The sequence below is a fragment of the Dendrobates tinctorius genome, unplaced genomic scaffold (genome assembly GCF_039654945.1).
Source record: "Dendrobates tinctorius isolate UK_male_01 unplaced genomic scaffold, ASM3965494v1 ptg000036l, whole genome shotgun sequence".
Lineage (NCBI taxonomy): Eukaryota > Metazoa > Chordata > Amphibia > Anura > Dendrobatidae > Dendrobates > Dendrobates tinctorius.
The window spans coordinates 21,264,068-21,336,156 of record NW_027361704.1 but is presented as its reverse complement, the minus strand read 5'-3'; the positions used below and the strand labels follow the sequence as shown (position 1 = coordinate 21,336,156).

At 44.8% G+C, this 72,089-nt stretch overlaps 1 protein-coding gene across 1 annotated transcript; it reads left to right on the top strand.

Annotated features, from left to right (window-relative positions):
• The first annotated feature begins 33,193 nt into the window (after positions 1-33,193).
• Positions 33,194-67,555, top strand: NPM1 (nucleophosmin 1). Its single transcript, XM_073573746.1, has 11 exons — positions 33,194-33,349; positions 46,878-46,960; positions 53,256-53,375; positions 60,632-60,725; positions 61,450-61,559; positions 61,636-61,733; positions 62,856-62,895; positions 63,616-63,705; positions 65,125-65,235; positions 67,147-67,221; positions 67,342-67,555. The coding sequence occupies exons 1-11, from the start codon at positions 33,289-33,291 to the stop codon at positions 67,390-67,392; spliced, it is 933 nt and encodes a 310-aa protein (XP_073429847.1). The 5' UTR covers positions 33,194-33,288; the 3' UTR covers positions 67,393-67,555.
• The last annotated feature ends 4,534 nt before the right edge of the window (positions 67,556-72,089 follow it).

Sequence of the window (72,089 nt, the reverse complement as noted above, 5' to 3'; positions counted from 1 at the left end):
CATCAGTTCTTCTCCTGAAGATAGCAGTACACAGACAGAATCTGCAATGACCTCTTATTCGAGCAAAAATTACATATGCGTATCACACCCGATTTCCTCAGAGTTCTTATATAGACCTGATCCTACGGCCCCCTCCTCTACTAGATTCCCCTTTATACGGACCTTAGTTATAATGATAGATTATGAAGAGCAGAGAAGAGAAGAATTGATCTCTTACCTGGCCAGGTGTTTAGGTCTGCTGTTCACAATTTCATCAGTAACTGGAATGGTCTGTAGATCGGGTAGTCTTGGAGAGGTGCCTATATCAGGTCCCTGTTCTGGCGCCAGGAAACTGTCGGGATCCCTCAGATTACCTCTTTCACCTGAAGGACCGATGTTCTTGGGTGTGAGACACCATATGTCTCTAATTGATTGCTCCGTCGAGAAGAATAACACAGACATACGCTGTATAGTACAACTCGGGAAGCCTGCTGAGACGCCTCTGGCTTATCAGTTAGGTTTCCATTCTTTATAGCAAAGAAGTTAAACATTTACAGACATGCGTAGTATAAACCAATTTCACAACTGGTTTCAACAAGACAGAGGAAGCCACGTAGGCTGAAAAACAGGAATTCATCTGTTACCTGGTTTTAGTTCTCAAGGGAACAGGAAAGATGAGTCTAAACAAGAAAATACAACATAGACAGAACTCAATTTAACTCCTTCAGTTCCTATCAGGTGATACATCCCCATTCCGGAGATATCTTTTTGTATTTTAATTTTTCTCTATGACAAGACTTTTATCCTAAGTCATATTACAAGACTCGTTAAAGGGTTGATTGTGACTTGTAGGATCGCTACTACCAACAGGTGGCGCTAAAGAGTTCAAGTCCTCTTTTTCTCTAAAGAGGCAATTTGCATCTCTATGACAAGGAGATTAATGCAGAAGGTAATTATTGCAGGAAGGGAGATATTATCACAGGTTGAGTGACTTTATTACAGGAAGAAGGTAACGATTACAGGATGGGGGACACTATTGGAGGAAAAGGGTAATTATTACAGGAAGGAGGAGATTATTACAGGAAGGTGGCCATTATTACAGGATGGGGGCCAATATTACAGGAAGAGGATAATTATTACAGGATGGGGCATTATTATAGGATGGAGGGACATTCTTACACAAAAACGTTGCAGGGTCCGTCTCATCCGCCCGGGAGCCACTAAAATCTTGGCGGATCCGTGAAGAAATGGGTGGGACGGACGACCATCAGTCAAGATCCGCCAATAATGTAAGTCTATGAGGGAAAAAAACGGATCCGGACCTTTTTTGGTGGATCTGTTTTTTAAAAAAAATTGGCGGATTTTGACTGACAGGAAAAAACTGAAGTGTGAAACAGGCCTAAAACACTGTTTTTGTTTTAATGATCTTTTTATTATTTTAACCAGAAAAATACATCGTAACCTTACATACTGCGAGTAAGTACACAAAGCATCGATAGCTCCATGAATAACCATGCCAGCCCTTCTATACACATCTTATCTCATTTAGTGTAACTCATAGCATTATTCTAAATAGAAAGACAGGCGAAATCTAGTCATATTCTACTGCTTATAATCATGAGCCAGAGATATAATCTTTGCCGTAGCTCACCGGTAAATTATGCACATCAATCGCATCCAATTATAAACTTTTACCTGAAGATAAAATACAGAAATAAAAGAGAAGAAGAGGGTGGAGAGAGGGAAAGGGGGAAATGTCTGGGGAAAGGGTCTATATTCCCGTCAGTGGGGGATGTCCCATTCAGCGGTAATTCTGCCCTAATAATTTGGCTAAACAGACGTCGTAGCTTCAGATTTAGAAGGATATAGAGCAAACTGAAATATATTTACTGAGTGTTTAATAGCTCTATGTATTCGTAGTTTTCTCTGAAGAGTATCCATGGCGCCCAGGTCGAACTAAATTTACCTAGCCTAAAGGTCATGCTAGCTATTATTTCTTCTATATAGTATATTTGATTTACTTTGTGCAACCATTCTGACAGAGTAGGGCAGTTCTGAGATAGCCAATACAGGGGGATGAGCATTTTAGCTGCTGCTATTAAATGCATGAGAAGCTTTTTGTGTTTGTTTTGTTCGAAGTCATTTGACCAGTTCAGAAAGATCATTTTCAGGGATGGGGGGTTTGGAAGTTGGCAAAGCCTTGTCGAGACTTTAAGCACCCCCTCCCAAAGCGGTTGAATTTTGTCGCATTGCCACCATATGTGCAAGAAGGAGCCTTTCTCGCCAAGACATCTCCAACAATTACAGTAGAGGATGCATTGGGCTGCCACATCTTTCTTGAGTCAGGGGTGGTGTACCACCTAGTAAGGACCTTGTATGAATTTCTTGGACCCTTACACAGCCTGATGGACCATGCGAATTTTTATATATCTTATCGACCTCCCAATCTTGTAATGTAACCTTGAGGTCTCTATACCAATTCAATATGAACGCTCGTTTAACAGGGGTCGAGTGAGCTAGGAGCATTTGGTAAATGTTACCCAACACCCCCCTTGGTTTATTCCTCTGAGTCACCAACTTTTCAAAAGCAGTTAACTCTGAGCGGGAGTCCAGGTTGCAAATAAGATCTGACGAGTTTTTGAGTCTATTATACTGAAGGAAGTTGATATGGTAGTGTGGGAATCTAATTTGCAGCTCCTGTAGAGGGAGGACCACACCATCCTCAATGAATGCATCTAGACTCTCGTTTATTTTATGTAACAAGTCTGTGCTCTTGTCCAAAGGGCGGTCCAGATAAAGCCCAGGTAGGTCTCCTATTTTTATTAAAGGTGATGGGAGCGGCATTAGTGAAGAGAAGAATCTAACCCAAGTCCTGATCAAATTTTTTGTTATTGTGTTCGGGGTGAGAACTTTCTTTGCAAAATCCGTAGACGAGTGAAGGAGGAGATTGGTACCGTTAGTGACTCGTTTGCAATCCCTGTCCATAGTTTATTGTTACTATTTCTCGCCCAGTCGATTAGTAGTGATAGAGTTGCCGCAGAATGGTATTTTTGTGGGTCAGGGATTCCCATGCCTCCTTTAGTTTTAGGTAGGGCACGTGTGTTATAACTTATTCTGGGCTTTAAACCGCCCCATATATATTTCTCAAAAAGAGATCGGACCCTATGGTTGAACGTGTCTGGGACCTTAACCCCTTTCTGCCATGAGACGTACTATCCCGTCCATGTGCCCTGGGACTTAATTCCCAGGGAAGGGATAGTACGTCATAGCGATCAGCGGCACTCACGTGGTGAGCACCGCTGATCGTGGCCGGGTGTCAGCTGATTATCACAGCTGACACCCGGCACAATGTGTCAGGGGCGGTCACGGACCGCCCCCAACACGTTAACCCCTTGTACACCGCGATCAAACACGATCGCGGTGTACCGGGGGTTAAAGGGAAGCATCGGCAGGGAGGGGGCTCCCTCCGTGCTTCCCTGAGCCCCCCACGGCAGCGCAATGTGCAGCGCTGCTGCGGGGGGCTCTTTCCCTACAGGCCCCCGAATCCAAGATGGCGACGGGGACCTTCAGGGGCCTGTAGGGAGCTGACTTCCTCACTGCCTGCAAAGCGCAGGCATGAGGAAGTCTGCAGCAGTGACTGTGACAGATCGCTGATCTGTCACAGTGATCTGTGATGTGACAGATCAGCGATCTGTCACAGGACAGTGATGTCCCACCTGGGACAATGTAATAAAGTTAAAAAAAAAAAAAAAAGTGTAAAAATAATTTAAAAAAAATCGCTAAATAAATTAGTAAAAAAAAAAAAAAAATATTCCCCAATAAATTCATTTTTTGAAAATAAAAAAAATCAAAACAATAAAAGTACACATATTTGGTATCGCCGCGTCCGTAACGACCCACCCTATAAAACTATCCCATTAGTTAACCCCTTTAGCGAACCCCTTAAAAAATAAAAATAAAAAACGAAGCAAAAAATAATGATTTATTATCATACCGCCGAACAAAAAGTGCAATAACGCGCGATCAAAAAGATGCATATAAATATCCATGGTACCGCTGAAAACGTCAGCTTGTCCCGCAAAAAACGAGCCGCCATACAGCGTCATCTGCAAAAAAATAAAAAAGTTATAGTTCGCAGAATAAAGCGATGCAAAAATAATTATTTTTTATATAAAATAGTTTTCATTGCATAAAAGTGCCAAACCATAAAGACCTAAATGAGGTATCGCTGTAACCGTACTGACCCGAAGAATAAAAGTGCTTTATCAATTTTACCGCACGCGGAACGGTGTAAACGCACCCCCCCAAAAGAAATTCATGAAACGCTGGTTTTTGCTCGTTCTGCGTCCCAAAAATCGGAATAAAAAGCGATCAAAAAATGTCACGTGCCTGAAAATGGTACCAATAAAAATGTCAACTCGTCCCGCAAAGAATAAGACCTCACATGACTCGGTGGGTCAAAATACAGAAAAATTATAGCTCTCAATATGTGGTGATGCAAAAATTATTTTTAAAATAAAAAGCGTCTTTTAGCGTGTGACAGCTGCCAAAAATAAAAACCGCCATAAATAGTAAATCAAACCCCCCGTTATCACCCCCTTAGTTAGGGAAAAATAATAATATTAAAAGAAAATGTATTTATTTCCATTTTCCCATTAGGGTTAGGGCTAGGGTTAGGGGTGTGTTGGGGTTAGGGTTGGAGTTATAATTGGGGGGTTTCCACTGTTTGGGCACATCAGGGGCTCTCCAAATGCAAAATAGCGTCTGATCTCAATTCCAGCCAATTCTGCGTTGAAAAAGTCAAATGGTGCTCCTTCCCTTCCAAGCTCTGCCATGCGCCCAAACAGTGTTTTACCCCCACATATGGGGTATCAGCGTACTCAGGACAAATTATAAAACAACTTTTGGGGTCCAATTTCTCCTGTTACCCTTAGGAAAATAAAAAATTGGGGGCAAAAATATCATTTTTGTGGAAAAAAATGATTTTTTTATTTTCACGCCCAGGCGTTATAAACTTCTGTGAAGCACTTGGGGGTTCAAAGTGCTCACCACACATCTAGATAAGTTCTGTGGGGGGTCTAGTTTCCAAAATGGGGTCACTTGTGGGGAGTTTCAATAATTTAGGTACATCAGGGGCTCTCCAAACGCACATGACACCCGCAGACCAATCCATCAAAGTCTGCATTCCAAAACGTCACTACTTCCCTTCCAAGCCCCGACGTGTCCCCATACAGTAGTTTTCTCCCACATATGAGGGGATGGCAGTCACTGATGTAATCTGTTGTGTGACAAAGCCTCTGCTGTGTGAATGAGGCAGCTCTGTGTCACTGTTTTCACACAGCAGCAGATTTGGTGCAGTGTATGTGTCAAGCTCCACCAAACTCCCAGCAAGCTCCAGTGACCAGCACCACCCACTGCCCACTCATTGGCTGGCAGTAAACTGCACCAGCACTCATCTTTATCATCATTCCAGCATTGGAAAGAACACAGCAGTGATCCTGTATTTGTGAAAGCAGCACAATACATTCATACACCCCCCAACACTTCACACTGTTACAGCTGCTGATTGGACAGGCTGCTCCCATCAGTATTTGTGTCATTAGAGACACAGTGCTCACACATACACTGCACCAAATCTGCTGCTGTGTGAAGACATCAGTGACACAGAGCTGTCTCATTCACACAGCAGAGGCTTTGTCACACAACAGATTACATCAGTGACTGCCATCCCCTGTGCAGATTAGAATACAGGACGATTTTCCCTCCTCCTCACTGGTTTCACTTTCCATAGATATAGATAACTGTGTGTGTCTGGAGGAGGAGCAGCTGCTCTCTGCTGTGAGGCTGCTAGAGGGGGAGGATTTGTTACTGTGTGATGAGGGCTTCTTCATGTGGACGGGGAGGGCCTGTAGCTATGGAGGGTGGGGTTGTTGCTATAGAGGGCATGTTTGGAGTAGAGTAGGAGGTTACGACTAGTTCTCATTCATTTCAATGCCATAACACACCCCCCCCTTGGACGTTCTGTTCAGAATATCTAGAAAACCGTGCAAACTAGTGACAGAAAGTAAATTACTTATTGTCATAATTCTGCAGCCCAGATATGTACTGAGATTATGTCAAAAGCCCGGACAACCCCTTTAACATGTGTTCAACGATAGGGGCTTGTTGCCCAACATCAACAACTTTCATTGTAATAAGCAAATTTACAAACAAGACTATAGTACTCATCGGGGAATGTAACAAAAGAAAAAAATAATGATAATTTTTCAGTTTTTCAAATCGTTCCACTTATTAACCAGGCAGTCATTGGGGACCAGCTGAAAAGGTTATTGAAAAAATGTATAAGGGGCTAGTGTCCCCCATTCAACCACTGGAGGTACGTTGCTTTCCAGCTTGTCTTTTTCTGTTTCTTTGCTCTTTGGGGTTGTCCGCTCTTCTCCAGGGTTCCTGTGTTGACAGGTCTGGAAGACTGAAGTTGGTGCAGGCAAGGCGGAGGTCAGGCAGCGGGTCAAGTTGAATATCTAGTTCTGCACATATTTTGGCGATGTCAGAAGATGATTTGGCTGTATAACTCTTGCCATCTGCTGTGATAAATATGCCAAATGGAAAAAGACAGCGGAAAAGAAATTGTCTCTGCTTGAGGGCATCTGTAAAGGGTTTCAACAAGTATCTTTTTGACAAGGTTGATGGTGCCAGATCCTGGAAAACACGGATTCTTGAACCTTTATATTCCAAAGTGTTTATTGCCCTTGATTTTTTGAGAATTTTCTCTTTCATGCGGAAGTCAAGAATTCTGCAAATTATATCTCTTGGAAATTCTGCTTTTTTAGGCTTAAGCCCCCGTTACACACTGCGATATCGCTAGCAATATCACTGTAAAGTCACCAATCTTGTGACTTTGCAGCGATATTGCTAGCGATATTGCTGCATGTGATACTTACCTCCGACCGGCTCCCCCGCTGGTTATCGCTGATCGCGCGAGAAGCTCCTGGACCATTCCTCGTCGGCCACTTCCTGCTGGGCTTCCTGTGGCGCCGACGAGCAACGCGTGGAGCCGGGCGGGAGGATGCAGGATCACCGCGTCTGACAGGTAAGTAGCGATCCCCGTCCCCAGCGATGTCGCTGGTGAGTTCTGCCTGTGTGGCAGCTCACTAGCGACCACCTAGCGATGCACCAGCGATCCTGACCGCGTCTTATCGCTAGTCGGGATCGCTGGTGCATCGCTAGGTGTAACGGTACCCTTAGGTTTCAGCACTCTGTGTGCGCTCTCAAGTATCAACATCCTTCCTTCCTCCGGGTCCAACAACGGCAAGAAGAGTTCTTGAAGAATAGCTGTAACATCCTCTCGATCAGCCACTTCAGGCACACCTCGGACCCTTAGATTGTTTTTTCTATTCCTGTTTTCAACATCCTCCATTGCTGCATAGAGGGAGTTAATATGGTCCTCCTGTTGTTGAAGACCTGATTTTAGTTCCCCGGCGAAGGCGGACAACTTTGACTGCGTCTCCTCCAGCTCCTCGACTCTACCGCCTATCTGCTGAATGTCCTTTTTAATTGTTGTTAGATCTTTAGCTAAGGGGGCCAAGGCTGAAGATAAAATATTTTTAATGAAGCTTCTAGAAATTGGTTCATCTGAGTCCACTAAATCAGAGGAATCCTCCTGCGATTCATCCAGTTCTGGGTCATCACCGGAGTCTTTATGCTGCAGCAGTCCTTGTTTTGGACCACTTTGTTTTATGATAAATTTTTCCATCTTTTTGGTTGTGTGTGTCCCCTTATTGGCGTCTGTGTTCGTTGATCTTCCAATCTTGACCATGGTCTGTTTTTGTTATTGTAGTGCGCTTCGACACTGAAGACCGTGGGCAGAAATCGAAACTGTTAAATGTGAAATCTTGTGGCAGACAAGAGACAGGAATGCAGAGGTATTTCTCAGCTGCAATATCCCGGATGCACCACTAGATGGGAATCACGTGTAATTTTATCTTAAAGTTTACAGTGGCACAGATAGTAATGTGGTTTAATACATGAAAAAATAGTTGTTTATCAGCTACTTGGCGATTTCTTCAACAATGGACATTATTTTATGAGAATTTGGCTCCAGTGTGTCTTATAAGAGCCTTGGTTCTCCTGGTCTCCATGGAACTGTAATATACTTTTATCCCCGGTGGGCACAATGTTCGGTCTCTAAGACATGCCAGATACAGGTAGAGTGAACCAGTAATCAGAAAAGTGCGCCCGACAGCTCTGTGGGAGATGCCCTATACGGCGTTATCCCCAGTATATGTGGAAGAAGGTGATTTATCCTAATATTCGTCCTCCACTATGTGTATCCTCCGTTTGAGGGGGGAGAGGGCCCACCGCAGGGTTGATTATGCTTTGTGGCGCTGAATAAGTTTAGGATGATTTGGCCTCCTCCAGAGCCTATTTGCAGGTTTCAGCGACGCTTGTAACTTGCCGCTCTACCAGGGCATTCACCCCCTTGTGTCACCCTTCACCCACCTCCTGAAAGCGCCGTCTCCTCAGTCGTTCCGAAATAGAGGGGGTAATAAGCAGGATCTGCTGTTGTGCCTACGGACGGCTAGATTAGCTGCAACAGAAGGGGGACGCCGGGCCTCCCGGAGGGGAACTCCAGTCCCGCGCCTCCTGTTTCCCGCCGTCTGCAGCGTGCCCGGTCCTCAGCGCTCCGTGAGCTCCCCTCTCGGGTACCTGCTTTCTCCGCTGTCATGCAACGCTCTTCCGACTCCTCACCTTCCAGCCCACCCGCATTGAGCGGTTAGTTGTGGGGAGATACAAACCTTCTGGGCCTTGCTTCTGCCCTGTGCCCTTAACTTCTCACATGTGTTGCGGAGGAAAATTCCTTTGCTAGTGGGCAGACAGGCTCTAGTCCAGTAATAAGGCAGCCTCCAATAAGGCTTGATGGTCTTGGTAGTCTCTGGATGTGGGGGGTTGCTTCAGATGGAGCAGGAGCTCAGCTAAGCGTGTCATACTCCTTCGGCGGCCATCTTGGATCCTCCTAAAACAGTTTTATGTAAAATCTAAAGTAAACCAAAAAGTACACCTTTATTGCTGCATCCAAAATGATGCAAGCTAGATGGCTTTGTTCACACACACTGCTTCTGCAGCTTTTTATCTTTGTGTTTTTTAAGTAAAATAAATTGCATTTTAGGGAATGTACACAGTCAATAATTTGCAGCCTTTGGACGCAGCACATATCCGCTGCGTCCAAAGCGCTGCCGGCTTTTGAACGCAGGTGATTCCGCATGTGTTCATTGAACTGTATGCAATCACCGTGTCCAATACATTGTAAGGGTGAAATTTATCTTGTGGAGACTGAGCATCTCCACACGATAAATAGACATGCTGTGGTCTGGAAAGACCCTCCACATGTGCGTCTCAGCAGGTGAGCTGCGGGTGTCAGTACACGCATAGTCCACATGGGATTTCTTGAAATCCCTTTCACTATACTGCAACATCTGGACGCTGCGGTGGTACACATCGTCCAGCCAGTAGCATTTACTGACCATGTGCACATACCCTAACAGTACCAGCATGTTTTTTTTCCTGACTGAATTTGAGCAGTGCAGCATTTTTGAAATTTGAAGTAGGTCAATTCTTTGTGTTCTTGCAGCCTTTTGCAGACATAGAAAGAAATGAGAGAGCAAAATACGGTCCGTGCAAATTGCAGCAAACAGGTTTTGTTCCATTTTTTTGCAGAATGTTGGTGAATAAAATGTACTTTATTAAACATGTATTGTAGGCATGTAATCTGCGCACAAAAAAAAGCAATTAAAAGCACCAAAATGATGCCAAAAACTTGCAACAAAACTTGGTTTTGAATGCGATTTTACTGTCAAGAGAGCAGGTATTGTTTGCAGAAAAATGTGCTGCCTGTAAACATTGCCTAAAATTGTACCTTAACCCATACAATGGAAACCATTAAAAGATGAATAAAATCATGCCACAAATGTAATGTGTCAGGAACACCACACTGCACTTGCTCACTGAGCCAGAGCGCGTGTCCAGAGTACAAAGACTGTGCACAAAGATACCTGCGGAGCGGGCAGCAGTGGTGACAATGCATGCTCCAGGACCTGAAGCACGTGACTGCTGGGGGCGTGGCCTAAGCTCCATGGAGCTAGGAGCTGCAGGGAAACTCCTAGAAAAGTAACTACAGGACAATCTTACCAATGGGCATAGACAGAGACAGAAACCAGATCAAGCCAAGGTCAAAGCACGAGATAGCAATACAGTACCAAAGGATTAGACAGAATGGATAGTCAGGACGTAGCAATAGATCAGAAAACCAGAACGGGCATTAGACGGTACAATAGGGGTAAACTGTAATGGAGTAACGATAGCCAAGCCAGGAGGTCAGAACCAGAAAAGACAATGGTACCAAAATGAGAGACGGAGTACAGAGTGAAGGAACAAGCCGTGTCATACACGGGAAGCAAACAAACAACGCAGAGTACACGCACACCAGGGGTCAGACACACCAGAACAGCAGTATAACTGACAGAGAATGATAGTTTGGAGTGAGTATAAATACCCCTCCCAGATCCAAAGAGAGGCCGGCAAAAGTTAACCCTGTGAGAACAGGACATTAACCATGTCCTAACCATGACAGTACCCCCCTCTTAATGGGGGGCCACTGGACCCCAAGGTTTCTCAGGGTACCTGGCATGAAAAGCCCGCACCAGTCAATCAGCGTGCACTGAACTGGCCGGAGCCCACGACCGATCCTCAACGGAATATCCCTTCCAATGGATAAGGTACTGAAGTCTCCGGCGCACCCACCGCAAATCAACCATGCGCCCTACCTCGTACTCCAGTTGACCCTCTACCATCACTGGTGGAGCCACAGGTGAGGGATCTTCTCTAACTGTCCCCACAGGTTTTAATAGGGACCTGTGGAAGACGTTAGAGATTTTGAAGGAGGTGGGCAACTGTAATCTGTATGCCACCGGGTTGATCACCTCTACAATCTTGTATGGGCCAATAAATTTGGGGTCCAACTTCATAGAGGGTATTTTAAGTTTGATGTTACGGGTGGACAACCAGACTTTTTCCCCCACTGTCAACGCAGGAACCACCCCCCTCCTCCTGTCTGCAAAATGTTTGAACTACTGGGCTTTGGAGATGTTCCCCTGTACCTCCTTCCAGAGGATTTTTAATTGTTGTACCATCCCCTCGGCACCAGGGCAATCCGAATCCAAATAGGAAAATTCCCCAAACTGCGTAACAAACCCATAATTGACCAGAAAGGGAGACTTTCCGGTAGACTGATTAATCCGACAGTTGAATGCAAATTCTGCCATGGCTAATACCTCACACCAGTCTTCCTGTCTGGAGGAGGCCAGGCATCTCAGAATCTGCTCCAATGACTGGTTGGTGCGTTCCATTTGTCCGTTGGATTCCGGGTGATAGGCAGAGGAGAATGATAACGTGACCCCCAACTTCATACAAAACGCTCTCCAAAACCTGGCCACAAATTGCACACCCCTGTCCGACACCACGTTCACAGGCACTCCATGCAGTCGAACAATGTGAAGTATAAACAAGCGGGCCAAGGTTTCAGCGGATGGTAATGCAGGTAATGGCACAAAGTGGGCTTGCTTAGAAAATCTATCAACCACTACCCATACCACTGAGTTGCCCTTGGAAGGTGGAAGGTTAGTGATAAAGTCCATGGACAGGTGTGTCCATGGTTTATCCGGAATTGGCAAAGGCACCAATTCCCTGGCCGGCCAGACCTGAGAGCTTTTAGAGCGCGCGCACACCCCACAAGTATTCACAAACCTTTTTGTATCAGTACCCATAGAGGGCCACCAGAAACCCCTAGCTACTGCCCCCCGGGTAGCTGCAATACCAGCGTGTGCACTTAACACAGAGTCATGAAATTCTTGAAGGAGTGTGGGACGGAATTGTTCGGGTACAAACAATTTACCTGGGGGTTTATTCCTGGGAGCTTGTGCTTCCAGAATCTCTCTCTGTAGCTCAGAGGAGATTTCGGCTACAACCACTCCTGGTTGAAGAATGGAGGAAGGAGGTTCTGGAGGGGACACAATGAAAACTTCTGGATAAGGCATCTGCCTTTACATTTTTAGACCCTGGTTGGAATGTGATGGTAAAATGAAACCGAGAAAAAAAAAGTGCTCACCTGCCCCTTTAAGAGTGAGGTCCGTCAAGGGTTTTACCACCTGCGAGAACCCTTTAACCCCTTAACCCCCAAGGGTGGTTTGCACGTTCATGACCGGGCCAATTTTTACAATTCTGACCACTGTCCCTTTATGAGGTAATAACTCTGGAACGCTTCCATGGATCCTGGTGATTCTGACATTGTTTTCTCGTGACATATTGTACTTCATGCTAGTGGTAAAATGTCATTCATATAACTTGTGTTTCTGAAAAAAACGGAAATTTGGCAAAAATTTCACAATTTTCCATCTTTGAATTTTTATGCCCTTAAATCACAGAGATACGGCACACAAAAAACTTAATAAGTAACATTTCCCACATCTTTACTTTACATCAGCACAATTTTTGAACCCAAATTTTTTTTTGTTACGAAGTTATAAGGGTTAAAAGTTGACCAGCGATTTCTCATTTTTGCAACACCACTTTATTTTTACGGACCACATCACATTTGAAGCCACTTTGAGGGGTCTATATGATAGAAAATACCCAAAAGTGACACCATTCTAAAAATTGCACCCCTTAAGGTGCTCAAAACCACATTCAAGAAGTTTATTAACCCTTCAGGTGCTTCACAGGAATTTTTTGAATATTTAAAAAAAAAATGAACATTTAACTTTTTTTCACAAAAAAAATACTTCAGGTTCAATTTTTTTTATTTTACCAAGGGTAACAGGAGAAGTTGGACTGCAAAAGTTATTGTGCAGTTTGTCCTGAGTACGCTGATACCTGATATGTGGGGGGGAACCACTGTTTCGGCGCATGGCAGAGCTCAGAAGGGAAGGAGTGCCGTTTGACTTTTTCAATGCAAAATTGGCTAGAATTCAGATCGGACGCCATGTCACGTTTGGAGAGCACCTGATATACCTAAACAGTGGAAACCCCCCACAAGTGACCCCATTTTGGAAACTAGACCCCCCAAGGAACTTATCTAGATGTGTGGTGAGAACTTTGAACCCAGAAGGGCTTCACAGAAGTTTATAACGTACAGCGGTACAATTAAAAAATCATATTTTTTCCACAAAAATCTTTTCACCCCCAATTTTTATTTTCCCAAGGGTAACGGTAACAGGACCCTAAAAGTTATTGTGCAATTTGTCCTGAGTACGCAGATACCCCATATGTGGGTGTAAACGACTATTTGGGCACATGGCAGAGCTCAGAAGGGAAGCAGCGCCATTTGACATTTTTGGCTGGAATTGAGATCGGACACCATGTCGCGTTTGGAAAGCCCCTGATGTACCAAAACAGTGAAAACCCCCCACAAATGACACCATTTTGGAAACTAGACCCCCCAAGGAATTTATCTAGATGTGTGGTGAGCACTTTGAACCCCCCCAGTGCTTCACAGAAGTTTATAACGTGAAAATAAAAAAAAATCGTATTTTTTCCACAAACATGATCTTTTAGTCACCAATTTTTTTATTTTCCCAAGGGAAATTGGACCCCAAAAGTTGTTCTCCAATTTGTCCTGAGTAAGCTGATACCCCATATATGGGAGAAAACTACTGTATGGGCACACGTCGGGGCTCGAAAGGGAAGTAGTGACGTTTAGGAATGCAGACTTTGATGGAATGTTCTGCGGGTGTCATGTGCGTTAGGAGAGCCTCTGATGTACCTAAACTATTGAAACTCCCCACAAGTGACCCCATTTTGGAAACTAGACCCCCCACGGAACTTATCTAGATGTGTGGTGAGCACTTTGAACCCCCAAGTGCACCTGATGTGCCAAAACAGTGGAAACCCCCCAATTCTAACTCCAACCCTAACCCCAACACACCCCTAACCCTAATCTCATCCCTAGCCCTAACCCTAGCCCTAATGGGAAAATGGAAATAAATACATTTTTTTTTATATTATTATTTTTCCCTAACTAAGATAAGATAATCCTTTAATCGTCCCACCATGGGGAAATTCAGAGCATTACAGCAGCAAGGCAGGAACAAGTACAGATACAGATGCATAAAGGCATTACATTGACACTAGGTAGGTACATATACGAAAAAAAAAAAAAAGATATAACCGGACTATCACAACATTGGATCTATCAGTTCACTGTTTGGGTCGTTCTCCGTTTTGGACAGTGCTGGTTATACAGCCTAACTGCAGCAGGAAGGAAGGACTTTCGATAGCGCTCCCTTTCACATTTACGATGAAGTAGCCGGTCACTGACAGTACTGCACATCTTTGTCACGGTCTCATGCATGGGATGGGAATCATTCTGCACCATGTAGCTCACCTTGGCCAGTATCCTCCTGTCGCCTACTTCATGAACTGGATCAAGGGGGCATCCCAGGACAGAGCTGGCCCTTCTAATCAGTTTGTCCAGCCTATTCCTGTCCCTGGTTGATATGCCACTACCCCAGCACGCCACACCAAAGAAGAGGACTGATGCCACAACAGAGTTGAAGAAGGATGCAAGGAGTGCCCCCCTAACTCCGAAGGCTCTCAGCCTTCTGAGCAGATAAAGCCTACTGTGGCCCTTCCTGTACACTGCATCCAAGTGATGGGCCCAGTCAAGCTTATTATTAATATAAGGGTGTGATAACGGGGGGTTTGATTTACTATTTTTGGCGGTTTTTATATTTGGCAGCTGTCACACACTAAAAGACGCTTTTTATTGTAAAAATAGTTTTTGCATCACCACATATTGAGAGCTATAATTTTTCCATATTTTGACCCACTGAGTCATGTGAGGTCTTATTTTTTGCAGGATGAGTTGACGCTTTTATTGGTATCATGTTTGGGCACGTGACATCTTTTGATCGCTTTTTATTCCGATTTTTGGGACGCAGAATGAACAAAAATCAGCGTTTCATGAATTTCTTTTGGCGGGTGCGTTTACACCGTTCCGCATGCGGTAAAATTGATAAAGCAGTTTTATTCTTTGGGTCAGTACGGTTACAACGATACCTCATTTAGGTTTTTTTTATGTTTTGGCGCTTTTATGCAATGAAAACAATTTTATATAAAAAATAATTATTTTTGCATCGCTTTATTCTGCGAGCTATAACTTTTTTATTTTTTCACTGATGATGCTGTATGGCAGCTCGTTTTTTGCAGGACAAGATGACGTTTTCAGCGGTACCATGCATATTTATATTCGTCTTTTTGATCGCGCGTTATTGCACTTTTTGTTCGGCAGTATGATAATAAATCATTATTTTTTGCTTTGTTTTTTATTTTTTAAGGGGTTCGCTAAAGGGGTTAACTAATGGGACAGTTTTATAGGGCGGGTCGTTACGGATGCGGCAATACCAAATATGTGTACTTTTATTGTTTTTTTTTTTTTATTTCCAAAAAATGAATTTATAAGGGAATATATATACAGTGGGGCAAAAAAGCATTTAGTCAGTCAGCAATAGTGCAAGTTCCACCACTTAAAAAGATGAGAGGCGTCTGTAATTTACATCATAGGTAGACCTCAGCTATGGGAGACAAACTGAGAAAAAAAAATCCAGAAAATCACATTGTCTGGTTTTTTTTCATTTTATTTGCATATTATGGTGGAAAATAAGTATTTGGTCAGAAACAAGCAATCAAGATTTCTGGCTCTCACAGACCTGTAACTTCTTCTTTAAGAGTCTCCTCTTTCCTCCACTCATTACCTGTAGTAATGGCACCTGTTTAAACTTGTTATCAGTATAAAAAGACACCTGTGCACACCCTCAAACAGTCTGACTCCAAACTCCACTATGGTGAAGACCAAAGAGCTGTCAAAGGACACCAGAAACAAAATTGTAGCCCTGCACCAGGCTGGGAAGACTGAATCTGCAATAGCCAACCAGCTTGGAGTGAAGAAATCCACTGTGGGAGCAATAATTAGAAAATGGAAGACATACAAGACCACTGATAATCTCCCTCGATCTGGTGCTCCACGCAAAATCCCACCCCGTGGGGTCAGAATGATCACAAAAACGGTGAGCAAAAATCCCAGAACCACGCGGGGGGACCTAGTGAATGAACTGCAGAGAGCTGGGACCAATGTAACAAGGCCTACCATAAGTAACACACTACGCCACCATGGACTCAGATCCTGCAGTGCCAGACGTGTCCCACTGCTTAAGCCTGTACATGTCCGGGCCCGTCTGAAGTTTGCTAGAGAGCATTTGGATGATCCAGAGGAGTTTTGGGAGAATGTCCTATGGTCTGATGAAACCAAACTGGAACTGTTTGGTAGAAACACAACTTGTCGTGTTTGGATGAAAAAGAATACTGAGTTGCATCCATCAAACACCATACCTACTGTAAAGCATGGTGGTGGAAACATCATGCTTTGGGGCTGTTTCTCTGCAAAGGGGCCAGGACGACTGATCCGGGTACATGAAAGAATGAAAGGGGCCATGTATCATGAGATTTTGAGTGCAAACCTCCTTCCATCAGCAAGGGCATTGAAGATGAAACGTGGCTGGGTCTTTCAACATGACAATGATCCAAAGCACACCGCCAGGGCAACAAAGGAGTGGCTTCGTAAGAAGCATTTCAAGGTCCTGGAGTGGCCTAGCCAGTCTCCAGATCTCAACCCTATAGAAAACCTTTGGAGGGAGTTGAAAGTCCGTCTTTCCAAGCGAAAAGCCAAAAACATCACTGCTCTAGAGGAGATCTGCATGGAGGAATGGGCCAACATACCAACAACAGTGTGTGGCAACCTTGTGAAGACTTACAGAAAACGTTTGACCTCTGTCATTGCCAACAAAGGATATATCACAAAGTATTGAGATGACACATGACAGAAAGGGGTTAATGAACTTCCTATAATAATTAGCGAAGCCCAGAAATCGCTGCAACCCCTTCAGGTCATGATGCTGCACCCAATCTGTAATGGCCTGAACCTTCCCTGGATCCATGCGGAATTCTTCCCCGGATACAATTACACCCAGAAAAGACAGTCCTTGCATAAAAAATGAGCACTTCTGCAGCTTAGCATACAAATGGTTCTCCTGGAGTCTCATAAGCACCGTACGCAGATGATGCAAGTGTGACTGACTGTCCTCAGAGTAAATCAAGATGTCATCCAGGTAAATGACTACGTAACGTCCAATCAAGTCAGAAAAAACAACATTAATAAAGTTCTGAAAAACCGCAGGAGCGTTAGTGAGGCCAAAGGGCATAACCAGGTTTTCAAACAGCCCCTCAGTTGTCAGGAACGCTGGTTTCCATTTGTCTCCCTCCCGGATCCTTATAAGGTTATAAGCCCCTCGTAGATCGAGCTTAGAATACCATTTGGCCCCCGTGAGTTGATTGCATAGATCAGGAATCAACGGGAGAGGGTACGTGTTCTTAACAGTAATTTTGTTCAGTTCTCGAAAGTCGAGGCACGGTCGCAACCCACCATCTTTTTTCTTTACAAAGAAAAACCCTGCTGCCACGGGTGAGACCGAGGGCCGAATATGCCCCTTGCAAAGGCTTTCTTTAATGTACTCTTTCATAGCTTGGTGCTCAGGCCCGGACAAATTAAACAAACGAGCCTTGGGTAATTTGGCTTCAGGTACTAAATAGCACAATTATATGGTCTATGTGGTGGGAGCGCCTCAGCCTCGCTTTCGGAAAACACATCTTTAAAGTCTCTCAGGTACTCCGGAATACCCTCCAGACCGACAGATGACACAGATACGAATTTTATCGGATTGACAAAAGGAACCGGGTTACAACACAGACCATTATCATTACATCCCCATCGGGTGATCTCCCCCTTCACCCAATCAATAAGAGGATTGTGGCGTTGCAACCAGGGCATTCCCAATACCAGTCCTGCAGGCAGATTCATAATGAAACAACTTAAATTTTCCACATGAGTGGAACCCACTTTCATAGAAAAAACTTCAGACATAAAGCAAATTCCATCCCGGGTAAGAGGGGATGAATCCACAGCCACAATTTTAACAGGGTCTTTTAACCTGACTGTCCCTATCTTATTAAGAGTCACAACTTGGGCATCAATCAGATTAATGGAGGAACCACAGTCAACAAAGGCGGTGGTCATAACAGCAATTTCCAATTCAACCTGGAGCACCATTTTTGTACGTGAGAAAAAATGTACCTGGGAGTCTGGACAACCTGCTCGATTGTTGCCCAGACTCAGTCGTTTCTCTGATAGTTTCTCTGAAGGGCAGGAGGGGCAATTCCTTTTCCAATGTCCAGAGGCTCCACAGTAAAAGCATAGTAGGTTGTCTCTACGGTGCCTTCTCTCTTTCTCCTTAACCGAGACTGACCCAACCTTCATGGGCTCAGATACAGGTGCAGTGTCGCACAATTTGGGGTACAAGGGAGACTCTTGTTGCATCATTCCTCTAGCACGGAGTCTCCGGTCTATACGGACCGCCTGCATCATGGCGTCCTCCAGGGTATCAGGAGGAGGATGTAATGCCAGAGCGTCCTGCAGACGGTCAGAAAGGCCCCTGCGAAACAACCCCCTCAGGGCGGCGGCGTTCCAGGATACTTCGGCGGTCCAACGTCTAAACTCTGAGCAGAACCATTCAGCAGAGTACCTCCCCTGTGTCACACTCATCACCATATCCTCAGCCAGACACACTCTATCAGGCTCGTCATGGATGTGCCCCAGAGCCTCAAAGAACAAGTTCACTGACATACGTTCAGGAGCAGAGGAAGACAGAGAGAAAGCCCATGCTTGCGGAGCCCCCCGAAGTAGGGAAATAATGACCCCCACCCTCTGGAACTCATCCCCGGAGGAGTGGGGCCTTAGAGAAAAGAAAAGCTTGCATCCTTCTCCGAAAGACCTGAACTCCTTTTTATCCCGAGAAAGCGTTGGGCAATTTGACCGGAGATTCGGGGGACGCTAATGACACATCCCTAGCCCCAGAACTAGAAGCCCCTGCATCGACAGCCCCCTGCACAGTAACCACCAACTGTTGCTGGGTATGGGCCATCGTGCGCTGTTCCACATTGAGTTTATGGAACATTTGGGTCAGGTGCTTGACCTGATCAGCCAAGGCTTGTATGGAATCCATGAGGAAAACACACACTTTTTTATTTTTCTCTTCAGAGGAAAAAAAAAACTGAAACGGTCAGTTATAATGTCAGGAACACCGCACTGCACTTGCTCACTGAGCTAGAGCGCGTGTCCTGAGTACAAAGACTGTGCACAAAGATACCTGCGGAGCGGGCAGCAGTGGTGACAATGCATGCTCCAGGACCTGAAGCACGTGACTGCTGGGGGCGTGGCCTAAGCGCCACGGAGCTAGGAGCTGCAGGGAAACTCCTAGAAAGGTAACTACAGGACAATGTTACCAAGGGGCATAGACAGAGACAGAAACCAGATCAAGCCGAGGTCAAAGCACGAGATAGCAATACAGTACCAAAGGATTAGACAGAATGGATAGCCAGGACGTAGCAATCGATCAGAAAACCAGAACGGGCATTAGACGGTACAATAGGGGTAAACTGTAATGGAGTAACGATATCCAAGCCAGGAGGTCAGAACCAGAAAAGACAATGGTACCAAAACGAGAGACGGAGTACAGAGTGAAGGAACAAGCCGGGTCATACACGGGAAGCAAACAAACTACGCAGAGTACACTGCACACCAGGGGTCAGACACACCAGAACAGCAGTATAACTGACAGAGAATGCTAGTTTGGAGTGAGTATAAATACCCCTCCGAGATCCAAAGAGAGGCCAGCAAAAGTTAACCCTGTGAGAACAGGACATTAACCATGTCCTAACCATGACATAATGTTTTTTAATTGTACTGACACACAAAAATTAAATGAAAGTGATCAAAATGTAGCATAGTAAAGAAAAATGGTGTAACGGAAAACATTAGCTCGTTCCACAAAAAATGCCGCTGGTCAACTTCAAATTTTTTCTACGCGGCCAAGTTTGAGACCCTTGAATGTAGTGGGAATTGGACGATAAGAGAGAAAAGAATGAAATGGGGATGAAAGGCAGCGTAGGCATTCTAGGATGTCACAAAACAGCATTGTGCGGTAATTCTGCTTGGGAGTCAATACTCATTAGGTGTATCTAGGGGCTAAGAATTTGGAGAAATTTCTAGCAGAGAAAAGTGAAAACCTTCATAATTTGTAATCTTTCCATTACAGAAACTTTCTGTTTCTCAAATACCAGAAAGGCATTTTACACATGAGCCTTGAGGAATCGTCTTCAATCTCTGGATGTCACCTACAAGTTTTTTCCTACTCAAGGACTTTGGACTCCTGTGCTCTGGATGTTATCCTGAAAAACAAAATATCATCTAAAATTAACAAAGATAAAGTTCTGGCTGTGTGGTCAGCTGTATATACATTACAGTTATAAGGTATTGCTATTTTGTAGCAATGTATGGCTTATGGATGGGAGGGAAAAATGTAGGTGCTTGCAAACATCACATGTTAAGGCTATACCCAACATTTTTCTTTTTTTAAATTTTTGTTGTTTGAAACTTATTGAGAAACTCATAATAAAACATGAAAAATATTATTTGTGTCACCATGTTTTGAGGGCTGTGCTCGATTGCTTGTTTTGTATGGCGGGCTGCCATCTTTTATTGTACCATTTTGGGGCACATACAATGTTTTTATCACTTTCTTCTTGCACTCTTTTGTCAGAGGTGTGGTGACTGGAAAACGGCAATTATGGCATTTTGTGTTTTTGCTTTTTGTTGTTTACCTTTCTTGATAAATAATTTTATCATTTTAGTTTGAACTTTTATGGATGCGGTGATATAAGATATTTTTTTCATAAATTGTAGCAAAGCGAGGTCAGCCACAGTTTAATTCTAGCTCCAGGTTTTTGTGGGCCGCAGGCAAAAGTGTCTCAATGGGCCTCTTTAACACATACCACGATTCATGATGCACAAATATAGGTATAGTACAATGCCAAAGATTTCACTGACTTCTTACATTACATGAGTGATATCTACTGTAAATTCTACAATAGCTCAGAAACTAGCAAATCCTCAAGATTCAAAAGTCTACAGTCAGAGTGACTGCAGACTTTTCATTTTAGACCGAACTGTAAAGTCCTCCATACAGTATTATGGGCACCACATAGTCCTCCATTCAATATTATGGGCACCACATAGTCTTCCATACAGTATTATGGGCACTACTTGTTAGGGCTGGCGGAACGCACCAAATTATAAAATAATAGTAGGTGCGTTCGCAGCCCGGGATCCACCGTGCAGAGGTGGTACACTGCTGCTAAGTAATGGCGGAAGAATAGAGCGGCGTAAAAACAGTCACACGTGGGTTACGTCACCCAATGTGAACAGGTGCAAACTCTTTAATGCACAGAGTCGCAAAACCGCTGAACGTAAATGCTGGAGCCTGTTTAGCTCACAGAGCCCGGCCAAAAGAGCACACAGTGTACGGCCACAGAACTCTACCCCAAGGACACGGGGTTAGAGTCCCTCTAGGTCCACTGAGCGCGCGGCGTCGCTGCCGCGAGCACCGCTATAGACGCTGGCTATGAAGTGGCGCATGTGCACTGAGGCATGCCGAGTCCCTGGTGAGGACTGATGCCTGACTCAACCTCTGTCCTACCTACACCTAAGCCTGGGCGCTAGCAGGCTAGGCTGCACAACACATGCGTACCAAGGGTAGGGGTTTCTTAATGAGTCATTCACCAGAGACATTCATACGTGCATACATCACTCACTCCACATAGTCTGTAAATACAGTCTATCCTAGTGCATGGCCGAGCGGCCATGCGAACCCTTTTGTAGCCGCGAGCGTCCGGGACCTTCCTGGCTTCTCGGATGGGCCAATCCGAACACGAGCAGGACCTGAGTACGTGACCTTCGATCTCCAATGGGGGATCACTCCATGGGCATGCTCAGTGGCCTGACATGGGGACTTAGTCCCTGGAGAATCTCGCTGCTGAGCAGCATGTATTGCCATAGATGTGCCAGAGGTGGCAGCAGCAAGCAAACCCATGGAGCTGGTCTGGGCAGAGCACCTGGACCGACGAGTTTGCTGAGTAACCTCCTCTGTGGCTGGAGAGGAATGGGAGACCGCTGGAAGTAAGGCTCCGGATTCTCGCTGTGCAGCGACAGAAATCCGACGCCTAACATTACCCCCTATCCTAGGGCCCCCCCCTCTGAGCCTCACTCTGCTCAAATTCCGCAATGAGAAGAGGAGCGTGGATGTTCTCCACCTGTTCCCAGGTCCGAGCCTCTGGACCATGACCCTTCCAATCCACCAAGTAAAACTTTTTGCCCCGCATCATCTTGCATCCCACGATGGCATTGACCTCAAACTCGTCTGACGACATGTCTGATGTCCAGCAGATGGCTCAGAAAACCGGGACATGTGCACCGGCTTAAGGAGAGACACATGAAATGTGTCCGAGATAGCCAAGTGTGGTGGAAGAGCCAGGCGGTAGACCACAGGGTTGATCTGCTCGAGGACCTTGAAAGGGCCAATATAGCGCGGTGCAAACTTAGCGGATTCCACCCGCAGCCTGATGTTTCGAGCGGAGAGCCACACCAAGTCGCCAGGAGTGAAGGTCAGAGCCGGGCGCCGGCGAGTGTCAGCGGAGGACCTCATTCTCTCCTTGGAGGCCTGGATAGCATCCTGTGTGCGATCCCAAATGTCACATGCCTCCACCGTCAAGTCTGCCACCCTAGAGTCGATGGACGACATGGGCATGGGCACGCGTGGATGCTGGCCGTAATTTAAGAGAAATGGCGTCTGACCGGAGGAGTCGGCCACAGCATTGTTCAAGGCGAACTCTGCCCACGGCAGCAAGGGTGCCCAATCATCCTGCCTGGCTGAGACAAAAGGTCGCAGATGTCACCAGGGTCTGGTTGGCTCTCTCAACCAACCCGTTCGTCTCGGGATGATAGGTCGAGGAGAGATTTAGCTCTATGCTGAGCAGAGAACAGAGCTCTCTCCAGAACAGAGACGCAAACTGAGGACCCCGGTCGCTGACAATCTTATCCGGCATGTCGTGCAGGCGGAAAACATGTTTAATAAACGCTGCCAGGCTCCGTGCTGAAGGTAGCCGAGAGAGTGGTAACAGATGCACCATCTTGTAGAAATGATCGGTGACCACCCAAATGACGGTGCTGCCACTGGACTTGGGCAGACCCACCACAAAGTCCATACCGACCATCTCCCAGGGCCTTTCAGCAACCGGCAGAGGGTAGAGTAACCCAGCGGGCCGCTGCCGAGAGGGCCGATTCTGGGCGCAAGAGACGCACGCCCGTATATAGTCCCTGACATCACGGGCCATATGCGGCCACCAGTATGTCCTCGCCAGAAGCTCAGAGGTCTGTTTGGTCCCAAAATGTCCACCCAGCCGGGACGAATGAGCCCAAGAGAGGACCTCCGGTCGCAGATGGGCAGGGACAAAAGTCTTGCCCGGAGGTACAGACTCGAGGGCGACCGGAGCCACGGTCCTCAGGCTCTCAGACGGGACTATCAGCCGAGGCACCTCCTCCTCCTCCGATTACACCACGGAGCGGGAGAGAGCAGCGGCCCGGACGTTCTTCTCCCCGGAGAGAAAATGCAGGGTGAAGTGGAAACGGGAGAAGAACAAGGACCATCTGGCCTGGCGAGAATTCAGCCGCTGGGCTGTTTGTAAATAGACCAAATTCTTGTGGTCGGTGAACACCTGGAAAGGGTGGCGAGCCCCCTCCAGGAGGTGTCTCCACTCTGAAAAGGCCAACTTCATTGCTAGCAACTCCCGGTCCCCGATGGAATAATTCCTCTCCGCCGGTGTGAAGGTCTTGGAGAAGAAGAAGCATGGGTGCTTCCGACTTTTCGAGTCCTTCTGGAACAGGACCGCTCCAGCACCGACGGAAGAGGCATCCACCTCCAGAATGAAGGGTTTATCCACATCGGGGCGATGTAGAATGGGAGCGCTAGCGAAATGGGATTTAATAGAGGAGAAGGCCTTGGAGACAGGTTCTGACCACAACTTGGGGTTTGCACCCTTCTTGGTGAGGGCTACCAAGAGCGCTACCAAAGTTGAGAAGTGGGGAATGAATTGGCGATAGTAATTTATGAACCCCATAAAGCGCTGCACCGCTTTGAGAGAATGGGGTTCCTGCCAATCCATCACCACCTATAGCTTGGCAGGATCCATGGCTAAACCCTGGGCTGAGATGATATAGCCCAAGAAAGGCAAGGACTCCTGCTCAAACACACACTTCTCCAACTTGGCATAGAGGGAGTTTTCCCGCTTTGTCTGTCCCTCCTGTACCTCTGCTGCCCTCTGTGGTTCTGACCTTTGACTTGTTCCTGACTACTCTTTCGTCATACCCTCATTGCTACCATTGTTGCCTTTCTTAGTCCCCATCCCGGCTTTCTCAGTCGACACTCTCCACTGACTCCCCGTTGAGTGTCGCTGCAGACCCCGCCCCATCCCGCCTCCAGCAGTCACGTGTCGCAGGTCCTGCAACCCTGTGGGTACGTGCGCTCCCTGTGGCTCGCGGGGTGCTACCCGGCCCCGTTCGCCACGGACTTAACCGGTTCCGTGCTCATGATAACCACATAGTCCTCTATACAGTATTATGGGCACCACATAGATTTCATACAGTATTATTGGCACCACATAGTCCTCGATACAGTATTATGGGCACTACATAGATTTCATACAGTATTATGGGCACCACATAGTGCTCCATACAGAATATTGGCCCCAGATAATGCTCCATAAAGAATAATGGGCCTCATATAATGTTCCATACAGAATGTGCCCCATATAATGCTCCATACTGAATGGACCCATTTGCTCCATATAGAATAATGGGCCCCATATAATGTTCCATACAGAATAATGGACCCCATATAATGCTTTATACAGAAAAATGGGCCCCATATAATGCTCCATATGATATAAAGGACCCCATGTAATACGCCATTCAGTATAATAGGCGCCATATAATGAGCCATACAGAATAATGGGCCCCAGATAATGCTCCATACAGAATAATAGGCCCCATATAAGGTTCCATGCAGAATGGGCCCCATATATTGCTTTCATACAGAATAATGGACCCTATATATTGCTCCATACAGAATAATGGACCCCATATAATGTTCCATACAGAATAATGGCACCATATAATGCTTCAAAGAGAATAATGGGTTCCATATAATGCTCCACACAATATAATGGGCCACATATAATAATTCCTACAGAATGGGCCCCATATAGTACTCCATACGGAATGGAACCCATATAATGCTCTATACATAATAAAAAATAAAATACTCACCTCTCCTCATTCTTTGCTAGCTGCAGCTCCAGTCTTTTCTATACTGTAGACATGTATGCATATGTGAGCATATTTGTTTTTGGCTCATGTATGATACCGTAATTGCAAAAAATTGAAAAATCAACCAGGCTCTTTAAAGGGTTATTTACCAAATAATCAAGTTATCTCTGATCCATAGGATCCAACCACTGCCCCCCCCAGAGATTCTGAGAACAGGGGTCTGTAGGTCTCGTCCTGAATGGAGCAGCATTGTGCATACTTCTCCTCTGCATTATCTCCATTATCTATAGAGCTGCTGACCACTGCGCTCGGCTAGATCAGTTCCATAGACAATGAATAGAGCAGAAGTCAAGCATGCGCCCCTCCAGTACATTCATGGCTGAGCTGCAGAGTCCTGTTCTCAGGACTTCCAGGGGTCCAAGTGTCAGTTCCCCCCAAAAGTCAGTAAGTTATCCCTTATTATTGGGATTGCGGATAAATTGATTTATTTGAGGAATATCCCTTTATAAGACACTAGTTGGTATAGATACCAGACATATGATATAATATATACATGATTGGGCTCAGTGGAACCGAATCCTAATGGAGATAAATGTCTCCATCTCAGAGACAAAATATAAATATATATATATATTTTAATGGTGTGGGGGGCCCAAATAGAACTTTTCATATGGTGCCCTGTGAACTCTATGTATTCCCCTGCTTACAGGGCAGTGGCTGCAAAGGCTGGTCAGTCACTGTCAGCGGGCAGTGAGGAGCCGCACTGTGCAGCAGTCCTACAGGTGGGTCCACAGCGGCTTCTCCCTAAAAGCACACAGCCAGAGGCTGGTCAGTCACTGTCAGCGGGCGGAGAGGAGCTGCACTGTGCAGTAGTCCTACAGGCAGGTTCACAGCGGCTTCTCTCCGCCCGCTGACAGATCTCTCCCTATACACGCACAGCCAGAGGCTGGTCAGTCACTGTCAGCGGACGGAGAGAAGCCGCTGGGGACCTGCCTGTAGAACTAGTGCACAGTGCGGCTCAGTCCCCCACACAAGTTTTTCCAGTTTCTCAGTACATTAACTCCTTAACAACCGCCGATACGCCTTTTAACGGCGGCAGTTGAGTACTTTTGCCTCAGAGACGCTTTTTAACGGCACTGAGAAACAAGTGTATAGCGCCCCCCAGAGTCGGATTTCCTCCGGAGTTTTGGCTACCAAGGGTAGCTGAGACCCAAGAGAACATGATTTGGGTAGGTTTTTACCGACCCCAGTGTAGCGGTCGCCGTTATTAGCGGACTAACGGTGACCACATATAAAAAAGAAGTCCGATTTCCCATTTAATTTCTCTCTCCTCTGATAGAAAAATATTCAGAATTGAGAGTCCTCAGTAGTTGAAAGCTTTTAATGGCTAACTGAAAAGATGGTAACACATTGCAAGCTTTCGAGACTACTCAGGTCTCTTCATCAGGCTAGACTAATACAAAATCTGAAGTCACATATTTATGCACAATACAGCCTAGAAAAAATGCAATAGATAAGACAAGTGACATGAAGCAGAACTATCAATATGGGAGAGGGAGAAACATAAATATAAACATTGGACCAGTTCATAGATAAGGAGTCTGGATGTTTTATGGTCCTCTGATTGGGGTCTAGTTATGTGTTGCCCCGCAAGGTTTTAAAAGGAAATTCCTTAATTGATGTAAAAAGACATAAATCCATGCGACACATTCATTCCAGCACTAAGAGTGTCAAAGTTCGTCATAAATTTGTACTCCCAAACTCGTCTCTCTCTCTGAGATGTGAAGTTACCTTTCAATACCAGTAATTTCATATCCATGCTGCTGTGATCAGGGATACAGAAATGTTTTGCCACAGGTAGATCCATTCTTTTTTATCTTATTGTGTGACGATGAGCATTCATCCTTGTTCTAAGCTTTTGCCCTGTCTCCCCCACATACAGACCCCCAGTTGGACATTTAGTACAAATAATTAAGTACACCACATTAGATGTAATGCAGGTGAAAGTACCTGGGATCTTGTAGTCCTGATGTGAGTTGGGGATCTTTATCTTGTCCGTGGTCATTATAAATGGACAGGTTTTACATTTTTTCTGGTTGCAAGGAAAGGATCCTGCAGCTGTTGGAGAGGACAGGGAGCTTCTGACAATGATGCTTCTTAAATTTGGGGGCTGCCTAAAACACAGCAGTGGGGGGTCTGGAAAAATGGATTTTAATCGGGCATCTTTTTGTAGTAAAGGTTGTAATTTCCGTGTAGCTCCCCTTAGCACCTCCAGATTTGGGTTGTAGGTGACTACTAGAGGCACTCGGTTATTTTCTTCTTTAGCTTTGTAATGTAGCAGGTGATTCCTTGACAATCTGGTGGCTCTTGTAATTTGGTTTTCAATTGTTCTTGGATGGTAACCCTGATTCAAAAAGGTCTTTTTGAGGCGACCAAGGTGTTTGTCTCTATCCATGGGGTTGGAACATATACGATTGTATCTGATGGCTTGGCTATAGATAATAGAGTTCTTTATGTGTTTTGGATGGAAACTGTCCCATTTAAGGTATGTTGGACGGTCGATTGGCTTCTGATACAGGGATGTCTCTATTTCATTGTTTTTTAGCTTAATGATGGTGTCCAAAAAATTAATCTCGGTACTGGAGTAGTTGAGTGTTAAATTGATGGTGGGATGAAATTGATTAAACTGTTCGTGGAACGTCTTTAGCTGTTGCTCAGACTCCGTCCAGATGATTAAAATATCATCAATGAAGCGGTAGTAGGCCAGGGGCCTGATGGGGCATGAGGACAAAAAATCGCTTTCAAGCTTGGCCATGAAAAGATTTGCATACTGTGGAGCCATTTTACTTCCCATAGCTGTGCCAGTCTCCTGTAGATAGATCCTGTTGTCAAATTCAAAGTAATTGTGGGTGAGGATGAATTTTATAAGTTTCACCACAGCATCAGCATCAGTCCCTGTGTTTTCCATGAAGAATTTGCAGGCATGTAAACCATCTTGGTGTGGGATATTAGAGTACAAAGATTCCACATCCATGGTGGCCAGGATGGTTGCTTCTGGTAGAGGACCTATTGCTGCTAGTTTATTCAATAGGTCAGTTGTGTCCTGAATGTAGCTGGATGTATCCTTCACCAGTGGTTTAAGAATACCCTCTACCCATCCAGATACCTGCTCAGTGAGGGTGCCCACACATGAAATAATTGGTCTTCCTGGATTTCCAGATTTGTGGATTTTGGGAAGCATGTAGAATGTCCCTATTCTTGGAGTCTCTGGTATCAGGTCATCGCCAGCTCTTATGGACTGGTCAGGCAGACAAGAAACCAACTTGTTTAGTTCCTTGTAATAGTCCTGTGTAGGATCCGACTCCAATTTTCTATATATTTTCTAAACAAGTTGGTTTCTTGTCTGCCTGACCAGTCCATAAGAGCTGGCGATGACCTGATACCAGAGACTCCCAAGAATAGGGACATTCTACATGCTTCCCAAAATCCACAAATCTGGAAATCCAGGAAGACCAATTATTTCATGTGTGGGCACCCTCACTGAGCAGGTATCTGGATGGGTAGAGGGTATTCTTAAACCACTGGTGAAGGATACATCCAGCTACATTCAGGACACAACTGACCTATTGAATAAACTAGCAGCAATAGGTCCTCTACCAGAAGGAACCATCCTGGCCACCATGGATGTGGAATCTTTGTACTCTAATATCCCACACCAAGATGGTTTACATGCCTGCAAATTCTTCATGGAAAACACAGGGACTGATGCTGATGCTGTGGTGAAACTTATAAAATTCATCCTCACCCACAATTACTTTGAATTTGACAACAGGATCTATCTACAGGAGACTGGCACAGCTATGGGAAGTAAAATGGCTCCACAGTATGCAAATCTTTTCATGGCCAAGCTTGAAAGCGATTTTTTGTCCTCATGCCCCATCAGGCCCCTGGCCTACTACCGCTTCATTGATGATATTTTAATCATCTGGACGGAGTCTGAGCAACAGCTAAAGACGTTCCACGAACAGTTTAATCAATTTCATCCCACCATCAATTTAACACTCAACTACTCCAGTACCGAGATTAATTTTTTGGACACCATCATTAAGCTAAAAAACAATGAAATAGAGACATCCCTGTATCAGAAGCCAATCGACCGTCCAACATACCTTAAATGGGACAGTTTCCATCCAAAACACATAAAGAACTCTATTATCTATAGCCAAGCCATCAGATACAATCGTATATGTTCCAACCCCATGGATAGAGACAAACACCTTGGTCGCCTCAAAAAGACCTTTTTGAATCAGGGTTACCATCCAAGAACAATTGAAAACCAAATTACAAGAGCCACCAGATTGTCAAGGAATCACCTGCTACATTACAAAGCTAAAGAAGAAAATAACCGAGTGCCTCTAGTAGTCACCTACAACCCAAATCTGGAGGTGCTAAGGGGAGCTACACGGAAATTACAACCTTTACTACAAAAAGATGCCCGATTAAAATCCATTTTTCCAGACCCCCCACTGCTGTGTTTTAGGCAGCCCCCAAATTTAAGAAGCATCATTGTCAGAAGCTCCCTGTCCTCTCCAACAGCTGCAGGATCCTTTCCTTGCAACCAGAAAAAATGTAAAACCTGTCCATTTATAATGACCACGGACAAGATAAAGATCCCCAACTCACATCAGGACTACAAGATCCCAGGTACTTTCACCTGCATTACATCTAATGTGGTGTACTTAATTATTTGTACTAAATGTCCAACTGGGGGTCTGTATGTGGGGGAGACAGGGCAAAAGCTTAGAACAAGGATGAATGCTCATCGTCACACAATAAGAGAAAAAAGAATGGATCTACCTGTGGCAAAACATTTCTGTATCCCTGATCACAGCAGCATGGATATGAAATTACTGGTATTGAAAGGTAACTTCACATCTCAGAGAGACGAGTTTGGGAGTACAAATTTATGACGAACTTTGACACTCTCAGCGCTGGAATGAATGTGTCGCATGGATTTATGTCTTTTTACATCAATTAAGGAATTTCCTTTTAAAACCTTGCGGGGCAACACAGAACTAGACCCCAATCAGAGGACCATAAAACATCCAGATTCCTTATCTATGAACTGGTCCAATGTTTATATTTATGTTTCTCCCTCTCCCATATTGATAGTTCTGCTTCACGTCACATGTCTTATCTATTGCATTTTTTCTAGGCTGTATTGTGCATAAATATGTGACTTCAGATTTTGTATTAGTCTAGCCTGATGAAGAGACCTGAGTAGTCTCGAAAGCTTGCAATGTATTACCATCTTTTCAGTTAGCCATTAAAAGGTATCAACTACTGAGGACTCTCAATCCTGAATATTTTTCTATCCACTGGCTAACACGGTACAAAGATATACATCTTTCCTGTATCTCTCCTCTGATGTGATCGCATTTTTCTATTGGTTCATTTTGGTCATTGTGATAGACCCTATCACAGTGATCAAAATAAAAAACTAGTAAATCAAACCCCCCCTTTAGCTGGGTAAAAATAATAAAATAAAAAAAGTATTTATTTCCATTTTTCTATTAGGGTTAGGGCTGAACTAAAGTTAGGGTTGGGCTAAAGTTATGGTTGTGATTATGGTTGGGATCACGGTTAGGGTTGGGATTAGGGGTGCGTTAGGGTTATGGTTAGGGGTGTGTTGGGGTTAGGGTTGTGATTAAAGTTAGGGGTGTGTTGGGGTTAGGCTTGGAGTTAGAATTGGGGGGGGGGGCCTCACTGTTTAGATACATCAGGAGTCTACAAACGCGACATGGCGCCACCATTGATTCCAGTCCATTTTGCATTCAAAAAGTCAAACAGTGCTCCCTCCTTTCTGAGCCCTGCCATGCGCCCAAACAGTGGCTTTGTTGTGCAATTTCGCCTGAGGCGAAATTGCACAACAATTTTTGTGGTCCATCTTCTCCTGATATCCTTTTGAAAATAAAAAAAAATGGTTCCAAAGTAAATTTTTTATGACAAAGGTAAAATGTTCATATTTTCCTTCCACATTGCTCTAGTTCTCGTGAAGCACCTGAAGGGTTAATAAACTTCTTGAATGTGGTTTTGTGCACCTTGAGGGGTGCAGTTTTTAGAATGGTGTCACTTTTGGGTATTTTCTGTCATATTGACCCCCCAAACTCACTTCAAATGTGAAGTGGACCCTAAAAACTGGTTTTGTAAATTTTGTTGGAAAAAAGAGAAATCGTTGGTCAACTTTTAACCCTTACAACGTCCTAAGAAAAAAAAATGTTTCCAAAATTGTGCTGATGTATTAACTATTTTGTGTGATATGACTCTCTGATTTACGGGCACAAAAATTAAGTTTGAAAATTGCAAAATTTTCACATTTTTGCCAAATTTCCATTTTTTTCATAAATAAACGCAAGTTATATTGAAAAAATGTTACCACTATCATGAAGACGATGCTGAAATTGGTTTCTTAGTCGTCCAATTTCTAATTCTGCAATTTTTTCTTTTCTGTTTTTTATAGGTTTAACAACAAAAAAGCATCACAATAATAACATACAATGCAGTGAGGTGCCCTGATGTGAATACAATTAAAAACAGCTACAAAAATTATAAAGCTGGCACAAAAATGGGCATCAAATTGGGCACCGAAGGGCGTTAATGAAAGGGTTAAATGACTTTGGGCCACTGATCTCACACTAATACACAGATAGTGATGCCCTGCATCAAACCCAGGTCCCTCCAGCCTGGCTCAAATGGGTTCTGGGCATCTGAGTTGGCATCAAAATGGGCGAAGAGCCCATTTTCACAGATTTGAATTAGTAACTGTTTTTTAAGGGGTTAAATGACTTTGGGTCACTGATGACACATAGTGATTGTCAGCATCAAACCCAGGTCCCTGTAGCCTGGCCAGCCCACTTTGATGCCCAGAACCCATTTGGGCCAAGCTGGAGGGACCTGGGTATGATTCGGGGCATCACTATGTACAGTATGTAATGGTGGTGTGGAATCTGTGGCTCAGTCATTTAACCCCTTAAAAACATCAGTTACTTCTTCAAATCTGTGAAAATGGTCTGTTTGGACTCTTTGATGCCCAGAAACCAGTTGGGCCAGGCTGGAGGGACCTGGGTTTGATGTGGGGCTCCCTGTTCTATATGTCTGCAGTGTGATATCAGTGGACCAAAGTCATTTAACCCTTTCATTAATGCCCTTCGGTGCCCATTTTTGTGCCAGTTTTCGTTTTTGCAGCTGTTTTTAATTGTATTCACATCAGGGCTCCTCGCTGCATTGGATGTTATTATAGTGATGCTTATTTTTTGTTGTTAAACCTATAAAAAACAGAAAAGAAAAAATTGCCAAAGAAACTGGACGAATAAGAAACCAACTTCAGCGTCATAACATGAAGTACAATATGTCACGAGAAAACCATGTCAGAATCACCGGGATCCATGGAAGCGTTCCAGAGTGATCACCTCACACAGGGACAGTGGTCTGGATTGCATTGGGCCCGGCCATTAAGAACCAAATTGACGGTCACTAAGGGGTTAAACGGTAAAATGAATGGCGTCACTGAAAGCTGCACCTGGCGCTCACATGGCTGTGGGGAAGGAAAATAGCAAAGGTTCAGGCTTTTGGAGAAAATGGGCGAGCACATGACAGCAGCCAGGTCCTGACGAGCCGCACCGCCACACAGCCCCAGTACACACTGCGCACCACGGACATGGCCGACATAACGACGCAACACGAAACACAAGACCCGCGGTGAGAAAGATCCGGCCAATCAGAGCGCAGCTTATTGTGTAGTCTCCACAACGGCGCCCCCATAGCGCCGGATATCGCGAGAGCACGACTCTATATAAGGCGCCGCCTGCCCCGCGCCTGTTCTCATTACACCGTCCATTGTGGCACGTCGGCGTGCGGGTGCTGGTACAGGGATGGAAGACAGCATGGATATGGACAACATGGCTCCCCTGCGCCCTCAGAACTTCCTTTTCGGTATTCCGCTACAATGTAGCTTCTCCTTCTTTGTGTACTAATCATGGCCGGCGGTAGTGGTTACACACATGGCCTGGGGTGCTGACATGTCGGCCGTAGGCAGGTACGGGGAGGGCCGCGGTAAGGCGCTGACGTGAGAAAGCGCCATGTGTGCACCACGTGTTAGTAGCCATGCGTCCGCTCCTGAGCGCTGGCCCCCCTATAGCACGTGTGCTGCCCACCCGGACCCGCGGCCTTACCGGCCTCATGCTATTCACCCGCAATGTCTAATGCTAGACTCCTATAGGCGCTGCCCTGAAGGGAACATGTGGGGGGCACCAGGAGGGCCGGCTGTAGTGGGGGGGGGCACCACAAGGGCTGGCCGTAGTGGGGGGGGGGCACCACAAGGGCTGGGCGGGGGTGGCACCTCAAGGGCTGGCTGTAGTGGGGGGGGGGCACCACAAGGGCTGGCCGTAGTGTGGGGGGGGGGGCACCACGAGGGCCGGCTGTAGTGGGGGGGGGGGGGCGCACCACGAGGACTGGCCGTAGTGGGGGGGGGCACCACAAGGGCTGGGCGGGGGGGCACCTCAAGGGCTGGCTGTAGTGGGGGGGGCACCACGAGGGCTGGCTGTAGTGGGGGGGGCACCACGAGGGCTGGCTGTAGTGGGGGGGGGGGGCACCACGAGGGCTGGCTGTAGTGGGGGGGCACCACGAGGGCTGGCTGTAGTGGGGGGGGGCACCACGAGGGCTGGCCGTAGTGGGGGGGGCACCACGAGGGCCGGCTGTAGTGGGGGGGGGGGCACCACAAGGGCCGGCTGTAGTGGGGGGGGGGGCACCACAAGGGCCGGCTGTAGTGGGGGGGGGGGGCACCACAAGGGCCGGCTGTAGTGGGGGGGGGGGGGCACCACAAGGGCCGGCTGTAGTGGGGGGGGGGGGGCACCACAAGGGCCGGCTGTAGTGGGGGGGGGGTACCACAAGGGCCGGCTGTAGTGGGGGGGGGTACCACAAGGGCCGGCTGTAGTGGGGGGGGTACCACAAGGGCCGGCTGTAGTGGGGGGGGGGCATCACAAGTGCAGGAGAGCCCTGCAGTGACCACAGCTGGCATGCTACACTCCAGCGCTACTTGTGGCTATGAAAATTCAGCAGGTGGCTATAGGGAGAGATGTGACTAGTGTGGTGCAGCCCTGCCGGCTCCTCTCTGCTTTGATTGGTCTGTCTTGTGTTCATGGGGACAAAAACCTGTCTACCAACTGAAGCAGGAGCCAGTCGGGGGCCGCACTAGACTAGCCAGACTGCTCCCAATAGTCCGCGGCTCGCTCTTCAGTGTTTCAGAGTATACCTCATACCCAGATTATGATTAATGTCCTTGATTTCGGCAGCATGGATCTAGTGAATTGTTCCCCTTGGAGGGGTTTTCCACTGACAAACCCTTGTTAGGCTGTGTGCACACGATGCGTTTTTCATAAGTTTTTCCCACTCGCGATTGGTCCAAACATGCTATGGAACCTTTATGCCAGCAAAGTCCATGAGGATCCTGAAGTGCTGTGCACATGATCAGTAGTTTTCCCCTCAGGATTTGCTGTACGGAAGTCTTCAGCATGTCATTACTTTGTGCGTTTTTGACCCATTGAATGCCCAGGAAGAACTGCACCAATAAAGCAGTGGAATTTTCTGCAACATTTTTGTTGCCAAGAGCTGCCTTAGGCTCTGTTCACACGTAGCTTTTTTTTGCGTTTTTGTGGCGATTTTAAATGCGCGATTTTGCCCCAAAAACGCAAAAAAAAGCATCCCATGCAATCCTATGGCATTCCGCACATGCTGTGCTAATGCTGCGGATTTTTCCGTGGCGGAATTGCATCGCGAAAAAATACGCAGCATGCTCATTCTTTGTGCGGAATCGCGGGAAAATCCGCCCACATAGGAATGCATTGTTCCGCTTACCTTCCGCATGTGGCTATGCCCAGCATGCGGAAAGTAAGCAGAACATTTGCGGATGGTACCCACGGTCTGGAGGAGATTCTCCTCCAGGTTCTGGGTACCATATCCCTGTAAAAAAAAAATAGAATTAAAATAAAAAAATCGTCATATTTTCACCTTCCGATGTCCCTCATAGCGTCACCAGGCCTCAGCGATGCCCCCGGCAGGTCCTGTTTCCAGTGATGCATTTCGCCAATGACCTTTGACGTCGCGGTCTCGCGAAACCGTGACGTCATCAAAGGTCTTTGGCGCAATGCATCACTGGGAATGAGACCTGCTGGGAGCATCGCTGAGGCCTGGTGACGCTATGAGGGACATCGGAAGGTGAAAATATGACGATTTTTTAATTTAACATTAGATCTTTTTACTACTGATGCTGCCTAGGCAGCCTCAATAGTAAAAAGTTGGTCACACTTGTCAAACACTGTTTGACGAGTGTGACCTGTCAATCAGTTTTCCAAGCGATGCTACAGATCGCTTGGAAAACGCTAGCATTCTGCAAGCTGATTATGCTTGCAAATCGCTAGTTTTTCTGTGGGAAATAGGCGGGAATTAAAATGCGGTTTTCTCGCATATTTCCCGCGGAAATTTCTGCGTCAATTCCGCAACGTGTTCACATAGCCTTAAAGGGAATCACCAGTTTTTGAGCCACTCAGTGAATGCCACGGCCTTTATCTGGTCCTGTGCTGCATTACCAAGTTTATATTTCCTGACTCCCCCAGTATACCCCACAAAATACCGTTAATTGCTCCTGCGCTGTATACTTGAAGATAGTCCGATGGGCGTCCTCTCTGCGTCTCCTCGCTGCTCCAAATTGCTGTCCTAGAGCTCTGACGTCCTACATCAGCCATATAGCACAAAGTAATGTCGCGCCTACGCAGTAGTATAGCAGACCCACTTTCCCTGGGGCTGCCGGAGCCAAAATGACGTCTTTCGGCGCATGCACAGTTATGTTCTTTCTCCTGCCTGCAGCGAAGCTGGGAAAAGTGCTTTTGCGTGGACCAATGCTGCTACTGCTCAGGCACAAGATTTATTTGCTCTGTGGATAGCTTCATATACATCATCCACATCAGAGCCTAAGGATGGTGATTAGGATCAGAGAGGGGGCTCAGATGCCCCAGCAATGACTCCCACAGGACCATCCTCATTTGAAAATAGTGGAACAATTCAAATAATTGGGGGATATATAAGGGCACACGAGGCAAGAATGCAGTCCCTTTCACCCCCTCTAGCACATATGCAATATGCACACTGACTCAGTTTTTCAGTGAAAAACTGAGAAGCAGGAAGAGAAGCTTGTTGTCATGTTGGAATAATTATGAAAATGGTACGAGTGAAGTGGCTGTGTGATGACTAATGGCACCTGCAAATAAATCTGAATCCTGACTGAAGATATTACAAACTGTTAGGATTAGACATGCTACAGGGCTTCATTTTATAATTTAAAGACTTGTCCAAGTTTGAGATGAAAGTCTGCAGTCACTTTTCTCACACCGCATGCACTGCACACTGTTCTCCCTTGCCGGTGGTAAGAGGATGGTCATGTGAGCACAAGTATAGAAATTGTTTACTTCTGGCCACATTCTGACTTGATGTGTCTGGCCACGCATGTTTAGTTGGCACTGGACTGACCGTATGTACAGTCATGGCCAAAAGATTAGAGTGACACAAATATTAATTTTTACAAAATCTACTGCTTCATTTTTTCTAATGGCAATTTGCATATACTCCAGAATGTTATAAAGAGTGTTCAGCTTAACAGCAATTACTTGCAAAGTCAATATTTGCCTAGAAAATTAACTTTATCCCCCAAAACACATTTCAACATCATTGCAGCCCTGCCTTAAAAGGACCAGCTAACATCGTTTCAGTGATTGCTCCATTAACACAGGTGTGGGTGTTGATGAGGACAGGGCTGGAGATCAATCTGTCATGATTAAGTAAGAATGACACCACTGGACACTTTAAAAGGAGGCTGGTGCTTGGCATCATTGTTTCTCTTCTGTTAACCATGGTTATCTCTAAAGAAACACGTGCAGTCATCATTGCACTGCACAAAAATGGCCTAACAGCGAAGAGTATCGCAGCTAGAAAGATTGCACCTCAGTCAACAATCTATCGCATCATCAAGAACTTCAAGGAGAGAGGTTCCCTTGTTGCCAAAAAGGCTCCAGGGTGCCCAAGAAAGACCAGCAAGCGCCAGGACCGTCTCTTAAAAGTTTCAGCTGCGGGATCGGGCTACCAGCAGTGCAGAGCTTGCTCAGGAATGGCAGCAGGCAGGTGTGAATGCATCTGCACGCACTGTGAGGCGGAGACTCTTGGAGCAAGGCCTGGTCTCAAGGAGGGCAGCAAAGAAGCCACTTCTCTCCAGAAAAAACATCATGGACAAACTGATATTCTGCAAGAGGTACAGGGAGTGGACTGCTGAGGACTGGGGTAAAGTAATTTTCTCTGATGAATCCCCTTTTCGATTGTTTGGGACATCTGGAAAACGGCTTATTCGGAGAAGACCAGGTGAGCGCTACCACCAGTCTGTCTCATGCCAACTGTCAAGCATCCTGAAACCATTCATGTGTGGGGTTGCTTCTCAGCCAAGGGAATGGGCTCTCTGTCTTGCCTAAAAACAGCCATGAATAAAGAATGGTACCAGAATGTCCTCCAAGAGCAACTTCTCCCAACCGTCCAAGAGCAGTTTGGCGATCAACAATGCCTTTTTCAACATGATGGAGCACCTTGCCATAAAGCAAAGGTGATAACTAAATGGCTCAGGGAACAAAACAGAGATTTTGGGACCATGGCCTGGAAACTCCCCAGATCTTAATCCCATTGAGAACTTGTGGTCAATCACAAAGAGACGGGTGGACAAACAAAAACCTTCAAATTCAGACAAAATGATTGAGAGCATGCCAGGGAGAATTGCTGAGGTCCTAAGAAGGGTCAACACTGCAAATATTGACTTGCTGCATTAACTCATTCTAACTGTCAAGTCTGTCAATATAACCTTTAGTTACTCATAATATGATTGCAATTATATTTCTGTATGTGATAAAAAAATCTGGCAAGCACATAAAAACCAGAGGGCAGCAGATCATGTGAAAATATAATATTTGTGTCATTCTCTAAACTTTTGGCCATGACTGTATGCAAACTGCCAGCACCAGAGAATTCTGACAACGTGCAGTGCGAGTTGAGAAGTTTGCAGTCACGTAGACTGACTGCAGACTCGTGACAAACTTTAACAACCCCTTTAATGCGCCTAACAAAAATGACTTGGTCATTATTACAAAAAACACTTACAACCAGGTGCATTAAAGATAATACAAAACCCAGGTACATTGGGTATATGGGACACAACACCACCTGGGGGTGCAATGAGCCACTAAAGCCAAAAACTCACTCCATGAAGAAGCATAAAAAAACAGGAGGAAGAGGAGTAGCGAGTAAACATGAAAACATTTTAATATGTAAGGCTAGTTTCACACTAGCGTTTTGAGGCGCAGCGGACGCTCGCCGTGAAGCGCCATCCCCTGCCACGCCTCCTACGTCAGCTCCGCCTATGGGCACATGACCCTGCATGTGACCTGTGTACCCTATCTTTAGCATTGGGTATGCAGGCCGTGCGCAGCAGGTATGCTTTAGCCACCGCATGCATCCTTTTGACGGTGCGCCGGCCGCACCAAAATGCAACACGATGCGCTTGGCGCAGGTCGGCGCACCGTCAAAAGGACGCATGCACCAGCAAGAGCATGCCTGCGTACTCAATGCTGAAGGTAGAGTATGCAGGTCGCATGTAGTGCCATGCGCCCATAGGCGGAGCTGACTGGAGGAGGCGTGGCAGGGGGAGGAGCTTCACAGCAAGCGTCCGCTGCACCTCAAAACGCTAGTGTGAAGCCACATTAAAAACAGGTTCACATGTGTCTGCGATCAGTGTTAGTATCTAACTAAATGGTAATGCTGATAAGTGCGAACTTATGGGAAAGTGCATCTTGCCCAAATGGAGACTCTGGCTGGAATGAGGCTGAAAGGCGTACCCCGTGTGTCGGCCTGAACGAGGCTGAAAAGTGTACCCAAATGTGTCTGCCTGAACGAGGCTGAAAGGCGTACCCCAATGTGTCGTGTATTGTATGTCACTTTTTCAAGGGGAATATCCGAAGGCGACCAAGCTGGGCCTTCTTATTTCTCTACTGCTGGGTCACGTGAGCTGCAGGCAGCCATTGACAACTCTATATTGGTACGTGTGTCACGTACAGTGAGCATACCTCGGCTGCCAAGTCCAGCTGCGGGAGCTCAGTATTTTGTAGCTCCTGGTCAAGCGCAGCAGGCATGGAATAGAATGGGACGCTGTGCTCCTGTGCACTGCAACTGAAGGCATAAGATCCCAAAGCCAATGCCTCAGTTAAAGGTAGATCACAACATGTAAATAAATATCTACAAATATAAAGCCACATGGTGCATGGAAAGTGCAAAATGGTGCTTAAACAAGTGCAACAAACATTGGTGTAATATTATTAGTCTGGGACCAGGAGAATGTAGTCAAATCTGGGCTAACGGTAAAAGTGCTCAATAAGATGGGAATCGCAGAGGTCGATCATGAAATCGGAAGTAACAGCAGACTGTAAAGATAACACTTAAAACAAATGTATAAATTTACATCCAAAATAAAAACCAAGAAGCCTTGGATAGAGGGATGAGGGAAGTTACAAGGCAGACAAGGGGAGCATGCTAGTTTATAAAAATAAGAAGCTGATGCTCATTTAAGCCATCTGGGGTCAACATTCCTAAAGTGAGAATCCACTTGGTTTCACCCTGGGCCAACAGTTTTTAACTGTTTCCCCTGTAAAACCATTATGTGCAATGCCCCTGACTATGAATGATCTTGGATCAGTCTTGATGGGCCTTGAAGTGCTGGGGAATGGTTTTAAGTGCAAATGGATCAGCCACTGTCTTGGCCACAAGTGAAACATCCCAAGGTTGGTCCTCTTGAACCAAAGGGATGGGATTTGTCTGCAACATAATGGCTTCTAACTAGGAGATCACTTAGATTTTTCGATCCCCTAGAGGTAATTAAGGGGGAAGGGTCCAAGGAGGGCTCTGTCTACAGAATTGCCCAATGTTTAGCGACTGTCACGCATACTTGTCCATTCATGGTGGTAAGTCGATATAAAGCGGATTTTATCATTGGTCGTCCCTACAGGTTTCTTTTGTACAGGAGGTTATTCCGAGGCATGTGACGTGCCCTGTTGTAGCGATGCTTGATGCATATCTGGCTATAGTCTCGTTGAGCTAACCTCCTTTCTAAATCACTGGCCTGATTCTGGAATATATCATTCGAGGAACAGATCCGTCTCATTCTTAGGAACTGTCCAACGGGGATGGATCCAGTGGTGGCTGGATTGTGAGCTGAGTCTGCATGTAGGTGCATGTGGGCATTGACTGAGGTAGGCTTCCTGTGGACATCAGTCTGTATGGAAAGATTGTAGTCGATCCCCAGTGTGATGTCCAGAAAGTAAATTTTTTGGGTGTTATATGTGCTAGTCAACCTGATAATGCGCGTGTTAATATTAAGTTGATCCATAAACAGCTCAAGCTGCTGAACTTTCCCGTCACAAAATCAAAATGTGAATATATCTTAGCCTGCACAGCACATGGTCGGCAACCCCCACATCCTCATCGCCAAACTAGTATTTCTCCTATGAGCCGAGGAAGAGCTTTGCATATGAGGGCGTTCAGACAGGTACCCATGACTGTGCCCTTCTGCAAATAAAAATAATTTTTTAATACAAAGTTGAGTGAGGACAAAGTGCAGCAGTGTGAGAATGAGCTCACATAGGGCCGTACATTTCGGAGACCCTCAAGAAGAGTCGGGCAGCATTTAACCCATGAGCATGGTTGATGCATGTGTATAGTGTCTTGATGTCAGCTGTAACAAGTAAGGTGCCCTCTTCCACAAAAATGCTGTCAACCCTGGTGAGGACATCCGTTGTCTCTAGCATAGGATAGTAAGGTCTCTACTAGAGGTTTTATTTGAAAGTCTGTAAAGTTAAAAAAAAAAAAATAAGAGGGGGGGGTATCTTAGACCTCCTAAGGCCCCGTCACACGTAGCGACTCACCGGCGATCCCGACAAGGATATGAACTTGTCAGGATCGCTGGTGTCACTATATGATCGCTGGTGAACTGCCAAACAGGCAGCTTCACCAGCGATGACGAGCGCTCGTGTCGCTGTGTACCTTAGATACCAGCGCGCTGGTGCAGGGAGCAGTTAACCAAGGTAAACATTGGGTGTCTAAGTGCCGTGTGGCTCTTAGAAACCCACTGTTTACCTTGGTTACCAGCTCCCTGCACCAGCATGCTGGTATCCAAGGTACAGAGGGTTTCTAAACACTGCATGGCGCTTAGAAACCCGCTGTTTACCTTGGATACAAGCTGGGAGCTCGCTGATTGCTGCTCTCTCGCCTGCCACACGCAGCGATGCGTGCTGGCCAGCGGGAGACCAACGATCCAAAAAAAGTCCAGGGTATTCGAGCACGATCAGCGATACACTTGGCAGGGGGGGCCGGTCTCTGATAATGTCTCACACAGCGATCTTGATGGTGAGATCGCTGTTGCGTCACAAAATTTGACTCAGCAGCGATCTCGCTAGTGAGATCACTGTGTGTGACGGGGGCTCTAATCCGGACACAATCGGAGGGCTGACTGCATCCTTGTGGACATTGGGCAAAAGATAAAAGGCGAGGGTCTTTGGATATCTTACAGTTAATCCATCATACACTTTTTAGCTTTGGTTCCCTCCTCGAAAGCTCTTATGAGGATCCCCTGGAATTGAGTTGAGAATGAGGCTACTGGGTTGTATGATAGTTTAGTATGTGTTAGAATCTTTTAACTGGTGGAAAGCCTTCTGCTTGTATTTGTCATTCGGCCACACAATGATTTCCCCCCCACTTGTCTGCTGCCTTGTAGACAGCATCCTTAGACTGTAGTGTAATTGCATTCTTTTGTTGCAATGTGAGATTGTCGTATCTTTGTCTGGGTGAGGGCTTTTTGATAGTCAGCCACTAGTTTGACAAATATCTCAATGGCTTGGCTTAAAGATGGGGGGGGGGGGGGGGGGGGAGCTCGAAGACTTCAGCATGGCACATGTTGGGAACTTACCTTGAGGTTCAGTTGCTTGTTTCCCAAGTAGTTCCTCCAGATTTTGTAGAGCCTTCCCTCTCATCTCTGGAGATCCTGTGCATGCAGATTTTTGTTGTGTAATTTCCTTAGGATGAGTTTGTAAATCTTTCAGAGCTGTGAAATAATGGAAAGTTAGGGTCCCGTTTCACATAGCGACGCACCAGCGATCCAGACAACGATACGACCTGGTAGGGATCGCTGGTGCGTCGCTAAATGATTGCTAGTAAGATGTCAAACAGGCAGATCTCTTCAACGTACCAGCGATCCCGACAATGATACCACCTGGTAAGGATCGCTGGTGCGTTGTCACACGCTGAGGGGAGAAGGTAGGGCCCCCCTACTAACAATTCAAATTGTAAATTAGTCAATACATGAGTGGACTATTGATTACCTGGAGTCCCCCTGGGAACTTCCCCTGTACTGCCTTCCTACGGATCCCTTAATCTTGGTGGTCTGTCTGGTTTTGATTCTATATTGCTTATGAAAATGTTTTTGTTTACATGCTACACTTCCTCTTGTTTATTATGCCTTATAGATGTATTATTGGAGTAGTTCTGCATCTTGTCCAGACTCATGATGCATTTTCACATTCACAGCTAGAGTCTGCAGTCTTCCATCTTCTCTGGTCTTCTGCAGCACATACCCACATGATGCCCTTGAAAATAGCAGTGTCATTATGCTCCTAAATAAAAATATTTTCCCTACTTGAGCCCCCGAATAATTGGCCCTCACTCTATCCCCTGCACAAAATGACCCCCCACGCTATCCCTCCACACTGCCCTCCTTTCCATACTAGGCCCCCTTTTCAGTGTAACCCACTCACCTATAGGACCCAGTCTCTATACTATGCTGCCTCATCACATGTTCTCCCTTCTTGGTATGCTGTCCCCTTCCTGGCTGTGTCCTTACACTGTGCAGAATTATTAGGCAAATAAGTATTTTGATCACATCATCCTTTTTATACATGTTGTCCTACTCCAAGCTGTATAGGCTTGAAAGCCAACTGCCAATTATGTAAATCAGGTGATTTGCATCTCTAATGAGGGCCGTGGTCTAATGACATCAACACCCTATATAAGGTGTGTTTAATTATTAGGCAACTTCCTTTCCTGTGGCAAAATGGGTCAGAAGAGATTTGAAGGACTCTGAAAAGTCAAAAATTGTGAGATGTCTTGCAGAGGGATGCAGCAGTCTTGAAATTGCCAAACTTTTGAAGAGTGATCACTGAACAATCAAGCGTTTCATGGCAAAAATCCAACAGGGTCGCAAGAAGCGTGTTGATAAAAGCGCAAAATAACTGCCTGTGAATTGTGGAAAATCAAGCGTGAAGCTGCCAAGATGCCATTTGCCACCAGTTTTGCCATATTTCAGAGCTGCAACGGTACTGGAGTATCAAAAAGCACAAGGTGTGCCATACTCGGGGACATGGCCAAGGTAAGGAAGGCTGAAAAACGACCACCTTTGAACAAGAAACATAAGATAAAATGTCAAGACTGGGCCAAGAAATATCTTAAGACTGATTTTTCTAAGGTTTTATGGACTGATGAAATGAGAGCGACTCTTGATGGGCCAGATGGATGGGCCCGAGCTCCACTCCAACTCAGACACCAGCAAGGTGGAGGTGGGGTACTGGTATGGGCTGGTATCATCAAAGATGAACTTGTGGGACCTTTTCGGGTGGAGGATGGAGTGAAGCTCAACTCCCAGACCTACTGCCAGTTTCTGGAAGACACCTTCTTCAAGCAGTGGTACAGGAAGAAGTCGGTATCGTTCAAGAAAAACATGATTTTCATGCAGGACAATGCTCAATCACATGCATCCAAATACTCCACAGCGTGGCTGCCCAGTAAAGGTCTAAAAGAAGAAAAAATGACATGGCCCCCTTGTTCACCTGATCTGAACCCCATAGAGAACCTGTGGTCCCTCAAATGTGAGATCTACAGGGAGGGAAAACAGTGCACCTCTGGGAACAGTGTCTGGGAGGCTGTAGTGGCTGCAGAACGCAATGTTGATCGTAAACAGATCAAGCAACTGACAGTCTATGGATGGAAGGCTTTTGCGTGTCCCACAAGGGTTGCCGTGACGTGGCGGGATGGCTTGTTCATTATTTTGATCAAAATTATGTTTACTAAATACCCTTATTATTATTATTATTATTATTACTTTTATGCATTATTTGCAGTATATTTTTTGCTTTTAGTTCAGGATATTTGTGTTTTTTGCTTTTTTTTTTTTTTTGCGTGTCATTGTAAAGAAAGGTGGCTGTATTGGTCACTGATTTTTTTTTGTTTTTGTTTTTGAATGTCAGAAATGTTTATTTCTAAATTTTGTTATATTCGTTTACCTGGTGAAAATAAACAAGTGATATGGGTATATATTTGGTTTTTATTAAGTTGCCTAATCTGCACAGTAAGGCTGTGTGCACACGTAGCGATTTTTTAGCGTTTTTGCCACGATTTTCGGCGCGAAAACGCTTAAAAATCGTGTACAGAACGCCCCCCATGCACTCCTATGGCATTCCGCACATGCTGTGCTAATGCTGCGCTTTTTTCCGCGGCGGAATCGCATCGCGGAAAAAATCGCAGCATGCTCATTCTTTATGCGGAATCACAAAGAATTGCCGCGATTCCGCACCCATAGGAATGCATGAGAATCGCTTACTTCCCGCATGTGGCTATGCCCACCATGCGGGAAGTTAAGCGTCTCATGTGCGGTTGGTACCCACGGTGTGGAGGAGAGGAGACTGTCCTCCAGGCCCTGGGTACCATACCCCTGTAAATAAAGAATAAAAAATCGGGGTATATTTACCTTCCGGCGCCCCGCGATGCATTCCCGACCTAAGCGTTCCCAGTAATGCCTTGCGGCAAGGTCCTGTGATGACGTAGTCTCGCGTGACTCTAGCGGTCTCGCGAGATCGCTATAGCAACGCGAGACTACCTCATCACAGGTCTCGCAAGGCATTACTGGGAACGCTGAGGCCCGGGAATGCAGCGCGGGACGCCGGAAGGTAAATATACCCCGATTTTTTTTTTTTTTTTTTTTTTTTTAGCATTTTAACATCCTATCTTTTACTATTGATGCCGCATAGGCGGCCTCAATAGTAAAAACCTGGTCACACTTGTCAAACACTATGTTTGACGAGTGTGACCAACCTGTCAATCACTTTCCAAGCGATGCTTCAAATCGCTTGGAAAGTGCTTGAATATCGCACGCGAAAATCGCGATCATAATCGCGGTAAAATCGCAGTGAAATCGCGCGGAAAAAAACGCGCGATTTCTGGGAAGGAGTCTGGTTTTTAGTAAGCGTTTTAAAACGCTACGTGTGCACATAGCCTTATAGTTACCTGCACAAACAGATATCCTCCTAAGATAGCCAAATCTAAAAAAAAAAATCCCACTCCAACTTCCAGAAATATTAAGCTTTGATATTTGAGTCTTTTAGATTGATTGAGAACAGTTGTTGTTCAATAATAAAAAGAATCATCTCAAATACAACTTGCCTAATAATTCTGCACAAAGTGTACACTGTCCTTCATGCTACTCGGTCTCTATTCTGTGCCCACTCACACTTTTCTGCCTCTATATGGTTTCCTCGCACATTTCCCTCTCCCTCCACATACTGTCTCCTCAAATATTTAGCCCCTGTCTCCATGCTGCCTACTCACACATCCCCTGACTCTTCATACTTTCTGCACCAAACCCATCACCCTCACTCCTTATACTGTTTGCATACATTCTTCTCCTGGCTCCTCATACTGTCTGCATCCATCCACTCCCTCCCCTTTGTGTCTGCATAAATTCCCTGCTTGCTCCTTATACTGTCTGCACCAATCCCTCCACTCGACATACCATATGGTTTCCTCATGCATGCCCCATCTAACCCCTTGCTCCTCAATGTTTTAAATTTCTCCCCCTCCCCATATTGTCTGCACCCATCCCTTCTTTGTTCCTCAAATCCTATTACCCCTCTGCCCCACCCCCACTCACCCAGATTACAATAAACTTGCCACTGTCATTGTATATGCTCCTGCAGCTTGATCTCATGACCTGATCATGCCGCTAGCGTTGCCCTGACCCTGCCATCAGGGCTTCAATTGTACTCTCTGAATCACCGGCAAGAGTGGACTGTAACCACTGTGCCGGTGACGAATGGCATCAGGCACAACAGGCAAGTAAGTAGCAACTTCCTGCCTCTTGGTGCTTAGGCACATTTTCTGTTTTTCACAAAGTCCCAGATACCACCTCTGATACCTTACATTTTGTCAATTGTTAAACAACAATTGTGTGAAGACACATTCCCTTAGTGTTATTATAATAGCTGATTGCTGCAATTAGAGGTAAATGCTGGCTGTGTTCTACTTTGGAGTACAATGCCGTTTCACCAACTTCTTTGCTTTGTAGGGTGTGAACTCAAGGCAGACAAAAAGGAGTATTCATTTAAAGTGGATGACAACGAAAGTGAGCATCAGTTGTCATTGAGAACGGTAAGTATGGGATGATTGCCTCTAAGGCTGGTTTCACATTAGCGCTTTTTCAGCGCGCGCACGGCCGGGGGTAGCTCCGCCCCCGAGCCGGCTCTCTGCCCGGCGTGCCCGCCCCTTGCTTGTAGCGCCGCCTCCTAGCGCACAGCGGCGCCTGCGATCGGCGCACCCTATCTTTAGCATAGGGTGCGCAGGCCGTGCGCTAGTTGCGCTTTGACCTGCGCTGCGCACTTTTGACGGTGCGCCGTGCGCGCCAAAATCAAACTTTTCGGATTTTGGCGCGCACAGCGCACCGTCAAAAGTGCGCAGCGCAGGTCAAAGTGCAACTAGCGCACGATCTGCGCACCCTATGCTAAAGATAGGGTGCGCCGATCGCAGGCGCCGCTGTGCGCTAGGAGGCGGCGCTACAAGCAAGGGGCGGGCACGCCGGGCAGAGAGCTGGCTCGGGGGCGGAGCTACCCCCGGCCGTGCGCGCGCTGAAAAAGCGCTAATGTGAAACCAGCCTTAGCCATTTTTAGTTTTTAAATTTGTAATGTAATAAAACTATAGACAGTGCATGTATGTGAATGGATTAGTATGTAGTGGTGTAAAATGTTTGATTCACTAAAGTAAATCAACATCAGATAGACTTTTAGATGCAGGTACTATATGGACAGCTGATGAGTAGCGTTTCTGCAAATTGGCTTGGTTGTTGAATGCAGTTATTTGCTGGCAATTAATCTTCAAAAAATATGAACATTAACAAAATAAAAAACTTGTTTGTGGTATAAATAGATCCGTTTAGTTTTTGATCACATGCATGTTTTTACCCTTAATCCTGACTGTTTTGCTACTTATAACGGTTTATTAAAGGATGGGCCGAAACACAATTGGGCTTTTAGAAAGAAAATCTCTATTTAAAGCAAACCTATCATCGGGACTTTGCCGAGTAACCTACAGACAGTGTCAGGTTGGTGCTGTAACACTGATTAAAATTATACCTTGGTTGCTGAAATCCATCTTATGGTGGTTTAATTTTTGTTTACAATTAGAGATTCTCTCGCTTTGGGGTAGTCTGTGGGCTGGTCGTTTTTTTGGTGCTTTGGCTCATTGTTATCCTTGTGGGCTTAAGTGACAGGTCCACTTAACCTTGTGATCTGCCACACCCATTTTAAATACTGTGCATACTCTTTCACTGGAGCCACATTTTTTGGTCAAACAAATGAATGTATCTGCAAGCGATGCTCTTAATCTGTGCAAGCACCAAATAATGCCCTGCCCACAGGACTCCCCAAAGCAAGAGAAACTCATTAACTGATAACGGCAAAGATTAAACAACCACAAGACGGATTCCTTCAACCCAGGTAACGTTTTAATCCGTGTAACTGCACCAACTTGACAATACATGTAGTTTACTTGGCAAAATCCTGATGGCAGGTTTAATGTAATGCCATAATCTAATCTATTTTTTAATGTAATATAATTTGTGTCCCTATCCTTCCTGAACTACACCATGTTTTTTTTTTTTGTTTTTTTTTTACTTTTGATGACTTTTTTGAGAATCTCTGCATGCGAAGATACTAAAATGAAGCGTCGTCTGGGGACAGAGACTGCCGTCGCTACTGCACCCTCTTCCTCACCCTGAAACAAATTGTCATTATTGATCTTTGTTTCAGGGGCTGGGCTAGTCCCTGATCTTCTGAGCATGTCTGTTATCAATTCCAGTGGATGCTCATATTTTGTCAGCTGGATAATATGCACAATGACAGTGCTATTGCTGTCTCTGATCAGGAAAAAAAAGTAGCAGGCAACAGAGTGAGTAGTACCATTGTAAGACTAATACCTGGCATGTAGACACAAGCCCTGCCCCCACAGGTTGTAATTTCTGGGGGCGGCACTTGTCTTAGTATGCTGGCTAATACTCTTACAACATGCAATGACAGTGCCAGCGAGAGAGCGCATGGTCATTGTGCACATCGTACAGTGACAAGTATCTACTTCACATCAGTCTGAGTGAGCAACCCACACATGCTCAATAGAAGAGGAACTAGCCCAGCCCCTGAAACGAAGGTCACGGACTCTTTGCTTCAGGGTGGGAGACGATAATTTTAGTTCATGGAGGGATACTCAATCATCAAAACGGAAGTAGTTAAAAAAAGCTAACAATTTATACTCCCTTGAAAAAATTCAAATGGCTCACCACAAACAAGACAATTTAAGGCTACGTTCACACGTAGCGGAAATTACCGCGAGAATTCCGCAGGAAAATCACATTTTAAATTCCCGCGTTTTTCCCACGGAAAAACTAGCATTTTCCAAGCGTCATTAGCTTGCAGAATTGCTAGCGTTTTCCAAGCGATCTGTAGCATCGCTTGGAGAACTGATTGACAGGTTGGTCACACTCGTCAAACAGTGTTTGAGTGTGACCAACTTTTTACTATTGAGGCTGCCTATGCGGCATCAATAGTAAAAGATAGGATGTAAATAATAAAAAAAAAAAAATTGTTATTCTCACCTTCCGGCGTCCCGCGCAGCCTTCCCGACTCTCCACACTCCCGGTCCCAGTAATCCTTTGCGAGAATTACCGCGATGACGTCTGTTCTCGCGGGATCGCGACGTCTCACGGTCATTCGCGATGACGTCGTGCAAATGACCGCGAGACTTCGCGAGAACGTACGTCATCGCTCGCAAAGGCTTACTGGGACCGGGAGTGTGGAGAGAGGCGAGAAGGCTGCGTGGGACGTCGGAAGGTGAGAATAACAATATTTTTTTATTTTAAATTCTATTTTTTTACAGGGATATGGTACCCGGAGCCCGGAGGACAGTCTCCTCTACTCCGGACCGTGGGTACCATTCGCAAATGTTCTGCTTACTTTTCGCATGGTGTGCACAGCCACATGCGGAAAGTAAGCAGAACAATGCATTCCTATGTGATTCCGCCGCGGTAAAAACGGCAGCATTAGCACAGCATTGTGGAATCCCATAGGAATGCATGGCATGCTTATTTTTCGCTGCAAAATTGAGCGATTAAAACCGCCGCGAAAATGCGAAAAAACCGCCACATGTGAACATAGCCTAAATGGAAGATGGCCCCAATAGTTTATTTATCAAAACAATATTAAGCTCTAAAGAAAAGAATTTTAATGCAATGTACTATTTATGCTTTATATAAATATATATATACTTAGTTTTCTTCAACTGTGAATCTAAAGAGAGGCTTTCATCCAGTGGGACTACCATCCCCACCCTTCCATTCTTTCCCAACTTTACCTGAATCCGTTTCCCTTCCCCACTCTTTCCCCATTCTCTTCCTGAATCCCTTCATTAAAAAATTTTGAATGTTGATCATACTGATTTGTATTCTGATATCTCTGTAACAACATTCTTAAATAAAGAGTTTATAAAAAAAGCGTAGCTAGCGAAAGATAAGAGCCCTTTTAAAGTATAATGAAAATACTTTACTACTCTCTCTCTCCCCCTCTCTCTCTCCCCCTCTCTCTCTCCCCCTCTCTCTCTCCCCCTCTCTCTCTCCCCCTCTCTCTCCCCCTCTCTCTCCCCCTCTCTCTCCCCCTCTCTCTCCCCCTCTCTCTCCCCCTCTCTCTCCCCCTCTCTCTCCCCCTCTCTCTCCCCCTCTCTCTCCCCCTCTCTCTCCCCCTCTCTCCCCCTCTCTCTCTCCCCCTCTCTCCCCCTCTCTCTCTCCCCCTCTCTCCCCCTCTCTCTCTCCCCCTCTCTCTCTCCCCCTCTCTCTCTCCCCCTCTCTCTCTCCCCCTCTCTCTCCCCCTCTCTCTCCCCCTCTCTCTCCCCCTCTCTCTCCCCCTCTCTCTCCCCCTCTCTCTCCCCCTCTCTCTCCCCCTCTCTCTCCCCCTCTCTCTCCCCCTCTCTCTCCCCCTCTCTCTCCCCCTCTCTCTCCCCCTCTCTCTCCCCCTCTCTCTCCCCCTCTCTCTCCCCCTCTCTCTCCCCCTCTCTCTCCCCCTCTCTCTCCCCCTCTCTCTCCCCCTCTCTCTCCCCCTCTCTCTCCCCCTCTCTCTCCCCCTCTCTCTCCCCCTCTCTCTCCCCCTCTCTCTCCCCCTCTCTCTCCCCCTCTCTCTCCCCCTCTCTCTCCCCCTCTCTCTCCCCCTCTCTCTCCCCCTCTCTCTCCCCCTCTCTCTCCCCCTCTCTCTCCCCCTCTCTCTCCCCCTCTCTCTCCCCCTCTCTCTCCCCCTCTCTCTCCCCCTCTCTCTCCCCCTCTCTCTCCCCCTCTCTCTCCCCCTCTCTCTCCCCCTCTCTCTCCCCCCCTCTCTCTCCCCCCCTCTCTCTCCCCCCCTCTCTCTCCCCCCCTCTCTCTCCCCCCCTCTCTCTCTCCCCCTCTCTCTCTCCCCCTCTCTCTCTCCCCCTCTCTCTCTCCCCCTCTCTCTCTCCCCCTCTCTCTCTCCCCCTCTCTCTCTCCCCCTCTCTCTCTCCCCCTCTCTCTCTCCCCCTCTCTCTCTCCCCCTCTCTCTCTCCCCCTCTCTCTCTCCCCCTCTCTCTCTCCCCCTCTCTCTCTCCCCCTCTCTCTCTCCCCCTCTCTCTCTCCCCCTCTCTCTCTCCCCCTCTCTCTCTCCCCCTCTCTCTCTCCCCCTCTCTCTCTCCCCCTCTCTCTCTCCCCCTCTCTCTCTCCCCCTCTCTCTCTCCCCCTCTCTCTCTCCCCCTCTCTCTCTCCCCCTCTCTCTCTCCCCCTCTCTCTCTCCCCCTCTCTCTCTCCCCCTCTCTCTCTCCCCCTCTCTCTCTCCCCCTCTCTCTCTCCCCCTCTCTCTCTCCCCCTCTCTCTCTCCCCCTCTCTCTCTCCCCCTCTCTCTCTCTCCCCCTCTCTCTCTCTCCCCTCTCTCTCTCTCCCCCTCTCTCTCTCCCCCTCTCTCTCTCCCCCTCTCTCTCTCCCCCTCTCTCTCTCTCCCCCTCTCTCTCTCTCCCCCTCTCTCTCTCTCCCCCTCTCTCTCTCTCCCCCCTCTCTCTCTCTCCCCCCTCTCTCTCTCTCCCCCCTCTCTCTCTCTCTCTCTCTCTCTCTCTCTCTCTCCCCCTCGGTTGCAGCGCACCGACGCATAGTGTGGAAGCGCCGCACAACGGGGGGCAGTGGATGCAGTTTTTCATTGCATCCGCTGCCCCATTGTAATGTCCGGGGAGGAGGGGTCAGAGTTTCGGCCGCGCATGCGCGGTCGAAAATGGCGGAGACGACGTACAAAAAATGTTACATGTAACGTTTTTTGTGCGTCGCGGCCGCCAAAACACTGCGCGTCCGTCGCGCGACGTGTGCCCAAACGTTGCAATGCGTCGCTAATGTTAGTCTATGGAGAAAAAACGCATCCTGCGGTCAACTTTGCAGGATGCGTTTTTTCTCCAAAACGACGCATTGCGACGTGCAGTGCACGACGCTAGTGTGAAAGTAGCCTTACGTCAAAAAACTGAAATATGAAACAGGCCTTAGTCTAAATTTAGCTTACTGGGGGGATGGCGGTGGTGGAGCCTGGTCTCAAGTCAGGGTCGCTGCTTCAAAAAGCCAGGGGTATCCTGGCAGTGGGTTTTAAGAAAATGGCTACTGCTAGGAGGTTATCCTGGCAGTGCGCTTTAAGAAAATGGCTGCTGGAGGCACCACATAGATACATTTCGATCACAATCTATGAATGCTGGCCACGAGCTGACATTCACAGAAATATTGTGATGACAGGTATGGGGTTCTTCAGCAGACCCCCACTTGAGATGACAACTCATTAGCACCCCCTGATCACGTGACAGACATGCCAATGGGCTGCATCACTCTTTTTCTGTCTGCGTGTTTTAAGTGCTGGTGTCAGTGATTGACAAGCACTTGATGGGTAATCAGCCAGCAAGTGCAGGGAAAGATGCACGGACAGTCATCGGCCAGCAAGAGGTTAGATTAAATATATGTTCATGAAGAACCGTGGTGATTGATCATGCACACCTCTACTCCATTCATTCTTAATACACCTGGTAAAGATGGGCAAGTGCAATGTTCAGCTGCTCTTCATTAGCAGTGTGCATGATCAATCATCACTCCGTTCACACAGTGCTTTTGCAGAGCCTCAGTTTTCTGCATTGATGGAGGTTTCAGCAGTTGGACCCCCCATTGATCAAGACGTCATTCCCTAACCTATGGATAACGTGAGATAAATTCCAAACTTGGTACAACCAGTTTGTTTCCATCCATTTAAAAATGAGTGACAGATGCCTCTGTCAAGAATACATATAATGTATACAGTCCCAATTCATAAGTGTAATGTGTCCAAATCACTGTGTACAGCCTTGTTATACCTAATATAATCTACATATGCTTTGATTTGCTTTTCAGGTTAGCTTAGGTGCCGGTGCTAAAGATGAACTACACATTGTTGAGGCAGAAGGAATGAACTACGAAGGAAAACAGTTGAAGATTGTTCTTGCATCCCTGAGACCAACTGTCCAGCCAACGGTGGGTATTGGTGTATAAAGAGTATCTGGCCATTGAAGTGTACAGATTAATATTTAAAACTATATTTGCATATTGAGTGACACCCTATCTCTTAAATGTTCTGCTGATTTTCAGAAAACGTCAAATGGGTGTGAATGTTCTGGTCGGTGCTTGCAAACTAGTTTTGAGTCCAGTTTTCCAGTAACTAATCTAATAAGCCATATAGTTGTCACGACAAATCAGAATATAGATTGGTACTAGATAATTGCATTAGGATTTGTGCTTATCTTAGGATATTTGGGTAAATGCAGAGAAAATCATTCATGGTACCAGTTGAAGGCATTCTACAATTGTTTTTCAGACCTTGGTAAAAGAGCGCTTTTCCTGACAGTCTTATTTCCTAAAAGTCTAGTTCATATTAAATGTTGATTGGGGGTTCTCCTTGGCTCTCCGAAGTTTAGGGCTCTGGGACCCCAAGAAAGAGGCGCTGTCCTGAATGAAGCAGAAGTGTAAGGTGCTTGGCTATTTATGGTAGTCCCATAAACAAGGGAGCACAGGCAAAGCATGCACCATTCCGCTCCATTCAGGATGGATCTGTTTCGCCCTATTCTTGTTGGTCCACTGCTTGTATTTCTAGAGGTGCCACAAATATGACCCTGTGATCAACAAGATATCTACTATCCTATGGATAAAGGGATACTCTCACCTGAAAAAGAAATTGTAACAGTATAAACTGTTAAATACTGCTGCTTTGTTATTACAGATGTTACATAGGTTGAAAATAGACCTTGAACCATCATGTTCAATCTTTCACCACTAATTGTACATTGTCACTAAATTATCTATAACCCACTATGTTGTGTACTGAGGAAATCATCCAGCCCTTTTTTGAAAAGCTGATGTAGTGTCTGCTAATACTACCTCTTGTGGTCGGCATTCCACAGTCTGACTGCTCTAACTGTAAAGAACCCTTTCCTATTCAGCTGTTGAAATCGCCATTCTTCCATATGTAATTAGTGCTCTGGTCCTTAGTATGATCTTTGGATGCAATAAGTCATGCACTAGTCCTTTGTACTGACCATACATATATTTATACATATTAATGGTTAAATGGGTTAATCTGGAAAATTACTTGGTCATTTATACTTGCCACCAAAGTACGCAAATATAATGTGCTGGCAAGTGCTCGTGGATCCAAGGCAGCTTACAGGTCCCAAACATTTATTTTTCTAGAAAAGGTAAAAGTAAACTTTATTTCACCAGAAAGAATAATTGCTTATGAAAGAAGTTGCACAAAAATTTGCGCTAACTTCTCTATTGCAGTATGGGAGCAAGCGTCATGGCATATTACAGTACTTGCTTCTGCACCGAAGACTAGCTATGAGCAGCAAGCAGCAGGACATGGCCTGTTCTGAGGGTGCAGGAACAGCAAAGATCTTGATTTAGAAACAATTATACCGCAGAGGACTGCACTGTATAAAGTAGGGCTGTGGAGTCGGTTAGCCAAACCTGCGACTCCGACTCATCAATTTCCCTTACTCCGACTCCCACATATATTGCTTATATTTAAGTGAAAAATTTATTGTACTACAATGTGAACATCAGACATTTAATCATTTCTATGATGCAATAATCAATATATTTAGATAGCACATAATATCTATTTATTGGAATACAACTTTAGAACACAAAACTGTAATAAATTGTAAATATGTAATACATTATGTAATATCGATTACATACGTACAGACCAAAGTTTGGACACACCTCATTCAAAGAGTTTTCTTTATTTTCATGACTATGAAAACTGTAAATTCCCTCTGAAGGCATCAAAACTATGAATTGACACATGTGGAATTATATAATTAACAAAAAAAGTGTGAAACTGAAAATATGTCTTATATTCTAGGTTCTAGCCACCTTTTGCTTTGATTTCTGCTTTGCACAATCTTGGCATTCACTTGATGAGCTTCAAGAGGTAGTCACTGGAAATGTTCTTCCAACAGTCTTGAAGGAGTTCCCAGAGATGCTTAGCACTTGTTGGCCTTTTTGCCTTCACTCTGCAGTCCAGCTCACCCCAAACCATCTCGATTGGGTTCAGGTCTGGTGACTGGAGGCCAGGTCATCTGACGTAGCACCTCATCACTCTCCTTCTTGGTGAAATAGCCCTTACACAGCCTGGAGGTGTGTTTGGGGTCATTGTCCTGTTGAAAAATAAATGATGGTCCAACTAAACACAAACCGGATGGAATAGCATGCCGCTGCAAGATGCTGTGGTAGCCATGCTGGTTTACTATGCCTTCAATTTTGAATAAATCACCAACAGTGTCACCAGCAAAGCACCCCCACACCATCACACCTCCTCCTCCATGCTTCACGGTGGGAACCAGGCATGTAGAGTCCATCCGTTCACCTTTTCTGTGTCGCACAAAGACACGGTGGTTGTAACCAAAGATCTCAAATTTGGACTCATCAGACCAAAGCACAGATTTCCACTGATCTGCTTTTGCAACTGAAAAACGTATCCTCAAAAAACGCAGGAAAACGCTGTGTGAATGTAGCCTTAGATCAGGAATAGAACAGTCATTTATAGGGCATTTCATAACTTTCCCAAATTCCTATGAAAAAATATTCACATTCTGCATTGAACTACTGTACCCAATTTATTATATATTTTAGGAGTCGGTCCATTTTATACCGACTCCACCAAAATGAGCTACGACTCCGACTCCACAGCCCTGGTATAAAGTAGATGTACGCTTTAACAATGGGTTAGTAGGGGGGGATGGCTTTGATTGTATTATTACAAGATATGTGAATTGTTACATGTATATTGATATCCACTAAAATCTTTTGAAACCTAAATAAAAATAACTGGTTTAAAAAAAACAATGGGTTAGTGAGCTTGCTTATATAATTGAGGGGCATCATTAACCCCTTCCTGACATCCGACGTACTATCCCGTCCACGGTACCCGGGCCCGTATGACCGTGGACGGGATAGTACGTCTACCGCGATCAGCGGCGCCCACGTGGTGAGCGCAGCTGATCGCGGCCGGGTGTCAGCTGATTATCACAGCTGACACCCGGCACTATGTGTCAGGGGCGGTCACGGACCGCCCCCGACACGTTAACCCCTTGCACACCGCGATCAAACATGATCGCGGTGTACCGGGAGTTAAAGGGAAGCATCGGCAGGGAGGGGGCTCCCTCCGTGCTTCCCTGAGCCCCCCACGGCAGCGCAATGTGCAGCGCTGCTGCGGGGGGCTCCTATCCTCCAGGCCCCCGAATCCAAGATGGCGACGGGGACCTGAGGAAGCTGGCTTCCTCAGTGCCTGCAAAGCGCAGGCAAGAGGAAGTCTGCTTCAATGCCTGTGACAGATTGCTGATCTGTCACAGTGATCTGTGATGTGACAGATCAGCGATCTGTCACAGGACAGTGATGTCCCACCTGGGACTATGTAATAAAGTAAAAAAAAATTTAAAAAAAATGTAAAAATAAATTTAAAAAAATCGCCAAATAAATTAGTAAAAAAAAAAAAAAAATATTCCCCAATAAATTCATTTTTTGAAAATAATAAAAAAAAAAACAATAAAAGTACACATATTGGGTATCGCCGCGTCCGTAATGACCCGCCCTATAAAACTGTCCCATTAGTTAACCCTTTTAGCGAACCCCTTAAAAAATAAAAATAAAAAACGAAGCAAAAAATAATGATTTATTATCATACCGCCAAACAAAAAGTGTAATAACGCGCGATCAAAAAGACGCATATAAATATCCATGGTACCGCTGAAAACGTCATCTTGTCCCGCAAAAAACGAGCCGCCACACAGCATCATCAGCGAAAAAATAAAAAAGTTATAGCTCACAGAATAAAGCGATGCAAAAATAATTATTTTTTATATAAAATAGTTTTCATTGCATAAAACCGACAAAAACATAAAAAAACGACCTAAATGAGGTATCGCTGTAACCGTACTGACCCGAAGAATAAAACCGCTTTATCAATTTTACCGCACGCGGAACGGTGTAAACGCCCCCCCCCCCCCCAAAAGAAATTCATGAAACGCTGGTTTTTGTTCATTCTGCGTCCCAAAAATAGGAATAAAAAGCGATCAAAAAATGTCACGTGCCCGAAAATGGTACCAATAAAAACGTCAACTCGTCCCGCAAAAAATAAGACCTCACATGACTCAGTGGGTCAAAATACGGAAAAATTATAGCTCTCAAAATGTGGTGATGCAAAAACTATTTTTACAATAAAAAGCGTCTTTTAGCGTGTGACAGCCGCCAAAAATAAAAACCGCCATAAATAGTAAATCAAACCCCCCGTTATCACCCCCTTAGTTAGGGAAAAATAATAAAACTAAAAAAAAGTATTTATCTCCATTTTCCCGTTAGGGTAACGCTGTGTGCACACGCTGCGGATTAGGTGCGGATTCATCCGCGCGGATTTTGTAAAATCCGCAGGTGAAACCGCAGGTCAAAAGACCTGCGGTTTTACCTGCAGATTGCTCTGCGGTTTTGTCCTGCGGTTTTTCATCTCCTCAATAGAGGAGATGGCAAACCGCAGGAGAATCCGCAGAAAGAATTGACATGTCAATTCTTTCTGCGGATTGAAAACTGCAGATAATCCGCGCGGAAAATTCCGCACCGTCTGCACTGCGGTTTTTGATTCCCATAGGGAATCATGGTACTGGGGTCCGCAGCAGCCAAAACCGCTGCGGAACCGCAGCAAAATCCGCAGCGTGTGCACACAGCCTTAGGGTTAGGGCTAGGGTTAGGGCTCAGATTAGGGTTAGGGGTGTGTTGGGGTTAGGGTTGGAGTTATAATTGGGGGTTTCCACTGTTTGGGCACATCAGGGGCTCTCCAAATGCAACATGGCGTCTGATCTCAATTCCAGCCAATTCTGCGTTGAAAAAGTCAAATGGTGCTCCTTCCCTTCCAAGCTCTGCCATGCGCCCAAACAGTGTTTTACCCCCACATGTAGGGTATCAGCCTACTCGGGACAAATTGCAAAACAATTTTTGGGGTCCAATTTCTCCTGTTACCCTTAGATTTTATTTTCACGCCAGGGCATTATAAATTTCTGTGAAGCACTTGGGGGTTGAAAGTGTTCACCACACATCTAGATAAGTTCCGTGGGGGGTCTAGTGTCCAAAATGGGGTCACTTGTGGGGAGTTTCAATAGTTTAGGTACATCAGGGGCTCTCCAAACGCACATGACACCCGCAGACCATTCCATCAAAGTCTGCATTCCAAAACGTCACTGCTTCCCTTCCGAGCCCCGACGTGTGTCCATACAGTAGTTTTCTCCCACATATGGGGTGTCGGCGTACTCAGGCCAAATTGGACAACAACTTTTGGGGTCCAATTTCTCCTGTTACCCTTGGGAAAATGAAAAAATTGCGGACTAATTGATCATGTTTCTGGAAAAAATACGATTTTTTTATTTTCATGCCCTGGCATTATAAACTTCTGTGAAGCCCTTGGGGGTTCAAAGTGCTCACCCCTCACATCTAGATAAGTTCCTTAGGGGGTCTAGTTTTCAAAATGGGGTCATTTGTGGGGGGTTTCCACTGTTTAGGTACATTAGGGGCTCTCCAAAGGCAACATGACACCCGCAGACCATTCCATCAAAGTCTGCATACCAAAACGTCACTACTTCCCTTCCGAGCCCCGACGTGTGCCCATACAGTAGTTTTCTCCCACATATGGGGTATCAGCATACTCAGGACAAATTGGACAACAACTTTTGGGGTCCAATTTCTCCTGGTACCCTTGGGAAAATAAAAAAATGGTGACTAAAAGATCATGTTTGTGGAAAAAATACGAATTATTTATTTTCACGCCCGGGCATTATAAACTTCTGTGAAGCACTGGGGGGGTCAAAGTGCTCACCACACATCTAGATAAGTTCCTTAGGGGGTCTAGTTTCCAAAATGGTGTCATTTGTGGGGGGCTTTCCACTGTTTTGGTACATCAGGGGTTTTCCAAATGCGACATGGTGTCCGATCTCAATTCCAGCCAAAAACGTCAAATGGCGCTGCTTCCCTTCCGAGCTCTGCCATGCGCCCAAATAGTGGTTTACCCCCACATGTGGGGTATCGGCGTACTCAGGACAAATTGCACAATAACTTTTAGGGTCCTGTTACCCTTGGAAAAATAAGAATTGAGGGTGAAAAGATCATTTTTGTGGAAAAAATATGATTTTTTAATTGTATGGCTGTATGTTAGAAACTTCTGTGAAGCCCATGGGGGTTCAAAGTTCTCACCACATATCTAGATAAGTTCCTTGGGGGGTCTAGTTTCCAAAATGGGGTCACTTGTAGGGGGTTTCCACTGTTTAGGTACATCAGGGACTCTCCAAACGTGACATGGCGTCCGATCTGAATTCCAGCCAATTTTGCATTGAAAAAGTCAAACGGCGCTCCTTCCATTCTGAGCTCTGCCATGCGCCGAAACAGTCGTTCCCCCCCCCCCCCCCCACAAATCAGGTATCAGCGTACTCAGGACAAATTGCACAATAACTTTTGCAGTCTAATTTCTCCTGTTACCCTTGGTAAAATAAAAAAAATTGAACCTGAAGTATTTTTTTTGTGAAAAAAAGTTAGATGTTCATTTCTTTTTAAATATTCAAAAAAATTCCTGTGACGCACCTAATGGGTTAATAAACTTCTTGAATGTGGTTTTGAGCACCTTAAGGGGTTCAGTTTTTAGAATGGTGTCACTTTTGGGTATTTTCTATCATATAGACCCCTCAAAGTGGCTTCAAATGTGATGTCCTAAAAATAAAATGGTGTTGTAAAAATGAGAAATCGCTGGTCAACTTTTAACCCTTATAACTTCCTAACAAAAAAAAATTTGGTTCCAAAATTGTGCTGATGTAAAGTAAACATGTGGGAAATGTTACTTATCAAGTTTTTTGTGTGCCGTATCTCTGTGATTTAAGGGCATAAAAATTCAAAGTTGGAAAATTGCGAAATGTTCAAAATTTTTGCCAAATTTCCATTTTTTTCACAAATAAACGCAAGTTATTTGAATGAAATTTTACCACTAACATGAAGTACAATATGTCACGAGAAAACAATGTCAGAATCACTGGGATCAATGGAAGCGTTCCAGAGTTATGACCTCATAAAGGTACAGTGGTCAGAATTGTAAAAATTGGCCCGGTCATGAACGTGCAAACCACCCTTGGGGGTGAAGGGGTTAAATCTGTTGGTGACCTAACCCTACAGTGAATGTCATAATAATGTGTAATTTATTTTAGGTCTCTCTTGGCGGATTTGAAATTACACCCCCTGTGACTTTGCGACTGAAGTCTGGATCCGGTCCTGTATATGTCAGTGGGCAGCATCTTGTTGGTAAGTAGCTTGCAAGATTTTTTCCTCCTTTGGACAAAGGAGTACTAGATTGCAATTAAATCACATTCTATCACTTGTATGTAAAGTAAGAATTATCACTGGATATTAGTCTAAAATACTGACTTAGTCTAGATACAGAAAATGACAAGGCTCTTCTTTATAAGGTTATTCTCAATATTGAAAGTTATAAAAGAATAACTGCGCTCCACAGATCCAGAAGGTGAAGGTTCTGAAGAGTCCCTTGTGGATTGAGCGGTGGTCGATGAGGCACTGACACACCTCCATTCATTCTGAGGGACAGTGGAAATAGCAGAGCGTTGCTCTTGGTTTAGCTTCAACTCGCCAATAAAATGAATGGCGCAGAGCTGTGCATGATCGACCACCGTGCCATTCACACAGGCTTGGTTCTTTAGATCGGCAGTCCCAGCAGTTAAACCCCAGCAACCAGGATATTTTCCCCTTTCGTATAGGTAGGGTAGAATTTTCAAGTTTTTGAATATCCCTTTAATCTTCTGTCCAAAACTGCATTTTATTCTTTAATCTGAACAAATTGGCAGTTTTTAACAATCAAGATAGGTTTGCATGAGATCCTAAAGTGCTACAAACTTTCACAATTGTGCAACAGGAGACCGTACCAGTCAATGTTCTAAACTCCACAACCTTTGGGATTAGTTATGTAGAAAATGGTTTTCTTTATGGGTTTAGCACTTTATAATGTTTTCAGCATTAGAAGACTTGGGTTCATCAGATGAGGATGATGAAGAGGAGGAAGAAAATGCAGAAGCGACAAAGAATATGAAAAGGCCTGCTGCTTTACCATCTAAGGTCCCACAGGTATGGTAGCGTTCACTTTTTAGTCACCCTTCTATTGTGCTTGTACAAAGCCTAACCACCCTTTTGGTTTAAATAGAAAAAGATAAAATTAGATGAGGAGGATGATGATGATGACGACGAGGATGATGATGAGGATGATGATGAGGATGATGATGATGACGATGACGATGATGAGTAAGTTTCATAATTCCTAAAGGGTACTTAACAAATTTATTGTGTTAGGGATAGTTAAGATTGAACATAAGCTATACCAAGTGCATTTTATGTGTTGACTGCTCATAGCCCGCCATTTGTTTGCGATCCACCCTGTAAGCAGTGTAGTATTGTGGATAATCACCATACTGTAGTTGGCATACTCCATGTATCTACTTGTTCTATAAAAAAACTCAAATAAGTTTATGTACAGTATACTGGGGGAGAAACTGGTCAACTGGGTAGTCATTTAACATAAGAGTAAAAAAGTTTTAAATATAAAAAATAAAACCACTTAAAATCCTCATCGCCTATGCTTTGCTCCTGCCACTGTAACTAAAGTCCATTAGTGTTTAGTCAGTTTTAGGCACTGTTTTTTTTTTTTTTTTTGTTTTTTTTTTTATGTATTAACACCTTTGAGTGTTAGTTTGACATATTGATACATGGGAGTTTCACGGATACATCAATGCCAAATCCACTTTTATTGAACAAATTAATCCATTTATAGTCATAACATTCATCTATGTATGCTGCAATACTACGTTCTCAAGCATGTAGTGAAAATTGCAGTTACCTGTGAATTTTCAGAAGGCCCTCGGCTGCCTTGGTAACCCATGTGTCCTGTGATTGCATTCCATGGTGGCTGATCAGTGCCAGTGCCTGCAAGTACAGGCCACCGTGCCACTTACATGTTTATCGGCTGCTTTTGGGCATAGATGCTTGATATGCAATATGGCTGGAATATACAGATGTGAAGGACGCTTGGCTCCTGAGCCCTCCACACTCGGCAACCCTTGAAATGTACCGATAGGTCAAGGGGTTAAACTAGAATGACTGTTCTTGGAATAGGTTACTGGGTTTAATACTCAGGTTATCATGTGTCTGTAATTATCTCCTTCCTCAGAGGACCGGCTACTGTAATGGAGCGGTCTAGTTTTTGTATGCTTGCTTTGAGGTGCACCTAGTATTGGCGTACATCATAATGATGACTCCAGGCTGCACCCTTATGCCTTCCCTCCATAATGCAGCTGTATTTTAGTATACTGCTAATCACTTGAAATAAAGGCTTTTTTAGTCTCATCTTAAAACGTATTTGTTTTTAAGGGATGAGGAGGAAGATGAAGAAGAAACTCCAGTTAAAAAGGTATTTACAATTTCTATGGAATTTAAGATAGAATTAGTAAATGATACCATGGGACAGCGGAGAAGTTAGTGACTGTTATGCACCCTTAACTTTGACAGATTTCATATAAAAGGAAGGTGAAAATCTAAAATGAATTTTATAATGTCAGGTATTTCCGTAGAATTAAAATGGCCTCTTTATTACACTGACAGAAACTTGTCTGAAAATGAGGACAGGTGTCTGAGCATGTGCAGTAAGAAGCCCCGCTGCTATGACCTACAACACCTTTTCATACCACCTCTAGCCCACAGCAGCCACTTGCCAGCGTTGAGAAAGGTGGCTGGAAATTGGTAGCCTCTTGCCTCCGTGTCTCCTGTATTAGGCTCCCAGTGGATATTTTCTTCTATCTTCCTAAACCTGAAGGGGAACAAGCTTCCTACTGCGCCAGCTCACAGGCACCTGTCCTGTTAATATGATCAGACAGGTTTCTGTAATAGCAGCAGACATTTATTTTATAACTATAAGGGTCGCCGATGGTTTAGCACGTTAGCCCGGGGTCTTTAGCAAACCCCTTTGGTTGTCATAGCTGGTTAGCTATTAGTGCCGCCCAGTGGGTGGTGCTCATAGCAAATGAGCATTTCCACAATTAATATTGTTATATTTGCTTACTCACCTTTTTAATATAAACCACTATCTAGATTTTACTAAAATGTTTAAATGTAAACTGTTAATATTTTACAGCCTGCTCCAGTAACTAAAGTAAAATCTGCTCAAAAGTCAAGTCACAATGGAAAAGCTTCTGAACCGTCCACTCCTGCCAAATCTCCAAAAGTAAGTGGTTTGAATGCCATAATTAAAGCAAGTGTAATAATGGATCTGTAACCAGATTTCACAAAACAAACTATATACATTACTACATGGCGTTAATGCCTGATGAGGTTGTGTGCCTACTTGCAAGGTCCATAGCAGATTGCGAAGTTAGTTAATCCAGACATTGCACTGATTCCAAACTTGGTCTCTCATACTAAATAGAAAGTTAACATTCTTAATGTGAAGGATGTAGAAAAAGTAGTGACTATATAAATCAGCCACAGTGACTGTGTACCCAGGATTGCTGCTGATCCCAATGATGAGACCTATATTAATACTTTACAAGTTTAGAGTGTCTTTTCTGTAAAAAAAAAATAAATTGCTTAGGTTGTCAAAAGCAGGAGGCATTACTCTCTGGTTTCTTGTACACCTCTGCCAATCTGCCCACCCATTCCACAAAAAACACCATCCAGGACTTCTATACAATCTCATGATGAATAAATCACTGCCCAGTTTGTTCCTCGTACCAGTCCTCCCACTTCACCTGGTATGTGCTGTCCTTAGACTCTCCAGCAGGTGGCGACGCTGGTCCTGCACATGGCCTGTGTACTGTACGGGAACAATGAGCAATGTAACTTACATATAATCTCTCTAGTGAGAGGGGATGTGTTGTTTTCCAAAGTTACGAAGTCTAATCACAACGGCTTCTGCTTTTCTGCCCCCATGACCTGACCATTCAGAGTGCTCGGAGAGCTGCTGGCTCAGTGCTTCTGTATGCAAGGCTGTGCTTTGAGCTTGTCAGACAGGTCATATCTGTACTGTGTTTAAAACAGTGTTGTAGGAAGGATCTGCAGGTAACATCATATGTGACAGCTCAGGAGCAGAGCAGAATTTTATCAGTAAGTATCAGAGGCATTACAAGGTTTTAATAACTTGTGACCCCAAATGCCTTTCATTATGGTCAGGTGAATATGCTGTGATGAGTGTATGACAGTATCGTTCTGTGCCTATCAGTTAGACCTTATGTCAGAACATAGTTCCCCTTTGTTGCAAATGGTGGGAGTCCCAGTGATAGAACTCATACCAATCTAATTGTTGTCACCAAGCCAGTGGAGAGGTAATTTTTGTAGATTGGTATAACCTTTAACATTGCAGGCAAACCTCTGTCCCAAAAAGGCCTAATTCAGTTTTGTGGTCCAAGTACAGACCAAGATAACCTGGCCGGGTGTCTCCTGACTTGAACCCTACGTTCTTTTACGCATCTGAAGCACGAGATCATAGCTGGTCCTTGCATCACACGTGTGTGAGAATACGTCCGAACACAAAGATAAAATGGGAGTAAATGCTTTCTTGGTTTATTTACATTAGGTGCACTAGTTCTAGATTCTGCTTATATGTGTAGACACTACTGATGTTTAATTGTTCACTTTTTCTTTTTAGACGCCAGAACAAAAAAAGAAACAAGAAAACAAGCAACAATCTCCTAAGACACCTAAAACACCCCCTACTTTTGATGAGATGAAGGCAAAAATGCAAGCTACACATGACAAGGTACATATGGGGTCTCTGTAGTCAATTGATCAGGTTTATTGTGAAATCCAGACCTAGATCTCGCATGTGCTTCATTGCTAATCAATTCACAACTGCAGTGATCAACTTGTTTACTTTTGTGAAATTTGTGCACTAAAGATGCTAGACGAAGCGATGTGCTGCATCCTTGGCTAAACCCATGCTGCAGTAATGTTTCTAAAATCTGCCCCTATTCGGGCAAGGAGCAGGTAGTGTCCCCAGCACGCAAGGAGATAAAAGCTCTTCTGGAGTATAATTACATGAGGAATTTCTGCTGCTGTTATGTGAATGAGATCTTAAAAAATCTGCTAAAGTGGTCCTATTTACATTTATGGAGCTAATCTTTTGGATGTTTAAACTTACACTGTGATGACGCTGCTGCATTGTCTATTGGACTTGGCAAACACATGGCCATATGGTCAGTGAGTAAATTCATCAATTTGTCATCTGTCCCTGAGAACTGGTGTAGTAATTCTTCTGTCTGAAACTGTTACCTCCATGAAATTCTTTTATTGAAAAATACACTGATTTAATGTATGGCTAACTTCAATCTACAGGGGCGGTTTAGCCATAAACTAATGTCTTGGATGCCGGTAGGGTAATGCTGCATGTGTCCAAAAATCCACTAGCAATTAAGCCCAATTTCTGCATGATTTGGTTTCAAAATCCTTGCTGCCGTAAAACATAATGGCAGATAAGGATGCATCCAACCAGTGATGGTGTATCATCTTTAAGATGTTACAAAAAAATTTAAATACAGTAACTGTTCTTTTAATTTTGTTCAACATGGACTTTGAAAAACTTTGAAAATAACTAAGGGATTTGTCTTCATGCCTGTACAAGAGATAAAAATTCCAAACCCATCCTTTCCAACAACCTCTGCTTTAAGTCTTTCAAAATCGTGGTATTTTCTGGTTTTTGCTCCCCTTCTTCCCAGAGCCATAACTTTCCTTATTTTTTTCATTAATATGGCCACGAGGGCTTGTTTTTCGGGGTACAAGTTGTACTTTTGAACGCCACCATTGATTTTACCATATAATGTAGTGGAAAAAATCCAAGGTGCGCTGAAGTTGTAAAAAATGTAATTACACAAGTTTTTTTTTTGTTCAGTAAAAGCTAAAACAGACCTGCCATTATGATTCTCCAGGTCATTATGCGTTCGCAGATACCAAGTGTGCAGCTTTTTTCTGTTGTGAAAAAAATGTCAAAGTTTATATAAAAAAAATTCTTTCAAGATATATAAAGTCTCCGGTTTTTGTGATCTGGTGTTGAGTGAGGGCTTAATTTTTGCATGCCAAGTTGATGATTTTATTGGTACCCTTTTGATCATGTTATCCAGGGGGCAGTGAATTTCAGTCTGCTGCAGAAGATTGTTAGCAGAATGCCCAGAGGAAGACAAGTGATGCTTTCACTGCCAGCATCTGTACTCCAAATGAGTATTTTTTAATACAGCGCAGCTGAAGGCATAAAAATAAATGAAAAAAGCATGTGTGGGGAGCCATTTACATGTAATACTTCTACAGGAATGAAGACAAATACCCTTATCCTGATTTGCAAAGTTCCATAACTTTACATGCTAAACAAAACTTCTAAAGAGAAAGTTTAAAGCCATACTAACCTTGCTGACCTTCAGAGCTTTTGGTTCCTGCTGGCTTCTTCCTCCTTCAGGGATGACAGCCCAGCATGGATGAGACAGCTGCAGCCAATCACGTTCAACTTGTCATTACTAAAGCAGGGAGTAGACTGGCGGGGTACCAGTAAATACTGGAACCTCAGCAATTTAGGGTCTGTAAGGAGTGTGACTCTTGTTTTTAATCCTTCTAAGCTATTCTAATTTCTTGTCTAGGCGACCTCTACAGATAAATAACTTGTCCCCAATTTATACCTTTTTAGGGTGTGTCTCTTCCAAAAGCCGAAGCAAAGTTTTCAAACTATGTGAAGAATTGTTTCAGACTTGACAATAAGAAGGTGAGGCATTAGGAATATTTCAGTCCCATAATGGAAAAAGCAGTTTTCTTCACTTTATTTTAGTGTCTATGTATGAAAATTCTCCCATTTACTGTGTTAATTCTTTTTTTTCTCTTGCAGGTGATTGATGAACTCTGGAATTGGAGAAAAAGTCTGAAAGATATAAAATAACTTGATTTTTTTTCCAGTTAACCCTTCTAATTTTATACTGCTAGTTTTTTTTTTTTTTTCTTGTCTGGAATGGATCCCTCCTTTTTTTGTACACCCCAACATTCTGTCAGTCAAGTTATCAAATTGTAAATGTTGAATAAAAATGATTTTACTTGAAAATTTACCTGCTTACATTGTCATAAAAACATTTTATATTTTAGATGTAATTACAGTTGGTTTTTGAGTGGTAAAATTTGTTGACAAATTTTTATAATTTGAGATTTAAATATTGGTCTTCCTAACATCACAAGTTGTGAGCCAGTTGCTGTGTTATGCCAGCATTTACTTCTAACACCAGGGACTAAAGCTAGCTACCTCTGGTTGCTACCAGGGCTGTGGAGGGAGTCTGAGGTTTAACTTACCGATTCCACTGCTCTGGTTGGTACTGTCTAAGCTTTAAATGCTGTTGTCAATCTGGGGTGTAAGGGGTAAGGTTTCTCCTTCTGTAGGATCGCTACTTCCAACAGGTTGCGTTATAGAGTTCAAGTCCTCTTTCTCTCTGTAGAGGCAATGTGCTGTCAATCTGATAACTGCACTTTAAAGAGAATTTGTAGGAGTCACCACACTAAGCAGTTTATATGGACATGAAGGTAATACATTGAATTAACCCCTTCACTACCAAGGGTGGTTTGCACGTTAACTCCCGGGCCAATTTTTACAATTCTGACTGCTGTCCATTTGAGGTAATAACTCTGAAACGTTTCCATGGATCCTAGTGATTCTGACATTTTCTCGTGACATAATGTACTTCATGTTAGTGGTAAAATTTCATTCAAATAACTTGTTTATTTGTGAAAAAAAAACAGAAATTTGGTGAAAATTTAGCAATTTTTCAACTTCGAATTTATATGCTTTTAAATCAGAGACACGGCACACCAAAAACTTAAGAATCATTTCCCACTTATTTACTTTACATCAGCACAATTTTGGAACCAAAATTTTTTTTAGGATGTTATAAGGGTTAATAGTTGACCAGCGATTTCTCATTTTTGCAACACCATTTTATTTTTACACACCACATCACATTTGAAGCCACTTTGAGGGGTCTATATGATAGAAAATACCCAAAAGTGACACCATTCTAAAAACTTCACCCCTTAAGGTGCTCAAAACCACATTCAAGGAGTTTATTAACCCTTCAGATGAGTCACAGGAATTTTTTTGAATATTTAAAAAAAAAAAAATGAACATTTAACTTTTTTTCACCAAAAAAAAACTTCAGGTTCAATTTTTTTTATTTTACCAAGGGTAACAGGAGAAATTGGACTGCAAAACTTAGTGTGCAGTTTGTCCTGAGTACGCTGTTACCTGATATGTGGGGGGGGGGGACCACTGTTTCGGCGCATGGCAGAGCTCAGAAGGGAAGGAGCGCCGTTTGACTTTTTCAATGCAAAATTGGCTGGAATTCAGATCGGACACCGTCGCGTTTGGAGAGCCCCTGATGTACCTAAACAGTGGAAACCTCCCACAAGTGACCCCATTTTGTAAACTAGACCCCCCAAGGAACTTATCTAGATATGTGGTGAGAACTTTGAACCCACAAGGGCTTCACAGAAGTTTATAACATACAGCGGTACAGTTAAAAAATCATATTTTTTCCACAAAATTATCTTTTCACCCCAATTTTTATTTTCCTAAGGGTAACAGGACCCTAAAAGTTATTGTGCAATTTGTCCTGAGTACGCTGATACCCCATATGTGTGTGTGTAAACGACTATTTGGGCGCATGGCAGAGCTCAGAAGGGAAGCGGCGCCATTTGACTTTTTTGGCTGGAATTGAGATCGGACACCATGTTGCGTTTGGAAAGCCCCTGATGTACCAAAACAGTGAAAACTCCCCACAAATGAGACCATTTTGGAAACTAGACCCCCCCAAGGAACTTATCTAGATGTGTGGTGAGCACTTTGAACCCCCAAGGGCTTCACAGAAGTTGATAACGCCCAGGCGTGAAAATAAAAAAAATCATATTTTTTCCACAACCATGATCTTTTAGTTACCAATTTTATTTTCCCAAGGGTACCAGGAGAAATTGGACCCAAAAAGTTGTCCAATTTGTCCTGAGTACGCTGATACCCCATATGTGGGAGAAAACTACTGTATGGGCACACGTCGGGGCTCTGAAGGGAAGTAGTGACGTTTTGGAATGCAGACATTGATGGAATGGTCTGCGGGTGTCGTGCGTTTGGAGAGCCATTGATGTACCTAAACTATTGAAACTCCCCACAAGTGACCCCATTTTGGAAACTAGACCCCCCCCACAGAACTTATCTAGATGTGTGGTGAACACTTTCAACCCCCAAGTGCTTCACAGAAATTTATAATGCCCTGGCGTGAAAATAAAATCTTTTTTTTTTTCCTCAAAAATGATATTTTTGCCCCCATTTTTTTATTTTCCTAAGGGTAACAGGAGAAATTGGACCCCAAAAGTTGTTTTGCAATTTGTCCTGAGTAGGCTGATACCCTATATGTGGGGGTAAAACACTGTTTGGGTGCATGGCTGAGCTTGGAAGGGAAGGAGCACCATTTGACACTTTCAACGCAGAATTGGCTGGAATTGAGATCAGATGCCATGTTGCATTTGGAGAGCCCCTGATGTGCCCAAACAGTGGAAACCCCCCAATTATAACTCCAACCCGAACCCCAACACACCCCTAATCTCAGCCCTAACCCTAATGGGAAAATGTAAATAAATGCATTTTCTTTTTATTATTTTTCCCTAACTAAGGGGGTGATAACGGGGGGTTTGATTTACTATTTATGGTGGTTTTTATGTTGTATATTGTAAAAATAGTTTTTGCATCACCACATATTGAGAGCTATAATTTTTCCATATTTTGACCCACCGAGTCATGTGAGGTCTTATTTTTTGCGGGACAAGTTGACGTTTTTATTGGTATTTTCGTGCACTTGACATCTTTTGATCGCTTTTTATTCTGGTTTTTGGGATGCAGAATGAACAAAAACCAGCGTTTCATGAATTTCTTTTGCGGGGTGCGTTTACACCGTTCCGCCTGCGGTAAAATTGATAAAGCGCTTTTACTCTTCGGGTCAGTACGGTTACAACGATACCTCATTTAGGTGGTTTTTTTATGTTTTGGCGCTTTTATGCAATGAAAACTATTTTATATGAAAAATAATTATTTTTGCATCTCTTTATTCTGCGAGCTGTAACTTTATTTTTTTTGCTGATGCTGTATGGAGGCTTGTTTTTTTGCGGGACAAGATCACGTTTTCAGCGGTACCATGGATATTTATATTCGTCTTTTTGATTGCGCGTTATTGCACTTTTTGTTCGGCGGTATGATCATTTTTTGCTTTGTATTCTATTTATTTTTTAAGGGGTTCGCTAAAGGGGTTAACTAAAGGGACCGTTTTATAGAGCGGGTCGTTACGGACGCGGCGATACCGAAAAAAAATGAATTTATTAGGGATTTTTTTTTTTAATAATTTTTACACTTTTTTTTTTTTAACTTTATTACATTGTCCCAGGGGGGACATAACTGTCATGTGACAGATCGCTGATCTGTCACATCACAGATCACTGTGACATATCAGCGATCTGTCACAGGCACTGCACAAGGCTTCCTCGTGCCTGAGCTTTGCAGGCACTGAGGAAGCCAGCTCCCTGCAGGCCCCCCGAAGGTCCCCGTCGCCATCCTGGATCTGGGGACCTGCAGGGATGGAGCCCCCCCCACAGCAGCGCTGCATATTGCGCTGCTGTGGGGGGCTCAGGGAAGCACGGAGGGAGCCCCCTCCCTGCCAATGCTTCACTTTAACCCCCGGTACACCGCGATCGTGTTTAATCGTGGTGTGCAAGGGGTTAACATGTCGGGGGCGGTCCGTGACCGCACCTCTCACATTGTGCCAGGTGTCAGCTGTGATAATCAGTTGACACCCGGCAGCAATCAGCGGGGCTCACCATGTGGGCGCCGCTGATCGCTATGACGTAATATACCGTCCATGGGAATTAGGTCCAGGATCACATGGACGGAATATTACGTCCATTGTAGGAAAGGGGTTAATACCTTGATGACTGCAATCTAATGTCTTATTCCTGAAAAATCTGCCATTACATGAAGTCATTATTGCCCTCTACTACTCTTTGGTCAGACCTCATCTGGAATACTGTGTCCAGTTTTGGGTGCCACATTTTAAAAAAACATCAACAAAACTGGAGCAAGTTCAGAAAAGAGCAACCAGAATGGTGACCGGTCTGCAAACCCTGTCTTATGAGGAAAGGCTGCAGGATTTGGCAATGTTTAGCTTGCAAAAAAGACTGAGAGGAGACTTAATAGCTGTCTACAAATATCTCAAAGGCTGTCACATTGTAGAAGGATCATCTTTATTCTCATTTGCACAAGGAAAGACTAGAAACAATTGGATGAAACAGTGGGAGGAGACAGACTGAATATTAGAAAAAACCTTTTGACAGGGTGACCAATGAGTGGAACAGGCTGCCATGAGAGGTGGTGACTTCTGCCATAGAAGTCTTCAGACAGAGGCTGGACAGACATCTGTCTGGGATGATTTAGTGAATCCTGCTTTGAGCAGGGGGTTGGACCAGATGGCCCAGGAGGTCCCTTCCAACTCTACTATTCTATGAAATGTTTGGCAGTTTAAGGATCCAAATAAATGGAGGCATTCCTGTCAACCATAT

Coding starts and splice junctions, on each gene's coding strand:
- NPM1 (XM_073573746.1), top strand. CDS start 33,289: ATGGAAGACAGCATGGATATGGACAACATGGCTCCCCTGCGCCCTCAG. Junction 53,376..60,631: donor GACCAACTGTCCAGCCAACG/GTGGGTATTGGT, acceptor AATTTATTTTAG/GTCTCTCTTGGCGGATTTGA. Junction 61,560..61,635: donor TACCATCTAAGGTCCCACAG/GTATGGTAGCGT, acceptor TGGTTTAAATAG/AAAAAGATAAAATTAGATGA.